General features: G+C 51.7%; 1 protein-coding gene across 1 annotated transcript; it reads left to right on the top strand.

Annotated features, from left to right (window-relative positions):
• Positions 1-45,499: 45,499 nt before the first annotated feature.
• Positions 45,500-64,182, top strand: LOC120922720 (mitochondrial ornithine transporter 1-like; the record flags this gene model as incomplete). Its single annotated transcript, XM_040334761.1, is given in 5 exon segments — positions 45,500-45,674; positions 48,551-48,626; positions 56,700-56,958; positions 63,803-63,943; positions 64,016-64,182. Coding segments are annotated over 4 exon segments (637 nt in total), but the record flags the coding sequence as incomplete, so codon positions are not given.
• Between the last annotated feature and the right edge of the window lie 92 nt (positions 64,183-64,274).

Genomic DNA, 64,274 nt, shown 5'->3' with positions numbered 1-64,274 from the left:
GTGGGGGTTCCCCCAAACCCTCGCTCCCCTTCTTTCCTCCAACCTCCCCTTTCCCACCCCCTCTCCTTTCCTCCCTCTCTTCCATGCTCCCCCTCCCCCTGGTTCTACCTTTCCCTTTAGAATGTATTTTTGATTAACCTTAAAGCTACTGCAGAAGCTGCGGAAAGGTAAATGGAGGGCTGATGGGAGGACCCTCCGGTTACTGGAGTGGCAGCCACCACCAGTGTAGGGACCTGTGTTGGTACAGCCGGTCCCTGGGAGGGTCCCTCAGACTGCACTACAATAACAAAATAACTACGCCTGCTATGAAAAGTAAAGATCCGGTTTAATGGCGGTCCTCCTTGGTTGCCCTTCGCTTCTTCACTAGCTGGAATAATTTGCGTAGGTGAAGACGGGTTACTACGAGTTTCAACATTGGGATCAACAGCCAGTGTTGCCCTTTGTTGGCCAATGACGGAATCCAATAGCATATTGATGTCATCGGTCACTGGTGACATAAGGGAACTCGGTAGTGGGAGGAGACCACCATTCTGTGGGATGTCGTTGCTGTGGTCCCTAGGAGGTGCGACGCTGGGAATGGGAACGGCCGCCTCCTCCATGGCGCTCGCTGCATTTTTCCTTGATGGTGGAATGATGACATCACTCGGTGGCAGTCTTTTGTGGGACGATATCCCTGTATCCGACCTCCATTGTTGCTTGGTGCTCCTTTATTTGCTGTCTTATCCAAGCACTAAGGGAAGCTCGAGGAGATGCAACTCTGGAAATGGGAATGGCCGCCTCCTCCATGGTGCTCGCTGCATTTTTCAGATGTTGGTGGTAAACGGCCTGCTAGGCCCGGGGGAACCGAGTCCTCCGAAAGCCGCCTCATATCCAAGAGTTGCCAAGAGTGGAAATGTAGACATTAAGCTTTAAGGTTAATCAAAAATGTCACATTCTAAAGGGAAAGGTAGAACAAGGGGGAGGGGAGTATGGAAGAGGGAGAGAGGGAGGAAAGGAGGAGGGGAGGTTGGAGGTAAGGAAGGGGTGTGGGGGTTCCCCCAAACCCTCACCCCCCTTCTTTCTCCAACCTCCCCTCCCCCTTCCTCCCTCTCTCCCTCTTCCATACTCCCCTCCCCCTTGTTCTACCTTTCCCTTTAGAATGTGATATTTTTAATTAACCTTAAAGCTTAATGTCTACATTTCCACTCTTGGCAACTCTTGGATGTTGGACGTCATATTTGCCCAGCCAATTAAATGGGGCAGAGGTTGGTACCAGGAAGTCACCCGGCCAAAAGTGCTATGAAAAGTAAAGATCCGGTTTAATGGCGGTCCTCCTTGGTTGCCCTTCGCTTCTTCACTAGCTGGAATAATTGCCGTAGGTGAAGACGGGTTACTACGAGTTTCAACATTGGGATCAACAGCCAGTGTTGCCCTTTGTTGACCAATGACGGAATCCAATAGCATATTGATGTCATCGGTCACTGGTGACATAAGGGAACTCGGTAGTGGGAGGAGACCACCATTCTGTGGGATGTCGTTGCTGTGATCCCTAGGAGGTGCGACGCTGGGAATGGGAAAGGCCGTCTCCTTCATAGCTCTGTCCACATTTTTCCTACGCCATGTGACGCGGTAAAATGCAAAGTCAGTCTCCTCTGTGGCGCTCGCTGCATTTTCGCTTGTTGGTGGAATGATGACATCACGCAGTGGGGTGATGTCACTCTTTCGTGGGAAGATATTCCTGTGCCCGCCCACCGTTTTTGATTTGAGCTTCTCTATACGCTGGCTTAGCCTAGCACGAAGGGAAGCTCGAGGAGGTGTGGCTCTGGAAACGGGAACGTCAGTCTCTTCCATAGAGCTGTCCACATTTTTCCTACGATGTGCGACGCTGGGAATGGGAAAGACCATCTCCTCCATGGCACTCGCTGCATTTTTGCTTGGTGGTTGAATGATGACATCACTCGGAGGGGTGATGTCACTCTTTCGTGGGAAGATATTTCTGAGTATATAGATGTCATCGGTCACTGGTGACATAAGGGAACTCAGTAGTGAGTGGAGACCACCATTCTGTGGGATGTCGTTGCTGTGATCCCTAGGAAAAAAGTTTTCTGACTGACCGCTATTGCATGTCTACATCTCTTCATTTGCCGGCATAGCGGGGCACGTAGGTAATCCTGAGGAGGTGCGACGCCTTGAATGGGAAAGGCCATCTCCTCCATGGCGCTCGCTGCATTTTCACTTGTTGGTGGAATGGTGTCATCACTTGCTGGTATAATGACGTCACTTGTTGGTGGAATGGTGTCATCACTTGCTGGTATAATGACGTCACTTGTTGGTGAAATGGTGTCATCACTTTCTGGTATAATGACGTCACTTGTTGGTGGAATGGTGTCATCACTTTCTGGTATAATGACGTCACTTGTTGGTGAAATGACGTCACTTGTTGGTGGAATGGTGTCATAATTTTCTGGTATAATGACGTCACTTGTTGGTGAAATGGTGTCATCACTTGCTGGTATAATGACGTCACTTGTTGGTGGAATGGTGTCATCACTTTCTGGTATAATGACGTCACTTGTTGGTGAAATGGTGTCATCACTTTCTGGTATAATGACGTCACTTGTTGGTGGAATGGTGTCATCACTTGCTGGTATAATGACGTCACTTGTTGGTGGAATGGTGTCATCACTTTCTGGTATAATGACGTCACTTGTTGGTGAAATGGTGTCATCACTTGCTGGTATAATGACGTCACTTGTTGGTGAAATGGTGTCATCACTTGCTGGTATAATGACGTCACTTGTTGGTGAAATGGTGTCATCACTTTCTGGTATAATGACGTCACTTGTTGGTGGAATGGTGTCATCACTTGCTGGTATAATGACGTCACTTGTTGGTGGAATGGTGTCATCACTTGCTGGTATAATGACGTCACTTGTTGGTGGAATGGTGTCATCACTTTCTGGTATAATGACGTCACTTGTTGGTGGAATGGTGTCATCACTTGCTGGTATAATGACGTCACTTGTTGGTGGAATGGTGTCATCACTTTCTGGTATAATGACGTCACTTGTTGGTGAAATGGTGTCATCACTTGCTGGTATAATGACGTCACTTGTTGGTGGAATGGTGTCATCACTTGCTGGTATAATGACGTCACTTGTTGGTGGAATGGTGTCATCACTTGCTGGTATAATGACGTCACTTGTTGGTGAAATGGTGTCATCACTTGCTGGTATAATGACGTCACTTGTTGGTGGAATGGTGTCATCACTTGCTGGTATAATGACGTCACTTGTTGGTGGAATGGTGTCATCACTTGCTGGTATAATGACGTCACTTGTTGGTGGAATGGTGTCATCACTTGCTGGTATAATGACGTCACTTGTTGGTGGAATGGTGTCATCACTTGCTGGTATAATGACGTCACTTGTTGGTGGAATGGTGTCATCACTTGCTGGTATAATGACGTCACTTGTTGGTGAAATGGTGTCATCACTTGCTGATATAATGACGTCACTTGTTGGTGGAATGGTGTCATCACTTGCTGGTAAGATGACGTCACTTGTTGGTGGAATGGTGTCATCACTTGCTGATATAATGACGTCACTTGTTGGTGGAATGGTGTCATCACTTGCTGGTAAGATGACGTCACTTGTTGGTGGAATGGTGTCATCACTTGCTGGTAAGATGACGTCACTTGGGGAAATGGCGTCACTCGGTGGTGGGATGATGTTGCTACTTGTTGGTCGGCGCAGTCGGTAGAATGTCTTGAAACATATTAGGAGCAGCACCACCAGCATGGTGATAACCCCCAGAATGCATTCTGACCGGTGCTCAGTAACAATATTAATAAGGACGGGTGGCACTGTGTTGTCTAGGGCCACCCACCCCTTGGACCAGACTGACCAGAGCCCAGTGACCACCCGCTGGTCCCAATCACCAGCATTTAAATAGAGGGGTAGAATTATGTTCTCAAAGACTGGCCCCCGTCTGTTCCAGATATCGATCAGTAAATAAATCAATCCAATTAGCTCCTGGAACATCATAAAACGTCCTAATATTCTGGCCAGGTGATATTGGCGCAGGATGTATTTCAGAATCAGAAACGTTATCAGGACTGCCAAGCTAAACCAGATTGGAGGATGGGTCAGGAATAAAAAACAGCTGATGGGTTCTAGAGGGTCATTTTCATTTCCTTCGACTGTTTCCTCCACTGGCTGCTCCGTCCTCTTCATGTTCTCCTCCTTCATGCGGGTCTCTGGGGTCCCTCTGATGACATTTGTGGGCCCCTCCTGCTCCATGCGGGTCTCTGGATCCCTTCTGATGACATCTCTGGGGACAGCCCATGGATACAGGATCCTAAAAATCAGCGGAATCTTTGCTGGCTGTTGTAGAGTTTCCACAATCAGCTCCTCTGGGGGCCCTCTGATGACATTTGTTGGCCCCTTCTCCTCCTCCATTGGGATCTCTGGGGCCCCACTGATGACATCTCTGGGGACAGCCCATGGATAAAGAATTTTAAAAATCAGCGGAATCTTCGCTGGCTGCTGTGTTTGCACAATCCCCTCCTCTGGGGGCCCTCGGATGACATTTGTGGGCCCCTCCTGCTCCATGCGGGTCTCTGGGTCCCTTCTGATGACATCTCTGGGGACAGCCCATGGATACAGGATCCTAAAAATCAGCGGAATCTTCGCTGGCTGTTGTGGAGTTTCCACAATCAGCTCCTCTGGGGGCCCTCTGATGACATTTGTTGGCCCCTTCTCCTCCTCCATTGGGATCTCTGGGGCCCCACTGATGACATCTCTGGGGACAGCCCATGGATAAAGAATTTTAAAAATCAGCGGAATCTTCGCTGGCTGCTGTGTTTGCACAATCCCCTCCTCTGGGGGCCCTCGGATGACATTTGTGGGCCCCTCCTGCTCCATGCGGGTCTCTGGGTCCCTTCTGATGACATCTCTGGGGACAGCCCATGGATACAGGATCCTAAAAATCTGCGGAATCTTTGCTGGCTGTTGTAGAGTTTCCACAATCTCCTCCTCTGGGGGCCCTCTGATGACATTTGTTGGCCCCTTCTCCTCCTCCATTGGGATATCTGGGGCCCCACTGATGACATCTCTGGGGACAGCCCATGGATAAAGAATTTTAAAAATCAGCGGAATCTTCGCTGGCTGCTGTGTTTGCACAATCCCCTCCTCTGGGGGCCCTCGGATGACATTTGAGGGCCCCTCCTGATCCATGTGGACCTCTGGGGATTGGAAGATGGTATTTCTCTGTCCTCCCAAAGAGAGCAACAGTGAAACAATCATAACGAGGATTTGGTTCCTCATTTTTGCTTGTAGAAAATAACTGGCAGGAAATGCCAAGTACTAGTAATAGACGATCAGACAATTAATGCCAATCAATCAATCGACTCTGAATTCCAATCACTGGAGATAATGTGATGAAATACAAATCAATCAGTCAGGAGCTCTGCAAGAGAGATGCTTCTGCTGTGAAGACCTATTGTCAACTGACAGCTCCTCCCCCTGCCGGCTATTTATTCGCTTCCACAGCTGTGACATCACATAGCTCTATGTTCACAGTGCAGGTTACCATGGTAACAGAATGTTTGTTTTCTCTCTGTGTGCTTCTATTTTTACACTGCAGGGTCACATGACCAGCACTGAGAAAATTGTGTCTGTGTCTGTAAACAATCATTGGTCTCCCTTGCAGCCGATCAATCCGATCAATTCCTTTTATTATTAGATATTATTTTATCTCAATAAATTCCTTATCGTTATTCAGAGATAATCCCGTATTTTATATTAGTGTAATATTATAAAATGTAATAATTCTGTGTGTTTGATTTGTTTTATTATAATTTATTATGAATGATGTTATTATTATTGTAAATATGAATACACTAATAATATCAGTAATAATAAGAAGAATATTACCAATAAAAATACGATTATTAATTAAATAATGATTTATAATAATTGTAGCATAAAAAAAAAGCACATATTGATGACAATATTAAAAATAATAATAAAAAAAAAAGAAACAATAATATCATTGTAATTATTAACTAATAATGGTAAAATTAATTACGGTAATTAAAAAAAATTCAATATTTGTTTTTCTTTATTACCTTTTTTTTTTTTTTTTTTGCACACAGTATTTAATACAGCGTTACCATAGTAACACCAGACTACTCTCAGTAGGTGATCCGGATTTTTTTTTTTTTTTTTTTTAAAACCTTATGATTATCTAATAAAATTAACAAAATATAATAAATAAAATAAAAAGATATATATTTCCCAGATTGATTGTTTTCTAGATGCAGATGTTATAGGTCTGACGTTTTCTTTGTCTATATACAACGTGGATGTAATGACTTGTAAATATATATATATTAATGTTCTATTTTGTTATTTTTATTAGATAATCATAAGGTGTCAATTAAAAATAAAAAGATCCTGATCATCTCCACAGAGTAGTATGTTGTTACTATGGTTACTATGGTTACTATGGTTACAGTATGCAAAGGAAAGAAAATAAATGAACAAAAAAAATTGACTTAATTTTTCTTTTTTTTTACATCCTGTCACCAGTTATAGGATGACGCCACACCAGTTATAGGATGACGCCACACCAGTTATAGGATGACGCCACACCAGTTATAGGATGACGCCACACCAGTTATAGGATGACTGCGCACCAGTTATAGGATGACGCCGTACCAGTTATAGGATGACGCCTCACCAGTTATAGGATGACGCCACACCAGTTATAGGATGACTCCGTACCAGTTATAGGATGACGCCACACCAGTTATAGGATGACGCCGCACCAGTTATAGGATGACACCGTACCAGTTATAGGATGACGCCGCACCAGTTATAGGATGACTCCGCACCAGTTATAGGATGACGCCGCACCAGTTATAGGATGACTGCGCACCAGTTATAGGATGACGCCGCACCAGTTATAGGATGACGCCACACCAGTTATAGGATGACGCCGCACCAGTTATAGGATGACGCCGCACCAGTTATAGGATGACTCCGTACCAGTTATAGGGTGACACCGTACCAGTTATAGGATGACTCCGTACCAGTTATAGGATGACTCCGCACCAGTTATAGGATGACTCCGTACCAGTTATAGGGTGACACCGTACCAGTTATAGGATGACTCCGTACCAGTTATAGGATGACTCCGCACCAGTTATAGGATGACTCTGTACCAGTTATAGGATGACTCCGTACCAGTTATAGGATGACACTGTACCAGTTATAGGATGACTCCGTACCAGTTATAGGATGACTCCGCACCAGTTATAGGATGACACTGTACCAGTTATAGGATGACTCCGTACCAGTTATAGGATGACGCCGCACCAGTTATAGGATGACTCCGTACCAGTTATAGGATGACACCGTACCAGTTATAGGATGACTCCGTACCAGTTATAGGATGACACCGCACCAGTTATAGGATGACGCCGCACCAGTTATAGGATGACTGCGCACCAGTTATAGGATGACTCCGCACCAGTTATATGATGACGCCCCACCAGTTATAGGGTGACACCGCACCAGTTATAGGATGACGCCGCACCAGTTATAGGATGACTCCGTACCAGTTATAGGATGACACCGTACCAGTTATAGGATGACTCCGTACCAGTTATAGGATGACTCCGCACCAGTTATAGGATGACGCCGTACCAGTTATAGGATGACTCCGTACCAGTTATAGGATGACTCCGCACCAGTTATAGGATGACACCGTACCAGTTATAGGATGACGCCGCACCAGTTATAGGATGACGCCGTACCAGTTATAGGATGACTCCGTACCAGTTATAGGATGACGCCGTACCAGTTATAGGATGACTCCGTACCAGTTATAGGGTGACTCCGCACCAGTTATAGGATGATTCCGTACCAGTTATAGGATGATGCCGCACCAGTTATAGGATGACGCCGCACCAGTTATAGGGTGACACCGTACCAGTTATAGGATGACGCCGCACCAGTTATAGGATGACTCCGCACCAGTTATAGGATGACGCCGCACCAGTTATAGGATGACTGCGCACCAGTTATAGGATGACGCCGCACCAGTTATAGGATGACGCCACACCAGTTATAGGATGACGCCGCACCAGTTATAGGATGACGCCGCACCAGTTATAGGATGACTCCGTACCAGTTATAGGGTGACACCGTACCAGTTATAGGATGACTCCGTACCAGTTATAGGATGACTCCGCACCAGTTATAGGATGACTCCGTACCAGTTATAGGGTGACACCGTACCAGTTATAGGATGACTCCGTACCAGTTATAGGATGACTCCGCACCAGTTATAGGATGACTCTGTACCAGTTATAGGATGACTCCGTACCAGTTATAGGATGACACTGTACCAGTTATAGGATGACTCCGTACCAGTTATAGGATGACTCCGCACCAGTTATAGGATGACACTGTACCAGTTATAGGATGACTCCGTACCAGTTATAGGATGACGCCGCACCAGTTATAGGATGACTCCGTACCAGTTATAGGATGACACCGTACCAGTTATAGGATGACTCCGTACCAGTTATAGGATGACACCGCACCAGTTATAGGATGACGCCGCACCAGTTATAGGATGACTGCGCACCAGTTATAGGATGACTCCGCACCAGTTATATGATGACGCCCCACCAGTTATAGGGTGACACCGCACCAGTTATAGGATGACGCCGCACCAGTTATAGGATGACTCCGTACCAGTTATAGGATGACACCGTACCAGTTATAGGATGACTCCGTACCAGTTATAGGATGACTCCGCACCAGTTATAGGATGACGCCGTACCAGTTATAGGATGACTCCGTACCAGTTATAGGATGACTCCGCACCAGTTATAGGATGACACCGTACCAGTTATAGGATGACGCCGCACCAGTTATAGGATGACGCCGTACCAGTTATAGGATGACTCCGTACCAGTTATAGGATGACGCCGTACCAGTTATAGGATGACTCCGTACCAGTTATAGGGTGACTCCGCACCAGTTATAGGATGATTCCGTACCAGTTATAGGATGATGCCGCACCAGTTATAGGATGACGCCGCACCAGTTATAGGGTGACACCGTACCAGTTATAGGATGACTCCGTACCAGTTATAGGATGACGCCGTACCAGTTATAGGATGACTCCGCACCAGTTATAGGATGACTCCGTACCAGTTATAGGATGACTCCGTACCAGTTATAGGATGACACCGTACCAGTTATAGGATGACTCCGTACCAGTTATAGGGTGACTCCGCACCAGTTATAGGATGACTCCGCACCAGTTATAGGATGACACCGTACCAGTTATAGGATGACTCCGTACCAGTTATAGGATGACTCCGTACCAGTTATAGGATGACTCCGCACCAGTTATAGGATGACGCCGTACCAGTTATAGGATGACTCCGCACCAGTTATAGGATGACACCGTACCAGTTATAGGATGACTCCGTACCAGTTATAGGATGACTCCGCACCAGTTATAGGATGACACCGTACCAGTTATAGGATGACGCCCCACCAGTTATAGGATGACGCCGCACCAGTTATAGGATGACGCCTCACCAGTTATAGGATGACACCGTACCAGTTATAGGATGACGCCGCACCAGTTATAGGGTGACACCGTACCAGTTATAGGATGACGCCGCACCAGTTATAGGATGACGCCTCACCAGTTATAGGATGACTCTGTACCAGTTATAGGATGACACCACACCAGTTATAGGATGACTCCGTACCAGTTATAGGATGACGCCGCACCAGTTATAGGATGACTCTGTACCAGTTATAGGATGACACCGCACCAGTTATAGGATGACTCCGTACCAGTTATAGGATGACGCCGCACCAGTTATAGGATGACTCCGTACCAGTTATAGGGTGACACCGTACCAGTTATAGGATGACACCGTACCAGTTATAGGATGACGCCGCACCAGTTATAGGGTGACACTGTACCAGTTATAGGGTGACACCGTACCAGTTATAGGATGACACCGTACCAGTTATAGGATGACGCCGCACCAGTTATAGGGTGACACTGTACCAGTTATAGGATGACGCCGCACCAGTTATAGGATGACACCGCACCAGTTATAGGATGACTCTGTACCAGTTATAGGATGACTCCGTACCAGTTATAGGATGACTCCGCACCAGTTATAGGATGACTCCGTACCAGTTATAGGATGACGCCGCACCAGTTATAGGATGACGCCGCACCAGTTATAGGATGACGCCGCACCAGTTATAGGGTGACACCGTACCAGTTATAGGATGACTCCGCACCAGTTATAGGATGACTCCGTACCAGTTATAGGATGACGCCGTACCAGTTATAGGGTGACACCGTACCAGTTATAGGATGACGCCGTACCAGTTATAAGATGACTCCGTACCAGTTATAGGATGACTCCGTACCAGTTATAGGATGACGCCGCACCAGTTATAGGATGACGCCGCACCAGTTATAGGATGACGCCGTACCAGTTATAGGATGACTCCGCACCAGTTATAGGATGACGCCGTACCAGTTATAGGATGACGCCGCACCAGTTATAGGATGACTCCGCACCAGTTATAGGATGACGCCGCACCAGTTATAGGATGACGCCGCACCAGTTATAGGATGACGCCGTACCAGTTATAGGATGACTCCGCACCAGTTATAGGGTGACACCGTACCAGTTATAGGATGACTCCGTACCAGTTATAGGATGACTCCGCACCAGTTATAGGATGACTCCGTACCAGTTATAGGATGACTCCGTACCAGTTATAGGATGACGCCGCACCAGTTATAGGATGACGCCGTACCAGTTATAGGATGACTCCGCACCAGTTATAGGGTGACACCGTACCAGTTATAGGATGACTCCGTACCAGTTATAGGATGACTCCGCACCAGTTATAGGATGACTCCGTACCAGTTATAGGATGACACCACACCAGTTATAGGATGACTCCGTACCAGTTATAGGATGACGCCGCACCAGTTATAGGATGACTCTGTACCAGTTATAGGATGACACCGCACCAGTTATAGGATGACTCTGTACCAGTTATAGGATGACACCGCACCAGTTATAGGATGACACCGTACCAGTTATAGGATGACACCGTACCAGTTATAGGATGACTCCGTACCAGTTATAGGGTGACTCCGTACCAGTTATAGGATGACACCGTACCAGTTATAGGATGACGCCGTACCAGTTATAGGATGACTCCGTACCAGTTATAGGGTGACACTGTACTGATGACAGCATGTAAAAAAATAAATGTAACTTTTTTTTTTGCATACTGTAACCAGCGTAATACACGGTTACCATAGCAACACCGCACTACTCTGAGGAGGTGATCCGGATTTTTATAAATTTTTCGAAAAGAAAACAGCAACGCCTCCTACTAATTACCTCGGACTGTCTACCTTCTAAAGAGGGGTCATTGGGGGTATTTGTACCGTGCTGTGCGTTTGGGAATTTGTTTTTTCTTTTATTGTTTTATTGGCTGACGGCTTCATCCATAATTCTGGTAAACCACTTGCAAAGTGCAACACTCTATATTACCAAAAGTATTGAGACACCTGAATTTACATGCACATCAACTTGCGTTTAGATACATTTTGGTGTATTTTTCTGATCATCTCCTGTACTATGTCTGCAGTCTCTGATCATCTCCTGTACTATGTCTGCAGTCTCTGATCATCTCCTGTACTATGTCTGCAGTCTCTGATCATCTCCTGTATCATGTCTGCAGTCTCTGATCATCTCCTGTACTATGTCTGCAGTCTCTGATCATCTCCTGTATCATGTCTGCAGTCTCTGATCATCTCCTGTATCATGTCTGCAGTCTCTGATCATCTCCTGTACTATGTCTACAGTCTCTGACCATCTCCTGTATTATGTCTGCAGTCTCTGATCATCTCCTGTACTATGTCTGCAGTCTCTGATCATCTCCTGTATCATGTCTGCAGTCTCTGATCATCTCCTGTATTATGTCTGCAGTCTCTGATCATCTCCTGTATCATGTCTGCAGTCTCTGATCATCTCCTGTATCATGTCTGCAGTCTCTGACCATCTCCTGTACTATGTCTGCAGTCTCTGATCATCTCCTGTATCATGTCTGCAGTCTCTGATCATCTCCTGTATCATGTCTGCAGTCTCTGACCATCTCCTGTACTATGTCTGCAGTCTCTGATCATCTCCTGTATTATGTCTGCAGTCTCTGACCATCTCCTGTACTATGTCTGCAGTCTCTGATCATCTACTGTACTTTGTCTGCAGTCTCTGATCATCTCCTGTACTATGTCCACAGTCTCTGATCATCTCCTGTATTATGTCTGCAGTCTCTGATCATCTCCTGTATCATGTCTGCAGTCTCTGATCATCTCCTGTACTATGTCTGCAGTCTCTGACCATCTCCTGTATTATGTCTGCAGTCTCTGATCATCTCCTGTACTATGTCTGCAGTCTCTGATCATCTCCTGTACTATGTCTGCAGTCTCTGATCATCTCCTGTATTATGTCTGCAGTCTCTGATCATCTCCTGTATCATGTCTGCAGTCTCTGATCATCTCCTGTATCATGTCTGCAGTCTCTGACCATCTCCTGTACTATGTCTGCAGTCTCTGATCATCTCCTGTACTTTGTCTGCAGTCTCTGATCATCTCCTGTACTATGTCCACAGTCTCTGATCATCTCCTGTACTATGTCTGCAGTCTCTGATCATCTCCTGTATCATGTCTGCAGTCTCTGATCATCTCCTGTATCATGTCTGCAGTCTCTGATCATCTCCTGTACTATGTCTGCAGTCGCTGACCATCTCCTGTATTATGTCTGCAGTCTCTGATCATCTCCTGTACTATGTCTGCAGTCTCTGATCATCTCCTGTACTATGTCTGCAGTCTCTGATCATCTCCTGTATCATGTCTGCGGTCTCTGATCATCTCCTGTATTATGTCTGCAGTCTCTGATCATCTCCTGTATCATGTCTGCAGTCTCTGATCATCTCCTGTATCATGTCTGCAGTCTCTGACCATCTCCTGTACTATGTCTGCAGTCTCTGATCATCTCCTGTATCATGTCTGCAGTCTCTGATCATCTCCTGTACTATGTCTGCAGTCTCTGATCATCTCCTGTATTATGTCTGCAGTCTCTGATCATCTCCTGTATTATGTCTGCGGTCTCTGATCATCTCCTGTATTATGTCTGCAGTCTCTGATCATCTCCTGTATCATGTCTGCAGTCTCTGATCATCTCCTGTATTATGTCTGCAGTCTCTGATCATCTCCTGTACTATGTCTGCCGTCTCTGATCATCTCCTGTATCATGTCTGCAGTCTCTGATCATCTCCTGTATCATTTCTGCAGTCTCTGATCATCTCCTGTACTATGTCTGCAGTCTCTGATCATCTCCTGTATCATGTCTGCAGTCTCTGACCATCTCCTGTATTATGTCTGCAGTCTCTGATCATCTCCTGTACTATGTCTGCAGTCTCTGATCATCTCCTGTATCATGTCTGCAGTCTCTGATCATCTCCTGTATCATGTCTGCAGTCTCTGATCATCTCCTGTACTATGTCTGCAGTCTCTGACCATCTCCTGTATTATGTCTGCAGTCTCTGATCATCTCCTGTACTATGTCTGCAGTCTCTGATCATCTCCTGTACTATGTCTGCAGTCTCTGATCATCTCCTGTATCATGTCTGCGGTCTCTGATCATCTCCTGTATTATGTCTGCAGTCTCTGATCATCTCCTGTATCATGTCTGCAGTCTCTGATCATCTCCTGTATCATGTCTGCAGTCTCTGACCATCTCCTGTACTATGTCTGCAGTCTCTGATCATCTCCTGTATCATGTCTGCAGTCTCTGATCATCTCCTGTATCATGTCTGCAGTCTCTGACCATCTCCTGTACTATGTCTTCAGTCTCTGATCATCTCCTGTATCATGTCTGCAGTCTCTGATCATCTCCTGTATTATGTCTGCAGTCTCTGATCATCTCCTGTATTATGTCTGCAGTCTCTGACCGTCTCCTGTATTATGTCTGCAGTCTCTGATCATCTCCTGTATCATGTCTGCAGTCTCTGATCATCTCCTGTATCATGTCTGCAGTCTCTGATCATCTCCTGTATCATGTCTGCAGTCTCTGATTATCTCCTTTATTATATCTGCAGTCTCTGATCATCTCCTGTACTATGTCTGCAGTCTCTGACCATCTCCTGTACTATGTCCGCAGTCTCTGATCATCTCCTGTACTATGTCCGCAGTCTCTGATCATCTCCTGTATTATGTCTGCAGTCTCTGATCATCTTATGTACTTTGTCTGCAGTCTCTGATCATCTCCTGTACTATGTCCGCAGTCTCTGACCATCTCCTGTACTATGTCCGCAGTCTCTGATCATCTCCTGTACTATGTCCGCAGTCTCTGATCATCTCCTGTACTATGTCCGCAGTCTCTGATCATCTCCTGTATTATGTCTGCAGTCTCTGATCATCTCCTGTATTATGTCTGCAGTCTCTGATCATCTCCTGTATTATGTCTGCAGTCTCTGATCATCTCCTGTATTATGTCTGCAATCTCTGATCATCTCCTGTATTATGTCTGCAGTCTCTGATCATCTCCTGTATTATGTCTGCAGTCTCTGATCATCTCCTGTATCATGTCTGCAGTCTCTGATCATCTCCTGTACTATGTCTGCAGTCTCTGATCATCTCCTGTATTATGTCTGCAGTCTCTGATCATCTCCTGTACTATGTCTGCAGTCTCTGATCATCTGCTGTACTATGTCTGCAGTCTCTGATCATCTCCTGTATCATGTCTGCAGTCTCTGATCATCTCCTGTATCATGTCTGCAGTCTCTGATCATCTCCTGTACTATGTCTGCAGTCTCTGATCATCTCCTGTACTATGTCTGCAGTCTCTGATCATCTCCTGTACTATGTCTGCAGTCTCTGATCATCTCCTGTACTATGTCTGCAGTCTCTGACCATCTCCTGTACTATGTCTGCAGTCTCTGATCATCTCCTGTACTATGTCTGCAGTCTCTGACCATCTCCTGTATCATGTCTGCAGTCTCTGATCATCTCCTGTACTTTGTCTGCAGTCTCTGATCATCTCCTGTATTATGTCTGCAGTCTCTGATCATCTCCTGTACTATGTCTGCAGTCTCTGATCATCTCCTGTATTATGTCTGCAGTCTCTGATCATCTCCTGTATTATGTCTGCGGTCTCTGATCATCTCCTGTATTATGTCTGCAGTCTCTGATCATCTCCTGTATCATGTCTGCAGTCTCTGATCATCTCCTGTATTATGTCTGCAGTCTCTGATCATCTCCTGTACTATGTCTGCCGTCTCTGATCATCTCCTGTATCATGTCTGCAGTCTCTGATCATCTCCTGTATCATTTCTGCAGTCTCTGATCATCTCCTGTACTATGTCTGCAGTCTCTGATCATCTCCTGTATCATGTCTGCGGTCTCTGATCATCTCCTGTATTATGTCTGCAGTCTCTGATCATCTCCTGTATTATGTCTGCAGTCTCTGATCATCTCCTGTACTATGTCTGCAGTCTCTGATCATCTCCTGTATCATGTCTGCAGTCTCTGATCATCTCCTGTATCATGTCTGCAGTCTCTGACCATCTCCTGTACTATGTCTGCAGTCTCTGATCATCTCCTGTATCATGTCTGCAGTCTCTGATCATCTCCTGTATTATGTCTGCAGTCTCTGATCATCTCCTGTACTATGTCTGCAGTCTCTGATCATCTCCTGTATCATGTCTGCAGTCTCTGATCATCTCCTGTATCATGTCTGCAGTCTCTGATCATCTCCTGTATTATGTCTGCAGTCTCTGATCATCTCCTGTACTATGTCCGCAGTCTCTGATCATCTCCTGTATCATGTCTGCAGTCTCTGATCATCTCCTGTATTATGTCTGCAGTCTCTGATCATCTCCTGTACTATGTCTGCAGTCTCTGATCATCTCCTGTATCATGTCTGCAGTCTCTGATCATCTCCTGTATCATGTCTGCAGTCTCTGACCATCTCCTGTATCATGTCTGCAGTTTGACGTGTGACTGCTGTGCGCTACCTGAAGCGTAGAGTGGAGAAAAGTCCCCGTGTGACTGCTGAGGAACTGAGAGAAGATTTGTCAGATGTGGGTACTGAAGTTTCTGCTCAGACAATACGGCGCACACTGCGTAATGAAGGCCTCCATGCCAGAACTCCCAGGCGCACCCCCTCGCTGTCTCCAAAGAATAAGAAGAGTCGACTGCAGTATGCCGGAAGTCATGTGGACAAACCACAGAAGTTTTGGGATTGTGTTCTGTGGACTGATGAAACTGTTTGGGCCCATGGATCAACGCTATGTTTGGAGGAGGAAGAACAAGGCCTATGATGAAAAGAACACAGTGCCTACTGTGAAGCATGGCGGGGGGTCAATCATGCTTTGGGGCTGTTTTGCTTCTGCAGGTACAGGGAAGCTTCAGCATGTGCAAGGTACCATGAATTCTCTTCAGTACCAGGAGATAGTGGGTGACAATGTGATGCAGTCCGTCACAAACCTGAGGCTTGGGAGACGTTGGACCTTTCATCAGGACCATGATCCCAAGCATACCTCCAAGTCCACTAGAGCATGGCGGCAGATTAAAGGCTGGAACATTTCGGAGTGGCCATCGCAGTCACCAGACTTACATCCCATTGAGAACCTCTGGTGGGACTTAAAGAAAGCAGTCGCAGTGCGCAAGCCTAAGAATGTGACTGAGCTGGAGGCTTTTGCCCGAATGGGCGAAGATACCCGTAGATCGCCGCAAGACGCTTGTGCCACGCTATGCTTCACGTTTAACCACTTAAGCCCCGGACCAATATGCTGCCTAAAGACCCAAGGTGTTTTTACAGTTCGGGACTGCGTCGCTTTAACAGACAATTGCGCGGTCGTGCGACGTGGCTCCCAAACAAAATTGGCGTCCTTTTTTCCCCACAAATAGAGCTTTCTTTTGGTGGTATTTGATCACATCTGCGGTTTTTAGTTTTTGCGCTATAAACAAAAATAGAGCGACAATTTTGAAAAAAATGCAATATTTTTTACTTTTTGCTGTAATAAATATCCCCCAAAAACATATATAAAAACATTTTTTTCCTCAGTTTAGTCCGATACGTATTCTTCTACATATTTTTGGTAAAAAAAATCGCAATAATCGTTTATCGATTGGTTTGCGCAAAATTTATAGTGTTTACAAAATAGGGGATAGTTTTATTGCATTTTTAATAATTTTTTTTTTTTTTACTACTAATGGCGGCGATCAGCGATTTTTTTCGTGACTGCGACATTATGGCGGACACTTCGGACAATTTTGACACATTTTTGGGACCATTGTCATTTTCACAGCAAAAAATGCATTTAAATTGCACTGATTATTGTGAAAATGACAGTTGCAGTTTGGGAGTTAACCACAGGGGGCGCTGTAGGAGTTAGGGTTCACCTAGTGTGTGTTTACAACTGTAGGGGGGTGTGGCTGTAGGTGTGACGTCATCGATCGTGTCTTCCCTATAAAGGGAATGACGCGATCGATGCGCCGACACAGTGAAGAACGGGGAAGCTGTGTTTACATACGGCTCTCCCCGTTCTTCAGCTCCGGGGAGCGATCGCGACGGAGCGGCTATAAACAAATAGCCGCGCCGTGGTCCCGGATCGCTCCCCGAGCGGATCCGACCGCCGCATGTACTGGGGGGGGGGGGGGGGGGCCCGATCGGACCCCCCACCTGCTAATAAGCGAGGACGTACGTGTACGCCCATGTGCCTGTACGTGCCATATTGTGGACGTATATGTACATGCGGCGGTCGGGAAGGGGTTAAAAGCGGTTCTAACTGTAAAAGGATGTTGTACTAAGTACTAAGATTGAATGTCACTTGGGGGTCGGATAAAACTGATAATGATGTGAGCACAGAAAAGACATTTGTGGTTATTTCATTAGAAATGTTCTATTTGTCTGACCTACACGACGCGCCTCTGTGATGTCATTGTCAGCAGGATGACAGGATGATGAAAATCAATGTCACATGGGCCAAACCATCCATTTCAGGGGGGGGGGAATCATTTTCAATACAACTGTAGTTTGAAAACCGGAAAACTTTTTTTTAACTTTATTTTCTCAAAGAAGTTCAAAGTCTAACACCAGACATTTTGGGGCAGATCCACATACAAATGGACAGGCGCAGCGTATCAGAGATATACGCTACGCCGCCGTATCTTACCTGGCTTTAAGTCGAATCCAGAAAGAATTTGCGCCGTAAGTTACGGCGGCGTAGCGTATTTCTGGCGGCGGAATTCAAATCGGGGGGTAGGGGGCGTGATTCATTTAAATGAAGCGCGTCCCCGCGCCGATTGAACTGCGCATGCTCCGTTTTGAAATTTCCCGCTGTGCTTTGCGCGAAATGACGTCGCAACAACGTCATTTTTTTAACTTAGACGTGAGTTACGTCCTTTCCTATTCACGGACGACTTACGCAAAAAAAAAAATCAAATTTCGACGCGGGAACGACGGCCATACTTTAACATGGCAAGTCTAACTATACGCCGCAAAATAGCAGCTTTAACTATACGCCGGAAAAAGCCGACTAGAGACGACGTAAGAGAATGCGACGGCCGCGCGTACTTTCGTGGATCGTCGGAAAAAGCTCATTTGCATACCCGACGCGGAAAACGACGCAAACTCCACCCAGCGGGCGCCGAAGTATTGCATCTGCAATCCGAAGGCGTACGCCTGTCGGATGGAACCCAGATGCCGTCGTATCTTGGTTTGAGGATTCAAAATAAAGATACGACACGGGAAATTTGAAAGTACGCCGGAGTATCAGTAGATATCAGGAGACACGCCGGCGTACTCGCTATGAGGATTTGGCCCTTTTTCTTTTAGTTTTGGACAGGCAGGGAAAGAATTATCAGATTCTTACTTCTCGGATAAGGTGGGGGGGGGGGGGCGCTGGATATGAAACCTCTACCAATAGAAATGAAGTCCTTTAGTAGCGCCAAATGGCTTGGGTTTGAAGGTTCTCCACAAAGCGAGGGGCCCTAAAAATTAGAAGTCATTATATTTGAGTAGTTGCACCAGGAAGAGTTGCCAAACCGATGTTCTAAATGACCAGCAAGGAGATACGGGTTCAGTTAATGACCAAAGAAAGGACAATAAAACAGCCAACGTGTTTCGGGGGCCCCTCTCACTTCCTCAGGACTTAAGTACAATGGCCCAGATTCAAGAAGCACTTGCGCCCACGCAACCATAGTTGCGCGGCGCAAGTGCTTACTTGCTCCGGTGTAACGAGTGCTCCTGATTCAGGAACCTCGTTACACCGACTGCAGCCTAGGATGTGACAAACATAAGCCTCCTTATGCCTTCACATCTCAGGCTGCATTCTTGCGTTGGCCGCTAGGGGGCGCGGCCTTTGTGATCGGCGTGTAGTATGCAAATTGCATACTACCACCGATTCACAAAAGTTGCGCAGGCCCTGCGTACGCAAGGTACGGAGTTTCCGTACGGCGCCTTTAGCATAAGGCTGCTCCTGCTAATAGCAGGGGCAACCTATGCTAAAGTATAGCTGCGCCTCCCGCTCGCGACGTTCAAATTTCACGTCGTTTACGTAAGTGAACCGTGAATGGCGCTGGACGCCATTCACGTTCACTTACAAGCAAATGACGTCCTTGCGACGTCATTTGCCGCAATGCACGTCGGGAAAGTTTCCCGACGGAGCATGCGATGTTCGCTCGGCGCGGGAGCGCGCCTAATTTAAATGATTCCCGCCCCCGGCGGGATCATTTACATTAGGCAGCCTTGCGCCCGGCTGCTTAGCATAGCGCCCGCGCAATTTACGGAGCAACTGCTCCGTGAATCGCGGGCAAAGCGCAATATTTGCGTGGGCGCAGAGAAAAAAATTTGCTCTTTGCCCACGCAAATATTGCGCGATTCTACTTGAATCTGGGCCAATGACATCGCCAGGATCCATCCATCAATGATGTGGCAAAACTTTGCCGGATCATTGATCTGCTCGTATCTGAGTTTTCACACAGTAGACAATCGAACCCCGGTGACCCCGCCGAGTCCCTAATCCATTTCATTTTGATTTTTTATTTCTTTTTAGAACATTAATTTAATTTTGAAAAAAAAAAATATATATATATATATATATATTTTACTTTCTGCTATAAAACATACTCAATACATTTCGAATCGATTTTCTTCATTGGTTTAGGCCAATGTGTATTTTGCTACATATTTTTGGGTAAATAAATCCCAATAAGTTTTTATTGATTGGTTTACACAAAAAAAGACTCACCGGATCCATCCGTCCGAAGGGATCCCCCGCATGCGTCGTAATGATTCGACGCAATGCGTGGAATTCCTTATATGACAGCGTCGCGCACGTCGCCGCGTCATAATCGCGGCGACGGCGTGACACGTCATCGCCAGAGGATTTCGGCGCGGGTTTCAATGCGATGGTGAGTACACTCCATCGCATGGAAATCCGCTGAAATCCTCGAGAGGATTTATCCGCGGAAACGGTCCGCTGGACCGTATTCGCGGATAAATCCTCTCGTGTGTATGGGGCCTTATGGAGAGACTGCGACATTGCAGCAGACAAATCGGACACTGAGGCCCAGATTCTGGTAGATTTGCGTAAAAATTTGCGTAACGTATCTCATTTACGTTACGCCGCCGCAAGTTTTACGGGCAAGTGCTTGATTCACAAAGCACTTGCCTGTAAAGTTGCGGCGGAGTAGCGTAAATCCCCCGACGCAAGCCCGCCTAATTCAAATGATCCGGGTAGGGGGCGTGGATCATTTAAATTAGGCGCGTTCCCGCGCCGATCGTACAGCGCATGCGCCGTCCCTAAAATTTCCCGACGTGCATTGCGCTAAATGACGTCGCAAGGACGTCATTGGTTTCAACGTTATCGTAAATGGCTCCCAGCGCCATTCACGGACAACTTACGCAAACAACGTAAATTTTAAAATTTCGACGCGGGAACGACGGCCATACTTAACATTGGCTGCCCCTCATATACCCAGGGGCAACTTTACGCGTTGCAAAAGATACGGAAACGTCGTAAATTCACTGCGTCGACCGCGCGTACGTTCGGGAATTTCACGTAAATAGCTAATTTGCATAGACAACAGGGGAAAACGACGGAGGCGACACCTAGCGGCGGAAAAAAAAAATTGCATTTAAGATCCGACAGCGTAAGAGCCTTGTGCTTGTCAGATCTAATGGGTATCTATGCGTAACTGATTCTAAGAATCGGGCGCATAGATACGACGGCCCAGATTAGGACTTACGACGGCGCAAATGGCGTTGCGCCGTCGTAAGCCCTTTGAGAATCTGGGCCTAAGTGACAACTTTTGGGGACCAGTGACACCAATACAGTGATTAGTGCTAAAAACATGCACTGTCACTGTACTAATGATACCCGGGGGTTAACTGTGTGCCTAGCCTGTGCTTGGTTACTGTGGGGGAGGTGCTTTTACTAGGGGAAGGCATTGATCCATCTTCCTGTTTTGTGGGAACACAGGATCAATACCTTCTCTACTGACTAGGGGTGCAACGGGTCACCCCCTTCGGATCGGCACACACTGTGATCCGTGGATTGCCGCGGCTCCGGAGCTAGGCCGAAGCCGCGGCCTTTCCTAATGTTATGGCCTAGCTCCGGATCCGCAGCCATCTTGGTACACCCGGCGGCGGCCCTCCTCTGTTTACACTCACAGAGGAGGAGGAGCCTGCACTCGTGGGACACACCGCTACACACACCGGGAGTCCTACTACTGGGGGTGTCTGTCTGCACCGAGAGAGGGGGGGTCCGTCTGCAATGACAAGGGGGGGGTCCGTCTGCAGCGAGAGAGGGGGAGTCCGTCTGCAGCGAGAGAGGGGGGGCCGTCTGCAGCGAGAGAGGGGGGGTCCGTCTGCAACGACAAGGGGGGGGTCCGTCTGCAGCGAGAGAGGGGGAGTCCGTCTGCAGCGAGAGAGGGGGGTCCGTCTGCAGCGAGAGAGGGGGGGTCCGTCTGCAATGACAAGGGGGGGCCCGTCTGCACCGAGAGAGGGGGAGTCCGTCTGCAGCGAGAGAGGGGGGTCCGTCTGCAATGACAAGGGGGGGTCCGTCTGCAGCGAGAGAGGGGGAGTCCGTCTGCAGCGAGAGAGAGGGGTCCGTCTGCAATGACAAGGGGGGGTCCGTCTGCACCGAGAGAGGGGGAGTCCGTCTGCATCGAGAGAGGGGGGGTCCGTCTGCACCGAGAGAGGGGGGGTCCGTCTGCAGCGAGAGAGGGGGGGTCCGTCTGCAGCGAGAGAGGGGGGGGCCGTCTGCACCGAGAGAGGGGGGGTCCGTCTGCAGCGAGAGAGGGGGGGTCTGTCTGCATCGAGAGAGGGGGGGTCCGTCTGCAGCGAGAGAGGGGGAGTCCGTCTGCAGCGAGAGAGGGGGAGTCCGTCTGCAGCGAGAGAGGGGGAGTCCGTCTGCACCGAGAGAGGGGGAGTCCGTCTGCAGCGAGAGAGGGGGGGTCCGTCTGCAGCGAGAGAGGGGGAGTCCGTCTGCAGCGAGAGAGGGGGAGTCCGTCTGCAGCGAGAGAGGGGGAGTCCGTCTGCAGCGAGAGAGGGGGAGTCTGTCTGCACCGAGAGAGGGGGAGTCCGTCTGCAGCGAGAGAGGGGGGGTCCGTCTGCAGCGAGAGAGGGGGAGTCCGTCTGCAGCGAGAGAGGGGGGGTCTGTCTGCAGCGAGAGAGGGGGGGTCCGTCTGCAGCGAGAGAGGGGGAGTCTGTCTGCACCGAGAGAGGGGGAGTCCGTCTGCAGCGAGAGAGGGGGGAGTCCTGTCTGCACCGAGAGAGGGGGAGTCCGTCTGCAGCGAGAGAGGGGGGTCTGTCTGCAGCGAGAGAGGGGGGGTCCGTCTGCAGCGAGAGAGGGGGGGTCCGTCTGCAGCGAGAGAGGGGGGTCCGTCTGCAGCGAGAGAGGGGGGGTCCGTCTGCAGCGAGAGAGGGGGGGTCTGTCTGCACCGAGAGAGGGGGGGTCCGTCTGCAGCGAGAGAGGGGGGGTCCGTCTGCAGCGAGAGAGGGGGGGTCCGTCTGCAGCGAGAGAGGGGGGGTCCGTCTGCAGCGAGAGAGAGGGGGGTCCGTCTGCAGCGAGAGAGAGGGGGGTCCGTCTGCAGCGAGAGAGGGGGGGTCCGTCTGCAGCGAGAGAGGGGGGGTCCGTCTGCAGCGAGAGAGGGGGGGTCCGTCTGCAGCGAGAGAGGGGGGGTCCGTCTGCAGCGAGAGAGGGGGGGTCCGTCTGCAGCGAGAGAGGGGGGGTCCGTCTGCACCGAGAGAGGGGGTGAAGAAGTGGATATTACAGTGGGAGAGAATTTTTTTTTTTTTTTTTGCCGATCCGAAAAATGATCCGATCCGTGACTCCTGATCCGAGGAACGATCCGAACCGTGAGTTTTTTGATCCGTTGCACCCCTACTACTGACAGAACGGCAGTCTGTCTTGCCGTTCTGCTAGTGTCAGTAGCTGGCACAGTGGAAGCGTTTGATGGGCTTAAATTAGGCTAAGATACGAGCGGCGTAAGTCTCCTACGCCGTCGTATCTTAGGGTGCAATATTTAGGCTGGCCGCTAGGTGGCGTTTCCGTTGAGTTTGGCGTAGAATATGTAAATGCTTAGATACGCCGATTCACGAACGTACGTGCGCCCGCCGCAGTAAAGATACGCTGTTTACGTAAGGTGTTTTCCGGTGTAAAGTTATTCCATCAAATAGCTGGCCTAGCCAATGTTAAGTATGGCCGTCGTTCCCGCGTCAAAATTTGAAATTTTTACGCCGTTTGCGTAAGTCGTCCGTGAATGGGGCTGGACGTCATTTACGTTCACGTCGAAACCAATACGACCTTGCAGCGTACTTGGGAGCAATGCACACTGGGATATGTACACGGACGGTCACGAGTAATTTACATAAAACACGCCCCCCATCCTCATTTGAATTAGGCGCGCTTACGCCGGCCCCATTTACGCTACGCCGCCGTAAGTTAGGAGACAAGTGCTTTGTGAATACAGCACTTGCCTCTCTGACTTAAGGCGGCGTAGCGTAAATACGATACGCTACGCCGCCTTAAAAATGCGGCTCCCTACCTGAATCTAGCTAATAGTCTCTTATAGCTAGATTCAGGTAGGGGCGCGTATCTTTAAGGCGGCGTAGCGTATCGTATTTACGCTACACCGCCTTAAGTCAGAGACTCTGGTTTCTCTTCAAAACGCAAAAATCTTGAAGAGATGAGGAGATCCGCATTACTACCTTCGGGAAGTAGATGCGAGAGCCTTTGTAAAGGCTAAGAGCGAAGACGTCGAGGAATAAGGAAGGAAGCCGCCGAAGAACTCCCGAAGCGACTTCCAGACTTCTCGAAGATGGGGAAAAGCCAGAAGAAGACTGAAAAAGTGACTGATGAGACGAAGGAGACTGAAGAGATGATGAGGAAGAACCCTGCCCCAGCCACTTCCTCCGAGACCGCCGAGAATGTCTCCGCCTCAACCTCCACCTCCATCCCGGCCGGCGCCAGCCAACCGAGACCAGCGAAGCCGAAACTGCCTGCAGATGGGTTGCCAACCTTGGAGCCCTGGATGAAGCAGACGGTCGTGCTTCAGCTGAAAGAGGTGAACGGAAGAGTCCCTGACATGACCTCGGAGATCTTCGGAAAGAAGATGATTCTGGAGCAGGGCTTCAGCAAAGCGGAGACGCTTTCGGTGCAGTCCTTCGCAAGAGGGATCTTCTACATCACCTTTGGGTCTTTCCAAGTCTGCAGACGATACTGGGAGATGGTGAAGACCAGTGGCCCTGAATCCCCTTTTCGGAAGTTCGTTGCGAACTGCCCTATAACACAGGACGAGAAGTGGGTGACGGTTGCCATGCGGAATCCCCACACCCAAAGCAGAGACATAACCACCTACCTACAGAGGTTTTGCACCGTGGTAAAGGACCCAGTCCGAATCCTTGATGTCAACGGCTTCTGGATCGGGAAGTGGTCTGTGCTATGCAAGCTCAGGAAAGACCGTTCGGGGGACTTACAGCACCTGCAGGCGTGCTTCTCGCTAGGATCATCTGCAGGACACCTTTTCTACTCTGGGATACCCTACAACTGCAACAGATGTGGCCGTCCCGGACACATGGGAAAGGAGTGTACAGAACTTGCTTGCAAGATCTGTCGGGTTACAGGCCACGAGACCAAGGACTGTCCTAGGCCCAAAGCCTGCAACCTCTGCGGATTGCCAGAGCACACCTTCAGGCACTGCCCCCAAAGGACCCGGACCTATGCTGGAGCCCTGATCCAGGGTAAACCAGCCTCCAGCTCTGGGAAGAAGCCGACCGAAAGCAAACCAAAAGAGCCTCGGAAGGCCACAGGTAAGTATACCCCTGCCCCAGCCCCTGTCCCTGTCCTTGCCCCTGTCCCCGTCCCTGTCCACGTCCCCTCCTCTGTCCCCTCCTCTGTCCCACCCCCACCCACCCCCTCTGGCTCAGAGGAGACCCTTCCTGCCCCACCGCCCACCCCAGACCTGTCCTCCATGGAGGACTTCCCCGCCCTCCCCCCTTCCACCCCTGCCAGTGGCCAAACAGGAGGCCGGAAACGGAAGCCTGTGAGCCCATTGGCAGAACAACCCGCCACCTCCACCAAACGGCCCAACGGGGTCCAGCACGAAAGCGCTGGACCAGGGCAAGTAGTGGAGGACCTGGAGTCTGCAGGTGAGGAAGGCGAGGAGGAGAATATGGCCGACTATGTGCCTATCCCCACCGCCAACTTCAGTGAGACAGTTGAGGAAGTCCTGGAGGAACTGGGCATAACCCAGTACCCAGAACAGGCAGCTGTGGAGATGGAGGAGCCACCCGCCCCCTTCGGGGAGGTAAGTTCGGCCCCTTGCTAACTAGACCTCATACCCCTTTTTCATTATGGCTGAGATCTCAATCTTTTCCATTAATGTGAGGAGTATCAAGGATACCTCTAGAATGCGAACGGCGCTGACTTTTCTTTCAACTCATCAGAGTGATGTTTACATGCTCCAGGAGTGCGGTCTTCCTCCTTTGAGAAGGTACAGTCATCTGACCTCTCAGTGGACCCTCGGTCCCTCCTACTGGTCCGGGGGTGGCAATTGCAGGAATGCAGGGGTAGCCATTCTTATCAGGGGGGGACGCTTCACGGTTGACTCCATCCATGAGCTTGTCTGTGGCCGTCTTTTGGTCATAGATGGCTCGTGGGCGGGAGAGCCAATTAGGCTCATCAACGTGTACGCCCCCCCAGATACGAATGCGCGCCTGGAACTTTTCCAGACCCTGCGGATGCAACTTGTCACCACCAGAGCAGTAGTGATCGGCGGTGATTTTAACTGTCCGATAGAGGAGGATGGCCGCAGTTCTAGCATATACGCAAAACTTGATGCTACTTCTAAACTGCTCAAGGAGATGATCTCGGAGGCATCCTTACGGGACGCCGTGGGATCCATAGGGCAAGGTACCGTGAATTATTCATGGTGCCGACCCGATGGATCTGTGCGTTCCAGGATTGACTTCGTGCTCACTTCAAGAGCAGTCAAGCATCGTGAGTTCTTCATGATCCCCTGCTTTTTCTCTGACCACAGGGCCATTCACTTTCGGGGTGAACTGGGCGAGAGCTTTGCTCACGGACCAGGTTCCTGGAAGCTGAATACCACCCTGCTGGAAAATGAGGAATTGATGGGGGAACTCCGGGAGGCCTATGCCTCTTGGACGGAGGAAAAGAGATTCTTCGGAAAGGTAAGTGATTGGTGGGAGGTTGTGAAAGTTAAGCTGCGCAGCTTCTTTCAGGCAAGGGGACGACAGCAAGTGTGTGCAAGGAAGAAGGAACTCAGGAGACTGCAACGTGAGTTGCAGTCCCTGCAGGACCTTCACCACTGCGGCTGGGACGTTAGTCAGGACCTGGAGGACACCAAGAAGAACCTGAAAGGGTACTTTGAGGAAGAATCCAGGCACATTGTCTTCCGTGCCAAGGTGGAGAATCTTGAGAAAGGTGAGAAGTGTAACTCTTTCTTTTTCAGGAAACTCCATTCAGGACACACTCCCTTGTCTGAACTGCGTGACGAGACCGGAACTCTCCAGAAGGGGAAGGAGGCTGTAATGCAAGTAGTTGAAGACTACTACACCAACCTCTACTCCCCGAAAGAAACGGACTCGGAGGCAGCCGACAGGTTCCTGTCAGGTATCACTAACCAAATTGATCCTGCAGGTTCATCGACCGTCAACGCCCCCCTGGTGTTGGAGGAGCTGCACTCTGCCGCTAAATCCTTTAGGCGGGGCAGGACCCCGGGCTGCGATGGTCTCCCAGTTGAGCTCTATGTAGCCCTGTGGGACCTCGTGGGCCCGGACCTGCTCGAGCTGTACGAGGAGATGGTGGTGGAGGGCAGAATGCCTCCTTCACTGAGAGAGGGGATGATCACGATTTTGTATAAGCGCAAAGGGGAGAGATCGGACCTGAAACATTGGCGTCCGATCTCTCTTTTGAACGTGGACTACAAAATCCTCGCCAAGGTTTTGGCCAACAGGCTGAAATCTGTCATCGGACAGATCATCCACCCGGACCAAACTTGTGGCATTCCTGGCAGAAGGATTGCAGACAGCCTCGGGCTTGTCAGGGACACGGTCCAGTACATCCAGGACCGCCGTGTGCACGCGGCCCTGGTCAGTCTTGACCAGGAGAAGGCCTTTGACCGTGTCTCCCATGAGTTCATGTGCAGAACCCTGCGCAGGCTTGGTCTTGGGGAACTGTTTTGTTCGTATGTGAATGTAATGTATAAAGACATTTGTAGTTTGGTGCTGGTAAATGGTTGGAAAACTGACCCCTTTGAGGTTCTCTCGGGGGTCAGACAAGGCTGCCCTCTCTCACCTCTGCTTTTTGTTTGCTGTATAGAGCTATTCGCCCAAAGCATCAGACGGAACCCAGAGATCAGAGGGATTACCGCACCAGGACCGGAAAGACGGGAGGTCAAGTGCTCGCTCTACATGGATGACGTGACGGTGTTCTGTGCCGACCAGCGCTCCATCGACACACTCGTCCAGACGTGCGAGGACTTCGGCCAAGCTTCGGGGGCAAAGGTCAACTGCGGGAAGTCGGAAGTCATGCTCTTCGGAAAGTGGTTCCTGCCTTCTTCTGCACCCATACCGTTCAGCCTCAAAGCGGATTTCATCAAAATTCTTGGAGTCTGGTTTGGAGCGGAGGGCGCAGCCCTGAAGTCCTGGGAGGAAAGACTGGCTAAGATGAGACAGAAGTTTGGACTTTGGAGCAACAGAGTACTTACCATCGAAGGGAAAACACTGGTACTCCGCAGCGAGATTCTCCCTGTGTTGCAGTACCTCGCCCAGGCCTGGCCCCCCCGGGACAACACCTGCAAGGCCATCACCAGGGCGGTGTTTCACTTCATCTGGGGCTCCAAAATGGACAGAGTAAAGCGGACTGTTATGTTCAAGGAACCTCTCAAGGGCGGTAAGGGCGTGCCTGACATCGCCACATTACTGAGGGTGTTCTTTGCCTGTAACTGCATCCGCAGGACTTTGGTTGACAGAACTGTGGACTCTGGCGGTAACTCCATGTCCCGTTTTTTCCTCCTGCCTCTTTGGAAGTCTCTTGGATGGGACAAATGGGACAGTTCCATCCCCTACAACTGGGATGCTCCATGGTATTACTTGGATACTTTCAAGTTCATCAAGGAGCTGGGACTGCATGGAGTTAAGCCCGACTTGTGGAAGCCAAAAACTATCTACAAGTTGATCAGAGCATCGGACATCTTGGAGTCGATTCCAGGCCTCCCTTCAGCCACTTGCAAAGTGGTTTGGAGGAATGTTTCTTCAAAGAGACTCATCAACAGGCACAAAGATCAGGCATGGATGGCAATCCAAGGGGGATTGCTACTCAGGACATTCTTGCATGCCAGAAACCTGTGCAGATACAGGCACTGCCCCTTTTGCATCATCCAGGAGGAAACATCGTATCATGTTTTCTGGGAGTGCCCCTTTGCACAGGGCCTGTTGACGGCCTTGGAACCTGAACTTAAAGACTTTGTACCACAGACTGCTATTACACACTTTGGTGTGTTAAACGGACTCTTCTGTGGAACTCATTCACAGGAGGACATTGACAGTGCCTGGCGGGTGCTGTGTTGTTTTAAAGACGCTTTATGGTACGCCAGGAACCGCCGCGTACACCACCGGCAGAGGATGTCCATTGAGGACTGTCGCAGACTGACCCTCAGTCTGCTGAGAGACTATACCTTGATAGACTTTAAGGAGGAAGAGGACGTCTGAAGATTTCCCCCTTCCCCCTGACATTGACATTTCTTGACACGTTTTTTTTCGAACTACTGTTTTCAGGGTAATGCGGCGTCATGCACGATGTGATGTTTCGGGGTTAAACAACTCTGCGCAACACATCAGGCATCATACCGCAGAATGGGTTGAATGAATGTAATTTAATTGAATGCTTGCAACTGTATTGATATGTAGTGTATTTATGCGCTGCGTCGCAGTACAGAGAATGTACCCTGTCAAAAGTATTTGATTTTTGTATATTTGCTTTGCAAAATAAACTTAAATATTGCCTTAAGTCAGAGACTCTGGTTTCTCTTCAAAACGCAAAAATCTTGAAGAGATGAGGAGATCCGCATTACTACCTTCGGGAAGTAGATGCGAGAGCCTTTGTAAAGGCTAAGAGCGAAGACGTCGAGGAACAAGGAAGGAAGCCGCCGAAGAACTCCCGAAGCGACTTCCAGACTTCTCGAAGATGGGGAAAAGCCAGAAGAAGACTGAAAAAGTGACTCATGAGACGAAGGAGACCGAAGAGATGATGAGGAAGAACCCTGCCCCAGCCACTTCCTCCGAGGCCCCCGAGAATGTCTCCGCCTCAACCTCCACCTCCATCCCGGCCGGCGCCAGCCAACCGAGACCAGCAAAGCCGAAACTGCCTGCAGACGGGCTGCCAACCTTGGAGCCCTGGATGAAGCAGACGGTCGTGCTGCAGCTGAAAGAGGTGAACGGAAGAGTCCCTGACATGACCTCGGAGATCTTCGGAAAGAAGATGATCCTGGAGCAGGGCTTCAGCAAAGCGGAGACGCTTTCGGTGCAGTCCTTCGCAAGAGGGATCTTCTACATCACCTTTGGGTCGTTCCAAGTCTGCAGACGATACTGGGAGATGGTAAAGACCAGTGGCCCTGAATCCCCTTTTCGGAAGTTCGTTGCGAACTGCCCTATAACACAGGACGAGAAGTGGGTGACGGTGGCCATGCGGAATCCCCATACCCAAAGCAGAGACATAACCACCTACCTACAGAGGTTTTGCACCGTGGTAAAGGACCCAGTCCGAATCCTTGATGTCAACGGCTTCTGGATTGGGAAGTGGTCTGTGCTATGCAAGCTCAGGAAAGACCGTTCGGGGGACTTACAGCACCTGCAGGCGTGCTTCTCGCTAGGATCATCTGCAGGACACCTCTTCTACTCCGGGATACCCTACAACTGCAACAGATGTGGCCGTCCCGGACACATGGGAAAGGAGTGTACAGAACTTGCTTGCAAGATCTGTCGGGTTACAGGCCACGAGACCAAGGACTGTCCTAGGCCCAAAGCCTGCAACCTCTGCGGATTGCCAGAGCACACCTTCAGGCACTGCCCCCAAAGGACCCGGACCTATGCTGGAGCCCTGATCCAGGGTAAACCAGCCTCCAGCTCTGGGAAGAAGCCGACCGAGAGCAAACCAAAAGAGCCTCGGAAGGCCACAGGTAAGTATACCCCTGCCCCTGCCCCTGTCCTTGTCCCCGTCCCTGTCCCTCCCCCTGCCCCTGTCCCCGTCCCCTCCTCTGGCACACCCCCACCCACCCCCTCTGGCTCAGAGGAGACCCTTCCTGCCCCACCGCCCACCCCAGACCTGTCCTCCATGGAGGACTTCCCCGCCCCCCCCCCCTCCACCCCTGCCAGTGGCCAAACAGGAACCCGGAAACGGAAGACTGTGAGCCCATTGGCAGAACAACCCGCCACCTCCACCAAACGGCCCAACGGGGTCCAGCACGAAAGCGCTGGACCAGGGCAAGTAGTGGAGGACCTGGAGTCTGCAGGTGAGGAAGGCGAGGAGGAGAATATGGCCGACTATGTGCCTATCCCCACCGCCAACTTCAGTGAGACAGTTGAGGAAGTCCTGGAGGAACTGGGCATAACCCAGAACCCACAACAGGCAGCTGTGGAGATGGAGGAGCCACCCGCCCCCTTCGGGGAGGTAAGTTCGGCCCCTTGCTAACTAGACCTAGACCTCATACCCCTTTTTCATTATGGCTGAGATCTCAATCTTTTCCATTAATGTGAGGAGTATCAAGGATACCTCTAGAATGCGAACGGCGCTGACTTTTCTTTCAACTCATCAGAGTGATGTTTACATGCTTCAGGAGTGCGGTCTTCCTCCTTTGAGAAGGTACAGTCATCTGACCTCTCAGTGGACCCTCGGTCCCTCCTACTGGTCCGGGGGTGGCAATTGCAGGAATGCAGGGGTAGCCATTCTTATAAGGGGGGGACGCTTCACGGTTGACTCCATCCATGAGCTTGTCTGTGGCCGTCTTTTGGTCATAGATGGCTCGTGGGCGGGAGAGCCAATTAGGCTCATCAACGTGTACGCCCCCCCAGATACGAATGCGCGCCTGGAACTTTTCCAGACCCTGCGGATGCAACTTGTCACCACCAGAGCAGTAGTGATCGGCGGTGATTTTAACTGTCCGATAGAGGAGGATGGGCGCAGTTCTAGCATATACGCAAAACTTGATGTGACCTCAAAACTGCTCATGGAGATGATCTCGGAGGCATCCTTGCGGGACGCCGTGGGATCCATAGGGCAAGGTACCGTGAATTATTCGTGGTGCCGGCCCGATGGATCTGTGCGTTCCAGGATCGACTTCGTGCTCACTTCAAGAGCAGTCAAGCATCGTGAGTTCTCCATGATCCCCTGCTTTTTCTCTGACCACAGGGCCATTCACTTTCGGGGTGAACTGGGCGAGAGCTTTGCTCACGGACCAGGTTCCTGGAAGCTGAATACCACCCTGCTGGAAAATGAGGAATTGATGGGGGAACTCCGGGAGGCCTATGCCTCTTGGACGGAGGAAAAGAGATTCTTCGGAAAGGTAAGTGATTGGTGGGAGGTTGTGAAAGTTAAGCTGCGCAGCTTCTTTCAGGCAAGGGGACGACAGCAAGTGTGTGCAAGGAAGAAGGAACTCAGGAGACTGCAACGTGAGTTGCAGTCCCTGCAGGACCTTCACCACTGCGGCTGGGACGTTAGTCAGGACCTGGAGGACACCAAGAAGAACCTGAAAGGGTACTTTGAGGAAGAATCCAGGCACATTGTCTTCCGTGCCAAGGTGGAGAATCTTGAGAAAGGTGAGAAGTGTAACTCTTTCTTTTTCAGGAAACTCCATTCAGGACACACTCCCTTGTCTGAACTGCGTGACGAGACCGGAACTCTCCAGAAGGGGAAGGAGGCTGTAATGCAAGTAGTTGAAGACTACTACACCAACCTCTACTCCCCGAAAGAAACGGACTCGGAGGCAGCCGACAGGTTCCTGTCAGGTATCACTAACCAAATTGATCCTGCAGGTTCATCGACCGTCAACGCCCCCCTGATGTTGGAGGAGCTGCACTCTGCCGCTAAATCCTTTAGGCGGGGCAGGACCCCGGGCTGCGATGGTCTCCCAGTTGAGCTCTATGTAGCCCTGTGGGACCTCGTGGGCCCGGACCTGCTCGAGCTGTACGAGGAGATGGTGGTGGAGGGTAGAATGCCTCCTTCACTGAGAGAGGGGATGATCACGATTTTGTATAAGCGCAAAGGGGAGAGATCGGACCTGAAACATTGGCGTCCGATCTCTCTTTTGAACGTGGACTACAAAATCCTCGCCAAGGTTTTGGCCAACAGGCTGAAATCTGTCATCGGACAGATCATCCACCCGGATCAAACTTGTGGCATTCCTGGCAGAAGGATTGCAGACAGCCTCGCGCTTGTCAGGGACACGGTCCAGTACATCCAGGACCGCCGTGTGCATGCGGCCCTGGTCAGTCTTGACCAGGAGAAGGCCTTTGACCGTGTCTCCCATGAGTTCATGTGCAGAACCCTGCGCAGGCTTGGTCTTGGGGAACTGTTTTGTTCGTATGTGAATGTAATGTATAAAGACATTTGTAGTTTGGTGCTGGTAAATGGTTGGAAAACTGACCCCTTTGAGGTTCTCTCGGGGGTCAGACAAGGCTGCCCTCTCTCACCTCTGCTTTTTGTTTGCTGTATAGAGCTATTCGCCCAAAGCATCAGACGGAACCCAGAGATCAGAGGGATTACCGCACCAGGACCGGAAAGACGGGAGGTCAAGTGCTCGCTCTACATGGATGACGTGACAGTGTTCTGTGCCGACCAGCGCTCCATCGACACACTCGCCCAGACGTGCGAGGACTTTGGCCAAGCTTCGGGGGCAAAGGTCAACTGCGGGAAGTCGGAAGTCATGCTCTTCGGAAAGTGGTTCCTGCCTTCTTCTGCACCCATACCGTTCAGCCTCAAAGCGGATTTCATCAAAATTCTTGGAGTCTGGTTTGGAGCGGAGGGCGCAGCCCTGAAGTCCTGGGAGGAAAGACTGGCTAAGATGAGACAGAAGTTTGGACTTTGGAGCAACAGAGTACTTACCATCGAAGGGAAAACACTGGTACTCCGCAGCGAGATTCTCCCTGTGTTGCAGTACCTCGCCCAGGCCTGGCCCCCCCGGGACAACACCTGCAAGGCCATCACCAGGGCGGTGTTTCACTTCATCTGGGGCTCCAAAATGGACAGAGTAAAGCGGACTGTTATGTTCAAGGAACCTCTCAAGGGCGGTAAGGGCGTGCCCGACATCGCCACATTACTGAGGGTGTTCTTTGCCTGTAACTGCATCCGCAGGACTTTGGTTGACAGAACTGTGGACTCTGGCGGTAACTCCATGTCCCGTTTTTTCCTCCTGCCTCTTTGGAAGTCTCTTGGATGGGACAAATGGGACAGTTCCATCCCCTACAACTGGGATGCTCCATGGTATTACTTGGATACCTTCAAGTTCATCAAGGAGCTGGGACTGCATGGAGTTAAGCCCGACTTGTGGAAGCCAAAAACTATCTACAAGTTGATCAGAGCATCGGACATCTTGGAGTCGATTCCAGGCCTCCCTTCAGCCACTTGCAAAGTGGTTTGGAGGAATGTTTCTTCAAAGAGACTCATCAACAGGCACAAAGATCAGGCATGGATGGCAATCCAAGGGGGATTGCTACTCAGGACATTCTTGCATGCCAGAAACCTGTGCAGATACAGGCACTGCCCCTTTTGCATCATCCAGGAGGAAACTTCTTATCATGTTTTCTGGGAGTGCCCCTTTGCACAGGGCCTGTTGACGGCCTTGGAACCTGAACTTAAAGACTTTGTACCACAGACTGCTATTACACACTTTGGTGTGTTAAACGGACTCTTCTGTGGAACTCATTCACAGGAGGACATTGACAGTGCCTGGCGGGTGCTGTGTTGTTTTAAAGACGCTTTATGGTACGCCAGGAACCGCCGCGTACACCACCGGCAGAGGATGTCCATTGAGGACTGTCGCAGACTGACCCTCAGTCTGCTGAGAGACTATACCTTGATAGACTTTAAGGAGGAAGAGGACGTCTAAAGATTTCCCCTTCCCCCTGACATTGACATTTCTTGACACGCTTTTTTGAACTACTGTTTTCAGGGTAATGCGGCGTCATGCACGATGTGATGTTTCGGGGTTAAACAACTCTGCGCAACACATCAGGCATCATACCGCAGAATGGGTTGAATGAATGTAATTTAATTGAATGCTTGCAACTGTATTGATATGTAGTGTATTTATGCGCTGCGTCGCAGTACAGAGAATGTACCCTGTCAAAAGTATTTGATTTTTGTATATTTGCTTTGCAAAATAAACTTAAATATTGCCATTCTTATCAGGGGTGGGCGCTTCACGGTTGACTCCATCCACGAGCTAGTCTGTGGCCGTCTTTTGGTCATAGACGGCTCGTGGGCGGGAGAGCCAATTAGGCTCATCAACGTGTACGCCCCCCCAGATAAGAGTGCGCGGCTGGAACTTTTCCAGACCCTGAGGACACAACTCGTCACCACCAGAGCAGTAGTGATCGGCGGTGATTTCAACTGTCCGATAGAGGAGGATGGGCGCAGCTCCAGCATATACGCAAAACTTGATGCTACTTCTAGGCTGCTCAGGGAGATGATCTCGGAGGCTTCCCTGCAGGACGCCGTGGGATCCATAGGGAAAGGTACCGTGAATTATTCATGGTGCCGTCCCGATGGATCTGTGCGTTCCAGGATCGACTTCGTGCTCACTTCAAGAGCAGTCAAGCATCGTGAGTTCTCCATGATCCCCTGCTGTTTCTCTGACCACAGGGCCATTCACTTTCGGGGTGAACTTGGCGAGGGCTTTGCCCGCGGACCAGGTTCCTGGAAACTGAATAGCACCCTGCTGGAAAATGAGGAATTGATGGGGGAACTCCGGGAGGCCTACGCCTCCTGGACGGAGGAAAAGAGATTCTTCGGAAAGGTAAGTGATTGGTGGGAGTTTGTGAAAGTTAAGCTGCGCAGCTTCTTTCAGGCAAGGGGACGTCAGCAAGTGTGTGCAAGGAAGAAGGAACTCAGGAGACTGCAACGTCAGTTGCAGTCCCTGCAGGACCTTCACCACTGCGGTTGGGACGTTAGGCAGGACCTGGAGGACACCGCGAAGACCCTGAAAGGGTACTTTGAGGAAGAATCTAGGCACATTGTCTTCCGTGCCAAGGTGGAGAATCTTGAGAAAGGTGAGAAGTGTAACTCTTTCTTTTTCAGGAAACTCCATTCAGGACACACTCCCTTGTCTGAACTGCGTGACGAGACTGGAACGCTCCAGAAGGGAAAGGAGGCTGTAATGCAAGTGGTCGCAGACTACTACACCAACCTCTACTCCCCGAAGGAAACGGACTCGGAGGCAGCCGACAGGTTCCTGTCAGGTATCACTAACCAAATTGATCCTGCAGGTTCATCGGCCGTCAACGCCCCTCTGGTGTTGGAGGAGCTGCACTCTGCCGCTAAATCCTTTAGGCGGGGCAGGACCCCGGGTTCCGATGGTCTCCCAGTTGAGCTCTATGTAGCCCTGTGGGACCTCGTGGGCCCGGACCTGCTCGAGCTGTACGAGGAGATGGTGGTGGAGGGTAGAATGCCTCCATCACTGAGAGAGGGGATGATCACGATTCTGTATAAACGTAAAGGGGAGAGATCGGACCTGAAAAACTGGCGTCCGATCTCTCTTTTGAACGTGGACTACAAAATCCTCGCCAAGGTTTTGGCCAACAGGCTGAAATCTGTCATCGGACAGATCATCCACCCGGATCAAACTTGTGGCATTCCTGGTCGCAGGATTGCGGACAGCCTTGCGCTTGTCCGGGACACGGTCCAGTACATTCATGGCCGCCGTGTGCACGCGGCCCTGGTCAGTCTTGACCAGGAGAAGGCCTTTGACCGTGTCTCCCATGAGTTTATGTGCAGAACCCTGCGCAGGTTTGGTCTTGGGGAACTGTTTTGTTCGTTTGTGAATGTGATGTATAAGGACATTTGTAGTTTGGTGTTGGTAAATGGCTGGAAAACTGACCCCTTTTCAATTTTCTCCGGGGTCAGACAAGGCTGCCCTCTCTCACCTCTGCTTTTTGTTTGCTGTATAGAGCTATTCGCCCGAAGCATCAGACAGAACCCAGAGATCAGAGGGATCACCGCACCAGGACCAGAAAGACGGGAGGTCAAGTGCTCGCTCTACATGGATGACGTGACGGTGTTCTGTGCCGACCGGCGCTCCATCGACACACTCGTCCGGACGTGTGAGGACTTCGGCCAAGCTTCAGGGGCAAAGGTCAACTGCGGGAAGTCGGAAGTCATGCTCTTCGGAAAGTGGTTCCTGCCTTCTTCTGCGCCCATCCCGTTCAATATCAAAGCGGACTTCATCAAAATTCTCGGAGTCTGGTTTGGAGCGGAAGGCGCAGCCCTGAAGTCCTGGGAGGAAAGACTGGCGAAAATGAGACAGAAGTTTGGACTTTGGAGCCTCAGAGAACTCACCATCGAAGGGAAAACACTGGTACTCCGCAGCGAGATTCTCCCTGTGTTGCAGTACCTCGCCCAGGCTTGGCCCCCCCGGGTTAACACTTGCAAAGCCATCACCAGGGCGGTGTTTCACTTCATCTGGAGCTCCAAAATGGACAGAGTGAAGCGGGCGGTTATGTTCAAGGAACCCCTCAAAGGCGGTAAGGGAGTGCCCGACATCGCAACACTACTGAGGGTGTTCTTTGCTTGTAACTGTATCCGCAGGACATTGGTTGACAGAACAGTGGACTCTGGCGGTAACTCCATGTCCCGTTTTTTCCTCCTACCTCTTTGGAGGTCTCTCGGATGGGACAAATGGGACAGCTCCGTCCCCTACAACTGGGACACTCCATGGTATTACTTGGACACTTTCAAGTTCATCAAGGAGCTGGGGCTGCATGGAGTTAAACCCGACTTGTGGAAGCCAAAAACTATCCACAAGTTGATTAGAGCATCGGACATCATTGAGACTATTCCAGGCCTCCCTTCAGCCACTTGCAAAGTGGTCTGGAGGAATGTTTCTTCAAAGAGACTCACCAACAGGCACAAAGATCAGGCATGGATGGCAATCCAAGGGGGATTGCTACTCAGGACATTCATGCATGCCAGAAACCTGTGCAGATACAGGCACTGCCCTTTTTGTATCATCCAGGAGGAAACTGCTTTTCATGTTTTCTGGGAGTGCCCCTTTGCACAGAGCCTGTTGAGGGCCTTGGAACCTGAACTTAAAGACTTTGTACCACAGACTGCTATTACACACTTTGGTGTGTTAAACGGACTCTTCTGTGGGACTCACTCACAGGAGGACATTGACAGTGCCTGGCGGGTGCTGTGCTGCTTCAAGGACGCCGTATGGTGTGCCAGAAAACGCCTCATCCACCAGAGGGAGAGGATGTCCATCGCGGATTGTCGCAGACTGACGTTCAGTCTACTAAGAGACTATCACCTGATGGACTTTACGGAGGAAGAGGACGTCTAAAGATCTCCCCTTCCCCCCCCCTCTCCCAACTGTGTGTATCCATTGGTAGTTCAATAAAGCTTCGGGCCTGTGAACTCTTTCCTCCCCCCCCCACCCCACCTCCCCCTCCCCCCCCATCACACCCGTTGCCCAGTTGAACGCTATTTCCTTTTGACAGTTTAATGACTTAAAATTTGACATGATTTTTGGAAGTACTGATTTCAGGGTAATGCGGCGTCATGCATGTTGCATCATACCGCAGAATGAGTGAATGAATGTAAATTATCTGTACGCTTGGAACTGAATGTACCCTGTTGAAGTATTTGTTTTTTTGTATATTTTCTTTGAAAAATAAAGTATACATTTTCAATCAAAAAATTATGTGTATAGTAACACAGGAGAGTCATACCAGATCCAACCACAAGGAGGCAGAGTGACGGTAATATTATATGTATAGTAACACAGGGGGAGTCATACCAGATCCAACCACAAGGGGGCAGAGTGACGGTAATATTATATGTATAGTAACACAGGAGAGTCATACCAGATCCAACCACAAGGAGGCAGAGTGACGGTAATATTATATGTATAGTAACACAGGGGGAGTCATACCAGATCCAACCACAAGGGGGCAGAGTGACGGTAATATTATATGTATAGTAACACAGGGGAGTCATACCAGATCCAACCACAAGGGGGCAGAGTGACGGTAATATTATATGTATAGTAACACAGGGAGAGTCATACCAGATCCAACCACAAGGGGGCAGAGTGACGGTAATATTATATGTATAGTAACACAGGGGGAGTCATACCAGATCCAACCACAAGGGGGCAGAGTGACGGTAATATTATATGTATAGTAACACAGGGGGAGTCATACCAGATACAACCACAAGGGGGCAGAGTGACGGTAATATTATATGTATAGTAACACAGAGGGAGTCATACCAGATCCAGCCACAAGGGGGCAGAGTGACGGTAATATTATATGTATAGTAACACAGGGGGAGTCATACCAGATCCAACCACAAGGGGGCAGAGTGACGGTAATATTATATGTATAGTAACACAGGAGAGTCATACCAGATCCAACCACAAGGGGGCAGAGTGACGGTAATATTATATGTATAGTAACACAGGAGAGTCATACCAGATCCAACCACAAGGGGGCAGAGTGACGGTAATATTATATGTATAGTAACACAGGGGGAGTCATACCAGATCCAACCACAAGGGGGCAGAGTGACGGTAATATTATATGTATAGTAACACAGGGGAGTCATACCAGATCCAACCACAAGGGGGCAGAGTGACGGTAATATTATATGTATAGTAACACAGGGGGAGTCATACCAGACCCAACCACAAGGTGGCAGAGTGACAGTAATATTATATGTATAGTAACACAGGGGAGTCATACCAGATCCAACCACAAGGGGGCAGAGTGACGGTAATATTATGTGTATAGTAACACAGGGGGAGTCATACCAGATCCAACCACAAGGGGGCAGAGTGACAGTAATATTATATGTATAGTAACACAGAGGAGTCATACCAGATCCAACCACAAGGGGGCAGAGTGACGGTAATATTATATGTATAGTAACACAGGGGGAGTCATACCAGATCCAACCACAAGGGGGCAGAGTGACGGTAATATTATATGTATAGTAACACAGGGGAGTCATACCAGATCCAACCACAAGGGGGCAGAGTGACGGTAATATTATATGTATAGTAACACAGGGGGAGTCATACCAGATCCAACCACAAGGGGGCAGAGTGACAGTAATATTATATGTATAGTAACACAGGGGGAGTCATACCAGACCCAACCACAAGGGGGCAGAGTGACGGTAATATTATATGTATAGTAACACAGGGGGAGTCATACCAGACCCAACCACAAGGGGGCAGAGTGACGGTAATATTATATGTATAGTAACACAGGGGGAGTCATACCAGATCCAACCACAAGGAGGCAGAGTGACGGTAATATTATATGTATAGTAACACAGGGGGAGTCATACCAGATCCAACCACAAGGGGGCAGAGTGACGGTAATATTATATGTATAGTAACACAGGAGAGTCATACCAGATCCAACCACAAGGGGGCAGAGTGACAGTAATATATGTATAGTAACACAGGAGAGTCATACCAGATCCAACCACAAGGGGGCAGAGTGACGGTAATATTATATGTATAGTAACACAGGGGAGTCATACCAGATCCAACCACAAGGGGGCAGAGTGACGGTAATATTATATGTATAGTAACACAGGAGGAGTCATACCAGACCCAACCACAAGGGGGCAGAGTGACGGTAATATTATATGTATAGTAACACAGGGGGAGTCATACCAGATCCATCCACAAGGGGGCAGAGTGACGGTAATATTATATGTATAGTAACACAGGGGGAGTCATACCAGATCCATCCACAAGGGGGCAGAGTGACAGTAATATTATATGTATAGTAACACAGGGGGAGTCATACCAGATCCAACCACAAGGGGGCAGAGTGACGGTAATATTATATGTATAGTAACACAGGAGAGTCATACCAGATCCAACCACAAGGCGGCAGAGTGACGGTAATATTATATGTATAGTAACACAGGGGGAGTCATACCAGATCCAACCACAAGGGGGCAGAGTGACGGTAATATTATATGTATAGTAACACAGGGGAGTCATACCAGACCCAACCACAAGGGGGCAGAGTGACGGTGATATTATATGTATAGTAACACAGGGGGAGTCATACCAGATCCAACCACAAGGGGGCAGAGTGACGGTAATATTATATGTATAGTAACACAGGAGAGTCATACCAGATCCCACCACAAGGAGGCAGAGTGACGGTAATATTATATGTATAGTAACACAGGAGAGTCATACCAGATCCAACCACAAGGGGGCAGAGTGACGGTAATATTATATGTATAGTAGCACAGGAGAGTCATACCAGATCCAACCACAAGGGGGCAGAGTGACGGTAATATTATATGTATAGAAACACAGGGGAGTCATACCAGATCCAACCACAAGGAGGCAGAGTGACGGTAATATTATATGTATAGTAACAGGAGAGTCATACCAGATCCAACCACAAGGGGGCAGAGTGACGGTGATATTATATGTATAGTAACACAGGGAGAGTCATACCAGATCCAACCACAAGGGGGCAGAGTGACGGTAATATTATATGTATAGTAACACAGGGGAGTCATACCAGATCCAACCACAAGGAGGCAGAGTGACGGTGATATTATATGTATAGTAACACAGGGGAGTCATACCAGATCCCACCACAAGGGGGCAGAGTGACGGTAATATTATATGTATAGTAACACAGGGGGAGTCATACCAGATCCAACCACAAGGGGGCAGAGTGACTGTAATATTATATGTATAGTAACACAGGGGGAGTCATACCAGATCCAACCACAAGGGGGCAGAGTGACGGTAATATTATATGTATAGTAACACAGGGGGAGTCATACCAGATCCAACCACAAGGGGGCAGAGTGACTGTAATATTATATGTATAGTAACACAGGGGGAGTCATACCAGATCCAACCACAAGGGGGCAGAGTGACGGTAATATTATATGTATAGTAACACAGGGGAGTCATACCAGATCCAACCACAAGGGGGCAGAGTGACGGTAATATTATATGTATAGTAACACAGGGAGAGTCATACCAGATCCAACCACAAGGGGGCAGAGTGACGGTAATATTATATGTATAGTAACACAGGGGGAGTCATACCAGATCCAACCACAAGGGGGCAGAGTGACGGTAATATTATATGTATAGTAACTCCTGGTAGAGGCCGCACACCTCCTGAGCCAGGTGTAAGTACTTACCTGGGGCGGAGCTCCTGGTAGAGGCCGCACACCTCCTGAGCCAGGTGTAAGTACTTACCTGGGGCGGAGCTCCTTGTAGAGGCCGCACACCTCCTGAGCCAGGTGTAAGTACTTACCTGAGGCGGAGCTCCTGGTAGAGGCCGCACACCTCCTGAGACAGGTGCAAGTACTTACCTGGGGGCTGAGCTCCCGGTAGAGGCCGCACACCTCCTGAGCCAGGTGTAAGTACTTACCTGTGGGCTGAGCTCCCGGTAGAGGCCGCACACCTCCTGAGCCAGGTGTAAGTACTTACCTGGGGGCGGAGCTCCCGGTAGAGGCCGCACACCACCTGAGCCAGGTGCAAGTACTTACCTGGGGGCGGAGCTCCCGGTAGAGGCCGCACACCTCCTGAGCCAGGTGTAAGTACTTACCTGGGGTGGAGCTCCCGGTAGAGGCCGCACACCTCCTGAGCCAGGTGTAAGTACTTACCTGGGGGTGGAGCTCCCGGTAGAGGCCGCACACCTCCTGAGCCAGGTGTAAGTACTTACCTGGGGGCGGAGCTCCCGGTAGAGGCCGCACACCTCCTGAGACAGGTGCAAGTACTTACCTGGGGGCTGAGCTCCCGGTAGAGGCCGCACACCTTCTGAGCCAGGTGTAAGTACTTACCTGGGGGCGGAGCTCCTGGTAGAGGCCGCACACCTCCTGAGCCAGGTGTAAGTACTTACCTGGGGGCGGAGCTCCTGGTAGAGGCCGCACACCTCCTGAGCCAGGTGCAAGTACTTACCTGGGGGTGGAGCTCCTGGTAGAGGCCGCACACCACCTGAGCCAGGTGCAAGTACTTACCTGGGGGCTGAGCTCCCGGTAGAGGCCGCACACCTCCTGAGCCAGGTGTAAGTACTTACCTGGGGGCGGAGCTCCTGGTAGAGGCCGCACACCTCCTGAGCCAGGTGTAAGTACTTACCTGGGGGCGGAGCTCCTGGTAGAGGCCGCACACCACCTGAGCCAGGTGCAAGTACTTACCTGGGGGCTGAGCTCCCGGTAGAGGCCGCACACCTCCTGAGCCAGGTGCAAGTACTTACCTGGAGGCGGAGCTCCTGGTAGAGGCCGCACACCTCCTGAGCCAGGTGTAAGTACTTACCTGGGGGCGGAGCTCCTGGTAGAGGCCGCACACCTCCTGAGCCAGGTGTAAGTACTTACCTGGGGCGGGGCTCCCGGTAGAGGCCGCACACCTCCTGAGCCAGGTGTAAGTACTTACCTGGAGGCGGGGCTCCTGGTAGAGGCCGCACACCTCCTGAGCCAGGTGTAAGTACTTACCTGGGGGCGGAGCTCCCGGTAGAGGCCGCACACCACCTGAGCCAGGTGCAAGTACTTACCTGGGGGCGGAGCTCCCGGTAGAGGCCGCACACCTCCTGAGCCAGGTGTAAGTACTTACCTGGGGGTGGAGCTCCCGGTAGAGGCCGCACACCTCCTGAGCCAGGTGCAAGTACTTACCTGGGGGCTGAGCTCCCGGTAGAGGCCGCACACCTTCTGAGCCAGGTGTAAGTACTTACCTGGGGGCGGAGCTCCTGGTAGAGGCCGCACACCTCCTGAGCCAGGTGTAAGTACTTACCTGGGGGCGGAGCTCCTGGTAGAGGCCGCACACCTCCTGAGCCAGGTGTAAGTACTTACCTGGGGGTGGAGCTCCTGGTAGAGGCCGCACACCACCTGAGCCAGGTGCAAGTACTTACCTGGGGGCTGAGCTCCCGGTAGAGGCCGCACACCTACTGAGCCAGGTGTAAGTACTTACCTGGGGGCGGAGCTCCCGGTAGAGGCCGCACACCTCCTGAGCCAGGTGTAAGTACTTACCTGGGGGCGGAGCTCCTGGTAGAGGCCGCACACCACCTGAGCCAGGTGCAAGTACTTACCTGGGGGCTGAGCTCCCGGTAGAGGCCGCACACCTCCTGAGCCAGGTGCAAGTACTTACCTGGAGGCGGAGCTCCCGGTAGAGGCCGCACACCTCCTGAGCCAGGTGTAAGTACTTACCTGGGGGCGGAGCTCCTGGTAGAGGCCGCACACCTCCTGAGCCAGGTGTAAGTACTTACCTGGGGGTGGAGCTCCTGGTAGAGGCCGCACACCTCCTGAGCCAGGTGTAAGTACTTACCTGGAGGCGGAGCTCCTGGTAGAGGCCGCACACCTCCTGAGCCAGGTGTAAGTACTTACCTGGAGGCGGAGCTCCTGGTAGAGGCCGCACACCCCCTGAGCCAGGTGTAAGTACTTACCTGGAGGCGGAGCTCCCGGTAGAGGCCGCACACCTCCTGAGCCAGGTGTAAGTACTTACCTGGGGGCGGAGCTCCTGGTAGAGGCCGCACACCTCCTGAGCCAGGTGTAAGTACTTACCTGGAGGCAGAGCTCCCGGTAGAGGCCGCACACCCCCTGAGCCAGGTGTAAGTACTTACCTGGAGGCGGAGCTCCTGGTAGAGGCCGCACACCTCCTGAGCCAGGTGTAAGTACTTACCTGGGGGTGGAGCTCCTGGTAGAGGCCGCACACCTCCTGAGCCAGGTGTAAGTACTTACCTGGAGGCGGGGCTCCTGGTAGAGGCCGCACACCTCCTGAGCCAGGTGTAAGTACTTACCTGGAGGCGGAGCTCCTGGTAGAGGCCGCACACCCCCTGAGCCAGGTGTAAGTACTTACCTGGAGGCGGAGCTCCTGGTAGAGGCCGCACACCCCTTAAGCCAGGTGTAAGTACTTACCTGGGGGCGGAGCTCCTGGTAGAGGCCGCACACCCCCTGAGCCAGGTGTAAGTACTTACCTGGGGGGCGGAGCTCCTGGTAGAGGCCGCACACCTCCTGAGCCAGGTGTAAGTACTTACCTGGAGGCGGGGCTCCTGGTAGAGGCCGCACACCTCCTGAGCCAGGTGTAAGTACTTACCTGGAGGCGGAGCTCCTGGTAGAGGCCGCACACCCCCTGAGCCAGGTGTAAGTACTTACCTGGAGGCGGAGCTCCCGGTAGAGGCCGCACACCTCCTGAGCCAGGTGTAAGTACTTACCTGGAGTCGGGGCTCCCGGTAGAGGCCGCACACCTCCTGAGCCAGGTGTAAGTACTTACCTGGAGGCGGAGCTCCCGGTAGAGGCCGCACACCTCCTGAGCCCCCCCCCCCGGTCATAGAGGGGAGGCGGCCCCTATTTTTACCCCTCCCCCGGATGTGTCGGAATGTGAATTGTCTCAGGTGGAGGTGATGACTCCCCACTATCCCACTGTCCCCTCCCCCATCCCACTGACCCCTCCCCCATCCCACTGACCCCTCCCCCTATCCCACTGACCCCTCCCCCTATCCCACTGTCCCCTCCCACTATCCCACTGTCCCCTCCCCCATCCCACTGACCCCTCCCCCATCCCAATACAAGGCGCTTCACCTACATGGGGGCAGATGGGTGACTACAACACACACACCTGACCCTCTGGTGTCACTGGAGACAGGAAGTGGCTGTAAAGAGGCTGCAGGAGATCCGCAGCACTGAGATGTTTATAATACAGAGAGGAAATGATATCCCCTCCCCCCCCCAGGATGGAAAGTTGGTGGGCGTGGTCCCTGGAGATCAATGGACATCCACACTTACCTGCAGAGACAGGCCTGAGGAGGAGGGGAGAAGGTAGGTGGCCAGAGAGTCTCTGGAGTCATCCATTCTATAGGGGGGGGCTGTGTGTGTTACATGGGGGGAGGTTGTGTGTGTTACATGGGGGGAGGTTGTGTGTGTTACATGGGGGGGGCTGTGTGTGTGTTACATGGGGGGGGGGCTGTGTGTGTTACATGGGGGGGGGGCTGTGTGTGTTACATGGGGGGAGGTTGTGTGTGATACATGGGGGGGGTGTGTGTGTTACATGGGGGGGGGGCTGTGTGTGTTACATGGGGGGGGCTGTGTGTTACATGGGGGGGGGCTGTGTGTGTTACATGGGGGGGGGGCTGTGTGTGTTACATGGGGGGGGGCTGTGTGTGTTACATGGGGGGCTGCTGTGTGTTACATGGGGGGGGGGGCTGTGTGTGTTACATGGGGGGGGCTGTGTGTGTTACATGGGGGGGGGCTGTGTGTGTTACATGGGGGGCTGTGTGTGTTACATGGGGGGGGGGGCTGTGTGTGTTACATGGGGGGGGGCTGTGTGTGTTACATGGGGGGGGGCTGTGTGTGTTACATGGGGGGGGGCTGTGTGTGTTACATGGAGGGGGGCTGTGTGTGTTACATGGGGGGGGGCTGTGTGTGTTACATGGGGGGGGGCTGTGTGTGTTACATGGGGGGGGGGGCTGTGTGTGTGTTACATGGGGGGGGGGGCTGCTGTGTGTGTTACATGGAGGGGGGGCTGCTGTGTGTGTTACTGCCCCGGGGGAGGGGGGGCTGGGTACTGCTTCGGGGGAGGGGGGGGCTGGGTACTGCCCCGGGGGAGGGGGGGCTGGGTACTGCCCCGGGGGAGGGGGGGCTGGGTACTGCCCCGGGGGAGGGGGGGGCTGGGTACTGCTTCGGGGGAGGGGGGGCTGGGTACTGCCCCGGGGGAGGGGGGGCTGGGTACTGCCCCGGGGGAGGGGGGGGCTGGGTACTGCCCTGGGGGAGGGGGGGGCTGGGTACTGCCCCGGGGGAGGGGGGGGCTGGGTACTGCCCCGGGGGAGGGGGGGGGGGGCTGGGTACTGCCCTGGGGGACATGTTTTTAGAAATGATCGTTTTTTTCAGGAGATTATATTTATGCTTCAAGTGCAACAATAACAATGAACAATTCCACTGAATGCAGTGCCTGGGGGGAGGGGTCGCGGGGGGAGGGGTCCCGGGGGGGGAGGGGTCCTGGGGGGGGGGGGTCCCCTTAGTCTGCCTGTAAAGTGGAACATCTGTACCCCGTATAGAACCTGCCGCAGCAAATAAAAGAGTCAAATCACATTTGCAATTTCCGGCACCCGACTATTGAAAACAAAACGTAGTGGGGTCCCCTCCCCCTCCCCCCCCCCAGTCCATAACCGACCCTTCGGGCCCTGCCCCCCACCCCGAAGCACCTTGTCCCCCATCTTACCCTGGCCCGTGGTTGTGGTGGCAGGCAGGGGGGGGTTATCAGAATCTGGAAGCCCCCAAAGGGTCTGGAATGGACTGGGGAAGGGGGATCTTTTTTTATTCAGCTGTCAGCGGGGGAAGCCCATTGACAGCTGATGACTCATCAGTTGTTAGGGATGCCGCCTTCCCAACCCCTGCTCCTTAACAGTCAGCTTTTACTGCTCCCTGGTTGGGTGCGGGGCATTGCAGGGCATTTGGCGGGTTGAACCCCCTGGGCTGGGAAACAGACAGTTTCCATTGTCGGCTCATCGGGTGGCTGTGTCAGCTTCATTCTGGGACACTGTATTGCCCTGGAATGAAGGTGCCCGGGACCCGGGACAGAACTGCAAAATGCGGGACACGTGGTCACTCTAACACTGTCCATCTATTTGTGTGTTTGTGGGTCACTGATTGGTTGGTTGGTCACTGTGTGCGCGTAATATTAGGGACCCCCCCGGTGATTGATGCCCTGCCCCCGGTGATTGATGCCCTCCGCCCCCGGTGATTGATGCCCCCCGCCCCCTGTGATTGATGCCCCCCGCCCCCTGTGATTGATGCCCCCTGTGATTGATGCCCTCCTCCCCCAGTGATTGATGCCCCCGGTGATTGATTTCCCCCCGCCCCCGGTGATGCCCTCCGCCCCCAGTGATCGATGCCCCACGCCCCCGGTGATTGATGCCCCCTGTGATTGATACCCTGCCCCCGGTAATTGATGCCCCCTGTGATTGATGCCCCCGGTGATTGATGCCCCCACCCCGGTGATTGATGCCCCCCACCCCGGTAATTGATGCCCCCTGTGATTGATGCCCCGCCCCCGGTGATTGATGCCCCCTGTGATTGATGCCCTCCTCCCCCAGTGATTGATGCCCCCCGGTGATTGATTTCCCCCCGCCCCCGGTGATGCCCCCCGCCCCCAGTGATTGATGCCCCCACCCCAGTGATTGATGCCCCACGCCCCCGGTGATTGATGCCCCCTGTGATTGATACCCTGCCCCCGGTAATTGATGCCCCCTGTGATTGATGCCCCGACCCCGGTGATTGATGCCCCCGGTGATTGATGCCCCCACCCCGGTGATTGATGCCCCCCACCCCGGTAATTGATGCCCCCTGTGATTGATGCCCCGCCCCCGGTGATTGATGCCCCCCGGTGATTGATGCCCCCGCCCCCCGGTGATTGATGCCCCCGCCCCCGGTGATTGATGCCCCCGCCCCAGTGATTGATGCCCCCGCCCCCGGTGATTGATGCCCCCGGTGATTGATGCCCCCGCCCCCGGTGATTGATGCCCCCGCCCCCGGTGATTGATGCCCCCGCCCCCGGTGATTGATGCCCCGCCCCCGGTGATTGATGCCCCCGGTGATTGATGCCCCCCCGTGAAGTATTAGAGAAGGTGATTGGTATTGAAGTAAATTGTAGAATTCTGAATCCTCATCTCCTGATGCCGGTCCTCTTCCTATCACAGGTCATCATGTCACCTGATGCCGGACCAGCCAATCCCCTCACAGAGCTTCTCATCAATATGACCTCGGGAGCCATGGGTGAGTTCTATGTACTGAGGGGGGAATAGTGTCCCATCATTGGTGTCAGTGGGAGGAATAGTGTCCCATCATTGGTGTCAGTGGGAGGAATAGTGTCCCATCATTGGTGTCAGTGGGGAGGAATAGTGTCCCATCATTGGTGTCAGTGGGAGGAATAGTGTCCCATCATTGGTGTCAGTGGGGGGAATAGTGTCCCTTCATTGGTGTCAGTGAGAGGGATAGTGTCCCATCATTGGTGTCAGTGGGAGGGATAGTGTCCCATCATTGGTGTCAGTGGGGAGGAATAGTGTCCCATCATTGGTGTCAGTGGGAGGAATAGTGTCCCATCATTGGTGTCAGTGGGGGGAATAGTGTCCCTTCATTGGTGTCAGTGGGAGGAATAGTGTCCCTTCATTGGTGTCAGTGAGAGGAATAGTGTCCCATCATTGGTGTCAGTGAGAGGAATAGTGTCCCATCATTGGTGTCAGTGGGAGGGATAGTTTCCCATCATTGGTGTCAGTGAGAGGAATAGTGTCCCATCATTGGTGTCAGTGGGAGGGATAGTTTCCCATCAGTGGTATCAGTGGGAGGGATAGTGTCCCATCATTGGTGTCAGTGGGAGGAATAGTGTCCCATCATTGGTGTCAGTGAGAGGAATAGTGTCCCATCATTGGTGTCAGTGAGAGGAATAGTGTCCCATCATTGGTGTCAGTGGGAGGGATAGTTTCCCATCATTGGTGTCAGTGGGAGGGATAGTTTCCCATCAGTGGTATCAGTGGGAGGGATAGTGTCCCATCATTGGTATCAGTGGGAGGAATAGTGTCCCATCATTGGTGTCAGTGGGAGGAATAGTGTCCCATCATTGGTGTCAGTGGGAGGAATAGTGTCCCATCATTGGTGTCAGTGGGAGGAATAGTGTCCCATCATTGGTGTCAGTGGGGGGAATAGTGTCCCATCATTGGTGTCAGTGGGAGGAATAGTGTCCCATCATTGGTGTCAGTGGGAGGAATAGTGTCCCATCATTGGTGTCAGTGGGAGGAATAGTGTCCCCATCATTGGTGTCAGTGGGAGGAATAGTGTCCCCATCATTGGTGTCAGTGGGAGGAATAGTGTCCCATCATTGGTGTCAGTGGGAGGAATAGTGTCCCATCATTGGTGTCAGTGGGAGGAATAGTGTCCCATCATTGGTATCAGTGGGAGGAATAGTGCCCCATCATTGGTGTCAGTGGGAGGAATAGTGCCCCATCATTGGGAGGAATAGTGTCCCATCATTGGTATCATTGGGAGGATTAGTGTCCCATCATTGGTGTCAGTGGGAGGAATAGTGTCCCACCATGGTGTCAGTGGGGAGGAATAGTGTCCCATCATTGGTGTCAGTGGGAGGAATAGTGTCCCATCATTGGTGTCAGTGGGGAGGAATAGTGTCCCATCATTGGTGTCAGTGGGGAGGAATAGTGTCCCATCATTGGTGTCAGTGGGGGGAATAGTGTCCCTTCATTGGTGTCAGTGAGAGGGATAGTGTCCCATCATTGGTGTCAGTGGGAGGAATAGTGTCCCATCATTGGTGTCAGTGGGGGGAATAGTGTCCCTTCATTGGTGTCAGTGGGAGGGATAGTGTCCCCATCATTGGTGTCAGTGGGGAGGAATAGTGTCCCATCATTGGTGTCAGTGGGAGGAATAGTGTCCCATCATTGGTGTCAGTGGGGGGAATAGTGTCCCTTCATTGGTGTCAGTGGGAGGGATAGTGTCCCCATCATTGGTGTCAGTGGGAGGGATAGTGTCCCATCATTGGTGTCAGTGGGGAGGAATAGTGTCCCATCATTGGTGTCAGTGGGAGGAATAGTGTCCCATCATTGGTGTCAGTGGGGGGAATAGTGTCCCTTCATTGGTGTCAGTGGGAGGAATAGTGTCCCTTCATTGGTGTCAGTGAGAGGAATAGTGTCCCATCATTGGTGTCAGTGAGAGGAATAGTGTCCCATCATTGGTGTCAGTGGGAGGGATAGTTTCCCATCATTGGTGTCAGTGAGAGGAATAGTGTCCCATCATTGGTGTCAGTGGGAGGGATAGTTTCCCATCAGTGGTATCAGTGGGAGGGATAGTGTCCCATCATTGGTGTCAGTGGGAGGAATAGTGTCCCATCATTGGTGTCAGTGAGAGGAATAGTGTCCCATCATTGGTGTCAGTGAGAGGAATAGTGTCCCATCATTGGTGTCAGTGGGAGGGATAGTTTCCCATCAGTGGTATCAGTGGGAGGGATAGTGTCCCATCATTGGTATCAGTGGGAGGAATAGTGTCCCATCATTGGTGTCAGTGGGAGGAATAGTGTCCCATCATTGGTGTCAGTGGGAGGAATAGTGTCCCATCATTGGTGTCAGTGGGAGGAATAGTGTCCCATCATTGGTGTCAGTGGGGGAATAGTGTCCCATCATTGGTGTCAGTGGGAGGAATAGTGTCCCATCATTGGTGTCAGTGGGAGGAATAGTGTCCCCATCATTGGTGTCAGTGGGAGGAATAGTGTCCCCATCATTGGTGTCAGTGGGAGGAATAGTGTCCCATCATTGGTGTCAGTGGGAGGAATAGTGTCCCATCATTGGTGTCAGTGGGAGGAATAGTGTCCCATCATTGGTATCAGTGGGAGGAATAGTGCCCCATCATTGGTGTCAGTGGGAGGAATAGTGCCCCATCATTGGGAGGAATAGTGTCCCATCATTGGTATCATTGGGAGGATTAGTGTCCCATCATTGGTGTCAGTGGGAGGAATAGTGTCCCATCATTGATATCAGTGGGAGGAATAGTGTCCCATCATTGGTGTCGGTGGGGGGAATAGTGTCCCATCATTGGTGTCAGTGGGGGGAATAATGTCCCATCATTGGTGTCAGTGGGAGGAATAGTGTCCCATCATTGGTGTCGGTGGGGGGAATAGTGTCCCATCATTGGTATCAGTGGGGGGAATAGTGTCCCATCATTGGTGTCAGTGGGAGGAATAGTGCCCCATCATTGATATCAGTGGGAGGAATAGTGCCCCATCATTGATATCAGTGGGAGGAATAGTGTCCCATCATTGGTGTCAGTGGGAGGAATAGTGTCCCATCATTGATATCAGTGGGCGGGATAGTGCCCCATCATTGGTATCAGTAGAAGGAATAGTGTCCCATCATTGGTGTCAGTGGGAGGAATAGTGCCCCATCATTGATATCAGTGGGAGGAATAGTGTCCCATCATTGGTGTCAGTGGGAGGAATAGTGTCCCATCATTGGTGTCAGTGGGAGGAATAGTGTCCCATCATTGGTGTCAGTGGGAGGAATAGTGTCCCATCATTGGTGTCAGTGGGAGGAATAGTGTCCCATCATTGGTGTCAGTGGGAGGAATAGTGTCCAATCATTGGTGTCAGTGGGAGGAATAGTGCCCCATCATTGGTGTCAGTGGGAGGAATAGTGCCCCATCATTGGTGTCAGTGGGAGGAATAGTGCCCCATCATTGGTGTCAGTGGAGGAATAGTGTCCCATCGTTGGTATCAGTGGGAGGAATAGTGTCCCATCATTGGTGTCAGTGGAGGGAATAGTGTCCCATCATTGGTGTCAGTGGGAGGAATAGTGTCCCATCGTTGGTGTCAGTGGGGGGAATAGTGTCCCATCATTGGTGTCAGTGGGAGGAATAATGTCCCATCATTGGTATCAGTGGGAGGAATAGTGTCCCATCATTGGTGTCAGTGGGGGGAATAGTGTCCCATCATTGGTGTCAGTGGGAGGAATAGTGTCCCATCATTGGTGTCCCTTCATTGGTGTCAGTGGAAGGGATAGTGTCCCCATCATTGGTATCAGTGGGAGGAATAGTGCCCCATCATTGGTGTCAGTGGAGGAATAGTGTCCCATCGTTGGTGTCAGTGAGAGGAATAGTGTCCCATCATTGGTGTCAGTGGGAGGGATAGTTTCCCATCAGTGGTATCAGTGGGAGGGATAGTGTCCCATCATTGGTGTCAGTGGGAGGAATAGTGTCCCATCATTGGTGTCAGTGAGAGGAATAGTGTCCCATCATTGGTGTCAGTGGGAGGGATAGTTTCCCATCAGTGGTATCAGTGGGAGGGATAGTGTCCCATCATTGGTGTCAGTGGGAGGAATAGTGTCCCATCATTGGTGTCAGTGAGAGGAATAGTGTCCCATCATTGGTGTCAGTGGGAGGAATAGTGTCCCATCATTGGTGTCAGTGGGAGGAATAGTGTCCCATCATTGGTGTCAGTGGGAGGAATAGTGTCCCATCATTGGTGTCAGTGGGAGGAATAGTGTCCCATCATTGGTGTCAGTGGGAGGAATAGTGTCCCATCATTGGTATCAGTGGGAGGAATAGTGCCCCATCATTGGTGTCAGTGGGAGGAATAGTGTCCCATCATTGGTGTCAGTGGGAGGAATAGTGTCCCATCATTGATATCAGTGGGCGGGATAGTGCCCCATCATTGGTGTCAGTGGGGGGAATAGTGTCCCATCATTGGTGTCAGTGGGGGGAATAGTGTCCCATCATTGGTATCAGTAGAAGGAATAGTGTCCCATCATTGGTGTCAGTGGGAGGAATAGTGCCCCATCATTGATATCAGTGGGAGGAATAGTGTCCCATCATTGGTGTCAGTGGGAGGAATAGTGTCCCATCATTGGTGTCAGTGGGAGGAATAGTGTCCCATCATTGGTGTCAGTGGGAGGAATAGTGTCCCATCATTGGTGTCAGTGGGAGGAATAGTGTCCCATCATTGGTGTCAGTGGGGGAATAGTGTCCAATCATTGGTGTCAGTGGGAGGAATAGTGCCCCATCATTGGTGTCAGTGGGAGGAATAGTGCCCCATCATTGGTGTCAGTGGGGGGAATAGTGCCCCATCATTGGTGTCAGTGGAGGAATAGTGTCCCATCGTTGGTATCAGTGGGAGGAATAATGTCCCATCATTGGTATCAGTGGGAGGAATAGTGTCCCATCATTGGTGTCAGTGGGGGGAATAGTGTCCCATCATTGGTGTCAGTGGGAGGAATAGTGTCCCATCATTGGTGTCCCTTCATTGGTGTCAGTGGAAGGGATAGTGTCCCCATCATTGGTATCAGTGGGAGGAATAGTGCCCCATCATTGGTGTCAGTGGAGGAATAGTGTCCCATCGTTGGTATCAGTGGGAGGAATAATGTCCCATCATTGGTATCAGTGGGAGGAATAGTGTCCCATCATTGGTGTCAGTGGGGGGAATAGTGTCCCATCATTGGTGTCAGTGGGAGGAATAGTGTCCCATCATTGGTGTCCCTTCATTGGTGTCAGTGGGAGGGATAGTGTCCCCATCATTGGTGTCAGTGGGAGGAATAGTGTCCCATCATTGGTATCAGTGGGAGGAATAGTGTCCCATCATTGGTGTCAGTGGGGGGAATAGTGTCCCATCATTGGTGTCAGTGGGAGGAATAGTGTCCCATCATTGGTGTCAGTGGGAGGAATAGTGTCCCATCATTGGTGTCAGTGGGGGGAATAGTGTCCCATCATTGGTGTCAGTGGGAGGAATAGTGTCCCATCATTGGTATCAGTGGGGGGAATAGTGTCCCATCATTGGTGTCAGTATGGGGGAATAGTGTCCCATCATTGGTGTCAGTATGGGGGAATAGTGTCCCATCATTGGTGTCAGTGGGAGGAATAGTGTCCCATCATTGGTGTCAGTGGGAGGAATAGTGTCCCATCATTGGTGTCAGTGGGAGGAATAGTGTCCCATCATTGGTGTCAGTGGGAGGAATAGTGTCCCATCATTGGTGTCAGTGGGAGGAATAGTGTCCCATCATTGGTGTCAGTGGGAGGAATAGTGTCCCATCATTGGTGTCAGTGGGAGGAATAGTGTCCCATCATTGGTATCAGTGGGAGGAATAGTGTCCCATCATTGGTGTCAGTGGGAGGAATAGTGTCCCATCATTGGTGTCAGTGGGAGGAATAGTGTCCCATCATTGGTGTCAGTGGGAGGAATAGTGTCCCTTCATTGGTGTCAGTGGGAGTAATAAATGCCTCTTAATTGGTGTCAGTGGGAGGAATAGTGTCCCATCATTGGTGTCAGTGGGGGGAATAGTGTCCCATCATTGGTGTCAGTGGGGGGAATAGTGTCCCATCATTGGTGTCAGTGGGGGGGAATAGTGTCCCATCATTGGTGTCAGTGGGAGGAATAGTGCCCCATCATTGGTGTCAGTGGGAGGAATAGTGTCCCATCATTGGTGTCAGTGGGAGGAATAGTGTCCCATCATTGGTGTCAGTGAGAGGAATAGTGTCCCATCATTGGTGTCCCTTCATTGGTGTCAGTGGGAGGAATAGTGTCCCATCATTAGTGTCAGTGGGGGGAATAGTGTCCCATCATTGGTGTCAGTGGGGGGAATAGTGTCCCATCATTGGTATCAGTGGGAGGAATAGTGTCCCATCATTGGTGTCAGTGGGAGGAATAGTGTCCCATCATTGGTGTCAGTGGGGGGAATAGTGTCCCCATCATTGGTGTCAGTGGGGGGAATAGTGTCCCCATCATTGGTGTCAGTGGGGGGGAATAGTGTCCCATCATTGGTGTCAGTGGGGGAATAGTGTCCCATCATTGGTGTCAATGGGAGGAATAGTGTCCCATCATTGGTGTCAGTGGGAGGAATAGTGTCCCATCATTGGTGTCAGTGGGAGGAATAGTGTCCCATCATTGGTGTCAGTGGGAGGAATAGTGTCCCATCATTGGTGTCAGTGGAGGAATAGTGTCCCATCATTGGTGTCAGTGGGGGGAATAGTGTCCCATCATTGGTGTCAGTGGGGGGAATAGTGTCCCATCATTGGTGTCAGTGGGAGGAATAGTGTCCCATCATTGGTGTCAGTGGGAGGAATAGTGTCCCATCATTGGTGTCAGTGGGAGGAATAGTGTCCCATCATTGGTGTCAGTGGGAGGAATAGTGTCCCATCATTGGTGTCAGTGGGAGGAATAGTGTCCCATCATTGGTGTCAGTGGGAGGAATAGTGTCCCATCATTGGTGTCAGTGGGAGGAATAGTGTCCCATCGTTGGTATCAGTGGGAGGAATAGTGTCCCATCATTGGTGTCAGTGGGGGAATAGTGTCCCATCATTGGTGTCAGTGGGGGAATAGTGTCCCATCATTAGTGTCAGTGGGGGAATAGTGTCCCATCATTGGTGTCAGTGGGGGAATAGTGTCCCATCATTGGTATCAGTGGGAGGAATAGTGTCCCATCATTGGTGTCAGTGGGAGGAATAGTGTCCCATCATTGGTGTCAGTGGGAGGAATAGTGTCCCATCATTGGTGTCAGTGGGAGGAATAGTGTCCCATCATTGGTGTCAGTGGGAGGAATAGTGTCCCATCATTGGTGTCAGTGGGAGGAATAGTGTCCCATCATTGGTGTCAGTGGGAGGAATAGTGTCCCATCATTGGTGTCAGTGGGAGGAATAGTGTCCCATCATTGGTGTCAGTGGGGGGAATAGTGTCCCATCATTGGTGTCAGTGGGGGAATAGTGTCCCATCATTGGTGTCAGTGGGAGGAATAGTGCCCCATCATTGGTGTCAGTGGGAGGAATAGTGCCCCATCGTTGGTGTCTTTGGGAGGAATAGTGTCCCATCATTGGTGTCAGTGGGGGGAATGGTGTCCCATCATTGGTGTCAGTGGGAGGAATGGTGTCCCATCATTGGTGTCAGTGGGAGGAATAGTGTCCCATCATTGGTGTCAGTGGGAGGAATAGTGTCCCATCATTGGTGTCAGTGGGAGGAATAGTGTCCCATCATTGGTGTCAGTGGGAGGAATAGTGTCCCATCATTGGTGTCAGTGGGAGGAATAGTGTCCCATCATTGGTGTCAGTGGGAGGAATAGTGTCCCATCATTGGTGTCAGTGGGGAGGAATAGTGTCCCATCATTGGTGTCAGTGGGAGGAATAGTGTCCCATCATTGGTGTCAGTGGGGGGAATAGTGTCCCATCATTGGTGTCAGTGGGAAGAATAGTGTCCCATCATTGGTGTCAGTGGGAAGAATAAATGCCCCTTCATTGGTGTCGTGGGGGGGAGGGGGCACTGACCCATGGTGGATATACACAGGTAGGTGTGATGACAGGTGCACTTTGTTGCAGGGGGCGTGGCGTGTGTCCTCAGCGGGCAGCCCTTTGACACGGCCAAGGTGAAGATGCAGACGTTCCCTTCCATGTACCGGAACTTCCTGGACTGCACGGTGCGCACCTATCGTACGGAGGGGCTGCGGGGGCTCTACCACGGCACCGTCCCGGCATTGGTGGCCAACGTGGCGGAGAACGCCGTGCTCTTCTCCTGCTACGGCTTCTGTCAGAATCTGGTGTCCAACATCCTGGGATTTCATGACCTGTCCCAACTCAGGTGAGCCAGGGAGACTCCTCCCCCCTGGGAGACCCCCCCCCCCGGTGACTCCCAAGGGTGACCCCCCCCCCCCAGGTGACTCCCAAGGGTGACCCCCCAGAGAAGAATCGCTGACCTCAGCAGAGGAGATCCAGGAATCTCGTGTGAACATTTATTGTATAAATAGAAAAAAGATCCCCCATCAGGCCAGAGGGGGGCGCTGCTTCCGGTGGGAATTCCTCCTTTTGTTTCTATAAATAAATATTTGTTGTCAGAGATTCTCTCCCACTATGATGTCATAGTTCTGGTTTGTGGGTTGTCCTCTGTGTGGTTGGAGTTGTCGGATTGGGTGTGAAACACCCTCTGGGGGCACTAATGCCTCCATTGCCCCCCGGAGACACGCCTCCTAAAGCACGGTGTGAGGAACCAATAAAGAGCAAGCATTGTATCTCCTTTGTAATCCCGCCCCCTGCAGGCTGTTATCTGCTTTCTGCCCTCCCCCTGTAGTGCTCTATGAGAACAGAGCTGAGTAATAGCCACACCCCTCATCACAAGTGTCCTACAAAGAATGGTAGGGGGTGTGTCTGACCAGAGAGGTGGGCGTGTGCCCAGGAAAGAGGGTGTGTCTGACTAGATAGGCAAGCGTGTGTGCCCAGGGAAGGAGGTGAGTTTGACCCAAGAGGTGAGCGTGTGTGCCAGGGAAGGGGGTGTGTCTGACCAGATAGGCGGGCATGTGTGCCCAGGGATGGGGGCGTGTGTGGCCAGGGATGGGGGCGTGTGTGACCAGAGTAAGCGGGCGTGTGTGCCCAGGGAAGGGGCGTGTCTGACCAGATAGGCGGGCGTGTGTGCCCAGGGATGGGGGCGTGTCTGACCAGAGAGGCGGGCGTGTGTGCCCAGGGATGGGGGCGTGTCTGATCAGAGAGGCGGGCTTGTGTGCCCAGGGATGGGGGCGTGTCTGACCAGAGAGGCGGGCGTGTGTGCCCAGGAATGGGGGCGTGTCTGACCAGTATGGTGGGCGTATGTGCCCAGGGATGGGGGCGTGTCTGACCAGAGAGGCGGGCGTGTGTGCCCAGGGATGGGGGCGTGTCTGACCAGAGAGGCGGGCGTGTGTGCCCAGGGAAGGGGTGTGTCTGACCAGAGAGGTGGGCGTGTGTGCCCAGGGATGAGGGCGTGTGTGCCCAGGGATGGGGGTGTGTCTGACCAGTAAGGCGGGCATGTGTGCCCAGGGATGGGGCGTGTCTGACCAGAGATGCGGGCGTGTGTGCCCAGGGATGGGGGTGTGTCTGACCAGTAAGGCGGGCATGTGTGCCCAGGGATGGGGCGTGTCTGACCAGAGAGGCGGGCGTGTGTGCCCAGGGATGGGGGCTGTTGCGGTACCTCTCTTCCCGAGCTCCAAAGTACACCGTCCTTAGTGGCCAGTAACCCAATCCCCTCCAGTAACGAGACCAAGCTCCATTATGAGGGTAAAACACGAACTGTTTACTGTGGGCTACCCGCCCGTATTTATGCAGGTCTCCCGCCTGGTGGACACTCCCCTAGGGGACCAGATGGGAGACTGAAATAACAGAACAACATTTCAAACATACATCCCCACCATTTCCCAGCATGCATCACAGTTTCTAACTTTATAACTGCCAAACATTTTATATATTTATGCAGGTCTCCCGCCTGGTGGACACTCCCCTAGGGGACCAGATGGGAGACTGAAATAACAGAACGACATGGGGACTGAGGGCATATTATTGGGGAATAGCAAGCAGACAAACACAATATGTCCAGTATACGGATGGGTCCGTCACATGGCCCCCTCCTTGTGGAACACTCCGGCAGACCCGGCTTGACCCTTTGGCGGGTCAACTTGGGGATGACCGGACGGAGAAGGCGTAGAGACGTCTGTTTGCCGAGATAATCCATCCGCATTCCCATTCTGCTTACCGGGTCGGTAGCTGATGGTGAAATTGTAAGGCTGTAGTGCCAGACTCCACCTCAGCAGTCTGCCATTGTCTCCTGAGACCCGGTTAAGCCAAACTAGGGGGTTGTGGTCCGTAATGAGGGAAAATTCTTGTCCGTATAAATAAGGACTCAATTTCTTTAGTGCCCAGACCAGGGCTAAACACTCCTTCTCCACTGCCGCATAACTCACTTCCCTGGGTAGTAGTTTTCTGCTGAGATACGCGACAGGGTGCTCCCCTCCATCTTCCCCGACCTGGCTTAGCACAGCCCCCAGTCCATACATGGAAGCATCGGTATGGACGAGAAAACGTTTGTTAGGCACTGGGGCAGCCAGGACAGGGGCATTCACTAGAGCTTGCTTCAGGGCCCGAAACGCGGCTTCACAAGCTGGCGACCACAGGACCTGCTTAGGTAAGTTTTTCTTAGTCAGGTCCGTCAAGGGCTTGGCCACCGTACTGTAGTCGGGGACAAAACGTCGGTAATACCCTGCCGTCCCCAGGAAGGCTAGCACTTGGGTCTTGGTGATAGGTGTGGGCCAGTTAGCTACCGCCTCGACCTTAGCTGGCTCTGGTCGCTGGGTCCCACATCCTACCCTGTGACCCAAGTACTGCACTTCTGCCATGCCTAAATGGCACTTATCTGGCTTCAAGGTCAGGCCGGCGGCCCGAATCTTGTCCAGCACCACCCCCACGTGGACTAAATGGTCTTCCCAAGTCTCGCTGTAGACCGCAATGTCATCCAGGTACGCACACGCGAAGTCCTGGAAGCCATCGAGGAGTCTATCCACCATACGCTGAAAGGTAGCCGGAGCATTCTTCATTCCAAATGGCATAACCTTAAACTGGTATAGGCCAAATGGGGTGACGAAGGCCGACTTAGGGATAGCATCCTCGGCCAGGGGGATCTGCCAATAACCCTTGCACAGGTCAATGGTGGTCAGGTAGCGCCCCCTGGCAATGCGGTCTAATAATTCGTCTACCCGGGGCATCGGGTACGCGTCAGTGGTGGTCCGTTCGTTGAGCCGCCTGTAATCTACGCAGAACCGGGTGGTCCCATCTTTCTTAGGCACCAGAACTACAGGAGAGGCCCAAGGGCTGTCTGACGGCTCGATAACCCCCAGCCGAGTCATCTCCTGTATCTCCGTCCGCATTTCCTCTCGGACTGCTTCAGGGATACGGTATGGGGGTTGTCGTAGGGGGTTCTGTCCGGGCGTCTCGACTTTGTGCATAGCTAGTGTGGTGTACCCGGGTTCTTGGGAGAACGTCGCCTGCTTCTCCCACAGAAGCTGTCTTGCCTGTACCTTCTTTGCTGGGTTTAACCGGTCTCCTAGCTGCACAAGGCTTGTAAGGTCCGTCTGGGGATTCCTCTCTAACAAGTCAGGTAAAGGTAAGTTCTCGGGGTCATCCGTAGCTGGGGCACAGACTGCCGCAACATCTTCTGGTCGCTCCTGATACTCCTTTAACATGTTCACATGAAAGGATCGCTGGATCCCTTCATCTGAACAGCTGGCTATAAGGTAGGTAGTATCACATATCTGCGCTAATACTTTATACGGGCCCTGCCAAGATGCTTGCATCTTGTTTGCCTTCACAGGTTTGAGCACTAGAACCTTCTGCCCAACCTGGAAGACCCGCTGTCGGGCGCCCCGATCGTACCACCGCTTCTGTCTCCCCTGGGCCGCCTGGAGATTTTCCCTTACCATCAGGGATAGTTTCTCCATGCGGTCCCGGAGTTCCAGGACATATGGTACTATGGGGGTCCCTTCTTGCTCCGTCTCCCCCTCCCAGTGTCCTCTAATGAGATCTAGGGGTCCTCGGACCCTTCTCCCATAGAGTAACTCAAAGGGGGAGAACCCAGTAGATTCCTGGGGCACCTCTCTGTATGCAAATAGCAGATGAGGCAGGAATCGCTCCCAGTCTCTGCAAGTGTCAGTAAAGGTCCTCAGCATCTGTTTGAGGGTACCATTAAATCGCTCGCAGAGGCCGTTGGTCTGTGGGTGATATGGTGAGCTAAGCAGCGGTTTAATGCCGCACACCTTCCACAGTTGCTGGGTGAGCACAGCGGTAAACTGAGTTCCCTGATCAGAGAGAATCTCCTGAGGGAACCCGACCCTAGTGAATATCTTAACCAGGGCATCAGCTACTGTCTCTGCCTCGATATTAGACAGCGCTACTGCCTCTGGGTAACGTGTGGCATAGTCCACCACAGTAAGAATGTACTTCTTACCGGAGGGGCTAGCCCTGGCCAGTGGACCTACCAGGTCAACGGCTATGCGGGAAAAGGGCTCCCCAATTATAGGCATCGACTGAAGCCTAGCTTTTGGGTGATCTCCCCGCTTTCCTACCCGTTGACAGGTGTCGCACGTGCTACAATACATCCGCACGTCTCGGTTCAAATTGGGCCAGAAAAAGTTTTGAGTGATCCTATGAGCTGTGCGGTGGGAGCCTAGATGGCCCGCTAACGGCACATCGTGCCCAATCCGTAAAATCTCCTGCCGGTACTTGGCAGGTACCACTAGCTGTCGCTTGTGCGGAGGGGTGCTCGGTTTTTGGGACGGTCTCGGGATCCTGTACAGCCTATCCCCCCCCCACTCGTAGTGCTCCCCATCTACTCCTTCCTCCCCTGAGTCGGCCCTGTACTTCGCTAACGTCGGGTCTTCCCTAGTCTCCCTTCCGTACATCTCTGGGGTATCCCAGCCTAAAGGGGCCGGATCTAACATACACGTCGGGGTAGAGGGTCTTACCTGGGTCGCAGCAGCAGGTGGGCCGGCTTCGGTGGCACGGGTCTGGGCCCGGGTCGTGACAGCGTCTACTGCAGCGGGGCCCATGGGAGTATAGGCTGAAAGGAGGGGGGCCAAGTCATTGCCAAGGAGGACATCGGCGGGTAAGTCTTTCATAACCCCCACGTTCACTTGTCTAGCGCCCACTCCCCAATCCAAATGTACCCGGGCAACGGGTAGTCGGAACACGGCACCTCCTGCTACTCGTACTGCGACCGTGTCCCCGGTATGTTGGTTCTCGGATACTAGGTGCTTCTGGAGTAAAGTCATGGTCGCACCGGTATCCCGTAGGCCACTGACCTCCTTCCCGTTGACCTTGACACACTGTCTGTGGTGCTGCCTGTTATCTCGGTGGGCCGCCTGAACGGGGTCGGCCTCATGCAGAATACCCCAGCATTCCTCTTCCTCCACACAGTGAGTTGCGGGGAGAGGTGGTCGTGGATTGGCCCCTGGGGGTCTCTTCCAGGACTGACTTTGGTTGGCATTGTTCATCGGGCACTCCGGTCGCTTGTGTCCCAGCTGATTGCATAGGTAGCACCGACTGGGTTGGGAGTATTCCCGAGAGTTAAACCGGGGTAAGCGGGGATACTGGGTCGACGGAGGGGGTGCTGAGGGCCGATTCATAGGGGGTTGGTAAATAGTAGCTGCTGGCTTGTATTCCACCCTGGCGGGAGCCTTGGTGGCTGAATTGTCCAATTTTCGGGCATCCGTATACTCATCCGCCAGGCGAGCTGCTTCATGGAGAGTGGAGGGTTTACGGTCCCTTACCCACTCTCTGACCCCTGTTGGTAATTTGTCGAAGCAATGTTCCAACAGAAACATCTGTAGCACCTCCTCTCCAGACACCGCCTGGCACCCCGCCATCCAGTGTGCGGCGGTGCGGTGCACCTTACATGCCCATTCAACGTAGGAGTCCCCAGTCATTTTTACAGTGTCCCGGAACCTCCTTCGGTATGCCTCGGGTGTAATGGCATACCGGGAGAGTAGAGCTTCCCTGACGGCCACATAATCCCCGATCTCCTCGTCAGGGATGGCCCGAAAAGCCTCACTGGCCCGGCCGGATAACTTGCCGGACAATATAGGGATCCAGTCCTCCAGGGGTACCTTGTGCAGGGCACATTGCCGCTCAAAATCGGCAAGGTACCCATCGATCTCTCCTTCTGTCTCACTGAAGGCTTTAAATGCTGCAAACGGCACCTTCTTTCTTTCCCCCGTGTCTGCTGTGACTGGGGCTGCTGCAGTGCCGCTTTGGCGTAGCAGGTTGGCCTCCACAGCGGCTTGGACTTGGGCGATAATTTCCGCAGATGGGTTGGGACCATAATGGGCCAGCCTAATTCTTACCGCCCGGTCAAATCTCTCTTCTTCGGGGGTTCTGTCGTCTGGGCTGAGTCCATTGGTTCCCTCTGCTGCTGGTACTCCATCCATTTCCAGCAATAATGTGATAATGTCCCCCTTTTTGAGGTTACTGGCCTGTCCGCCTCTTTGCTCTAATAAATCCTTTAAGGTAGCTCTTCTCAGGTTTTGGTATTGCAATTCCATTTGGTCCTGGTTGTAGTGGTTTCTTTGGGCGCTGAGGTTCATCCCGTCGCTTGCCACCAGTTGTTGCGGTACCTCTCTTCCCGAGCTCCAAAGTACACCGTCCTTAGTAGCCAGTAACCCAATCCCCTCCAGTAACGAGACCAAGCTCCATCATGAGGGTAAAACACGAACTGTTTACTGTGGGCTACCCGCCCGTATTTATGCAGGTCTCCCACCTGGTGGACACTCCCCTAGGGGACCAGATGGGAGACTGAAATAACAGAACGACATGGGGACTGAGGGCATATTATTGGGGAATAGCAAGCAGACAAACACAATATGTCCAGTATACGGATGGGTCCGTCACAGGGGCGTGTCTGACCAGAGAGGCGGGCGTGTCTGACCAGAGAGGCGGGCGTGTGTGCCCAGGGATGGGGGCGTGTCTGACCAGAGAGGCGGGCATGTGTGCCCAGGGATGGGGGTGTGTCTGACCAGAGAGGCGGGCATGTGTGCCCAGGGAAGGGGTGTGTCACCCAGGAAAATGGCAGTTATCAGTATGTGTATAATGTATATATAAATTCTATACTGTCTCTGACTTCATGTTTTCTCCTCCAGAGACCACCACAAGGCCGCGGCGGGTTCCTTGGCCTCCGTTTTCTCCTCCTTGGTCCTCTGTCCCACAGAGCTGGTGAAATGCCGCATGCAGACGCAGCATGAGATGCGGATATCGGGGCGCACAGGAATCCCCTATAAAAGGTTGGCGGTCCCCGGAGCCCAGGTCCATGGAATCTCTCTCTCTCGGTATAACTGTCTGTTTTGTGTCCTCAGCACCCCGTGGTCCATTGTACGGGACATCCTGAAGTCGGAAGGTGCGGGCGGCCTGTTCCGTGGCCTCAGCAGTACGTGGCTGCGGGAGATTCCGGGGTACTTCTTCTTTTTCGGGGGCTATGAACTCAGCAAGAGTGTTCTCAGCAGGAATTCTGGAGGTCAGCCAGGTGAGGCGGGGGAGGGAGGATGTTGGGGGCAGGGTAGGAGGGGTGGCTGCCCTGGGTTCTGTGGTATCATGTGAGGTGAGGTGGGGGAGGGA

This window comes from Rana temporaria, unplaced genomic scaffold (assembly GCF_905171775.1).
Source record: "Rana temporaria unplaced genomic scaffold, aRanTem1.1, whole genome shotgun sequence".
NCBI classification, from domain to species: domain Eukaryota; kingdom Metazoa; phylum Chordata; class Amphibia; order Anura; family Ranidae; genus Rana; species Rana temporaria.
This window is presented reverse-complemented; position numbering and strand designations above follow the sequence as displayed.